The sequence below is a fragment of the Myotis myotis genome, unplaced genomic scaffold (genome assembly GCF_014108235.1).
Source record: "Myotis myotis isolate mMyoMyo1 unplaced genomic scaffold, mMyoMyo1.p scaffold_m19_p_3, whole genome shotgun sequence".
Lineage (NCBI taxonomy): Eukaryota > Metazoa > Chordata > Mammalia > Chiroptera > Vespertilionidae > Myotis > Myotis myotis.
This window is the reverse complement of record NW_023416335.1, coordinates 102,752,033-102,812,980: the sequence shown is the minus strand read 5'-3', so window position 1 is coordinate 102,812,980 and position 60,948 is coordinate 102,752,033. Positions and strand designations below refer to the sequence as shown.

Genomic DNA, 60,948 nt, shown 5'->3' with positions numbered 1-60,948 from the left:
AAGGTAGAGCCGGATGAGAACACGACACAGGTGCTTGAGGGGCGGGGGGTAGCCCTCCAGCTGCCTCAGGGCGGAGTGAAGGGCCCGGATCTTTTCTGCCAGGCTGCCCACGGGATGGATGTCGAAGTTTTCCGGCAGCTGCAGTTTTGGGGAATTAGTCACCATGAGATCCAGGATGGTCTCGGCTTTGCGCAGGAGGTCCCCGTGGCTCCCGTCCTCAGCGCAGCCTGGGTGGGAGCAGAGCCTGTCGAAGACCACGTGGAAGCCAGACCAGCAGGACGCCCCGTGGAGGAAACAGTTATAGGTGGCTCCGGACTCAAGCAGGAAGCGCAGGAGAGGGAAGTGCACTTGGAAGCTCTTGAGGCAGATGTGCGTGAGCGACTCGTGGGCTGGGCACTCGCTGGGGTCGGCCCCGTGAGCCAGCAGCAGCTGCGTGACTTGGAAGCAGAAGTGGTTGATCATCTGGGCCTCCTTTTTGTCCCCTCCCACCGTCTCCCCGAGCAGGAAGATGATGCAGGTGAACACGGTGTCCCCGTCTTTGGTGGTCGCCTTCATGTTTGCCCCTCCCTCCAGCAGCAGCCGGATGTTCTCGGTGTTGTGGATCTGCACGCCATCCCTGCTGGCCAGAGCGTGGAGCAGAGCAGTCTTCCCATTGACGTCTGCCCCAAGGTTCAGAAGGCGCTGCAGGCAGGGCAGACGCTCCGGCTCCTCCCTGGCCAGGTCCAGGACGCTGTTCTCATGGATCCGGTCCCTACGGTTAATGTCGGCCCCGTGGCGCACCAGCAGCTCCACCATGTCAGGCTGGTTTCTCAGGACAGCGATGTGCAGGGCCGTGTAGTAGGTGACCGGGTCTTCAAAGTTGAGGTTGGCCCCGTTTCACAGGAGAACATCGGCCGCCTGGGTCAGCCCCAGCTCGGCCATCTTCAGCAGCGCATTGCTCACGTCTTCCTGGTAAGTGGGCCTTTCTCTCCAGAAGCTCGGTGAGAACAAGGAGCCGGCTCTCCTCGCTGGGCACCTAGCTGGGCCCCTCCAGCGGCTCCTGGCGCTCGGGGTCCTGGATCCCCAGGGAGCCCAGAATCGCATCCACCAGCGGCTGGTACTCGAAGATGATCCTCCGGAAGCCGTGCAGGAAGGGCATCCCGGCGGCCGCCCCTCCCGCCCAGGGGACCCGAGAGGGTGCGCGGAGCTGGAGCTGCCCTGGGCCTGGCCTCCCTGGTGCCCGTCCAGCCCCCGCACCCGCCGGTCCCGCCGCGGATCCAGCTGCTCCGAATCGGAAGTGACTGACTCAGGAGCAAAGAAAAATTTGCAAAGAGATATATCTGAAAAGTTAGAATCTTTATATTATTTGTAGTTTATTCATATTCCTATTCTCTAGGAAGAAAACATAATTTGGATAAACTTAAGTTGAAAATGTAAAAGTAAATTACTTAGACTATTTTGCTGCACATTCTTTTATGGGAAAAACAAATAAAAATTAAGCTGGCAACAGAGAAGCCAGAAATAGCCCCAAGCTATTATGCGCAATTAATATTTGACAAAGGTGCCGAAACCGGTTTGGCTCAGTGGATAGAGCATCGGCCTGCGGACTGAAAGGTCCCGGGTTCGATTCCAGTCAAGGGCATGTACCTGGGTTGCGGGCACATCCCCAGTGGGGGATGTGCAAGAGACAGCTGATCGATGTTTCTCTCTCATCAATGTTTCTAACTTTCTATCTCTCTCCCTTCCTCTCTGTAAAAAATCAATAAAATATATATAAAAAAAATATTTGACAAAGGAGGGAAAAGCATATAATGGAGTCAAGACAGTCTCTTCAATAAATGGTGCTGGGAAATTTGGTCAGATAGATGCAAAAAAATGAAACTAGATCACCAACTTACACCATACACAAAAATAAACTCAAAATGGTTAAAGGACTTAAATGTAAGACTTGAAACCATAAATACCTTAGAAGACTCCATAGGCAGCAAAATACCAGACATGTCATAGCAATATCTTTACTGATACAGCTCCTAGGACAATGGAAACTAAGGAGAAAATAAACAAATGGGACTATATCAAAATAAAAAGCTTCTGCACAGCAAAAGAAACCATCAGCAAAACAACAAGAAAGCCCACTGGATGGGAGAATATATTTGCCAATGTTATCACCGATAAGGGTTTAATCTCCAGCATTTATAGGGAACTCATACCTTAACAAAAGGAAGATAAACAATCTAATCAAAAAATGGGCAAAGGACCTAAATAGACACTTTTCAAAAGAGGACATTCAGAAGGCTGAGAGACATATGAAAACAAGCTCAAAGTCACTAATCATCCAAGAGATGCAAATCAAAACAAGGCACCATCTCACACCTGTCAGAATGGCTATCATCAACAAATGAACGAAGGACAAGTGCAAGCGAGGATGTGGAGAAACAGGAACCCTCATGCAATGCTGGTAGGAATGCAGACTGGCGCAACCACTGTGGAAAACAATATGGAGTTTCCTCAAAAAGTTAAAATTGGAACTCCCGTTTGACCCAGTGATCCCACTTCTAGGAATATACCCAAAGAAACCAGAAACACCAATCTGAAAGGATACATGCACCCTTATGTTCATAGCAGCACAATTTACAATAGCTAAGATTTGGAAACAGCCTAAGTGCCCATCAGCAAATGAGTGGATTAAAAAACTGTGTCACATCTACACAATGGAATACTATGCTGCTATAAAAAGAAGAAACTTTTACCATTTGCAACAGCATGGGTGGACCTGGAGAGCATTATGCTAAGCGAAATAAGCCAGTCGGAGAAAGATAAATATCACATGATCTCACTCATATGTGGGATATAATGATCAACATAAACTGATGAGCAAAAATGGATCCAGAGACAAGGTGCCACTGAGCAGACCGTCCAACCTCAGGGAAAAGGCAGGGGAAGTAGGGGAGTGTTAGAGATCAACCAAAGGACTTGTATGCATGACCAATGGACACAGATACTGGGGCGGCGGGGGCTTGCCCTTGATGGTTGGAGTGGCTAGGGAGTCAATCGGGAAAGAAGGAGACATGTAAGACTTTAAACAATAAAAAAAAAAAAGCTGCAGATATCAGGATTTTGTTAACTGGCTACTATAGGTTAACAATTGGTAAAATAAAGTCAATATACAGAAAGCTATCTTTCAAATATATTTAGTAGTACAAGACTATCAGTATGGCTTTAATAAAAATTCCATAGCAGAAAGATGTTATGGTTGAATTTTAGCCCCTAAATAAAACCTGTGTTAGAGCTGAACTATGCAACTCCTCTGAGATGTTACCCTCCACCTTTTGTACCTATCCCTTCAGAACCTGGCCTAGTGTATTTTCTAGTCAATCAGGAATGAGACTTAATTGAGTAAATTAAGATGCATTGTGATATGTGTTTAACTTGATTCACCTGCTCTTTCAGATTCTGAATTAAAATCTACCAATGTTAATGCAACATTTTCCCCATAGAATCATCATGCATTAATAATAATTGATAAACATTTACTGTTAGGTGCCGGAGTCCATTCATTGTCTTCACTAGCTGAGTTTAGACAGAGACCCCCAAAAGCTAGTAACCTTTGAAGTCCTAGCAAAGGTCAGGACTGTGCACCACCCAGTTAATCTAGGAACCACCCAGTTAATTTAGGTAATAATAGTTGAAGCATCATCCCCACCTTAGTTCACTTAATTCCTTAGATACTTATGTAGATCCTTGTTGATTATTGTTGATCAGATACTCTGCCTATTCCTGGAAATCATCTATTGATGAGCTAATCAGATACTTTGTCTATTCCTGGAAATTGTCTGCTGATCTGTGTGTCATTGAAACCTCCTTACCCTAAGGGCTACTCCAGATCAATAAAAGATTGGAGCGGCCTGAGCACGGGTGGAAGTCCTTCGGGACTTGCCCGCCTGGTCCCCCAATATTGCAAAATTATCTCATGTCTTTTTCTCTCATTTGTTGTGCGGCTCCTCTTTCAGATACCGAACCCTACTCCATGCAGAATGTGGAGGGAGTGTTACTCGACAGTTAGGTGTATCTTATTTTCTTGTTTTTGGGAAATTCAATATTTCATATACTCAAACTCCCAGTCTAGCAAAGTGGCCAATGAAAACCACTTTTGAACACTCTTTTTAAGTGGAAACTAGTTTGTAAGCATTACGTGTCTTGAAATAACAGTTTCCTGGATCTCAATTAATATCTACTTTCTCAGTTCCTTTGCCAGCTCATTGACCTCTGTCAAGAAGTTAAACAAAAAATAATCTCAATATTTATCTAGAAACTTTTCTTTTTTTACTTTACATTCTCAACCTAGGCAATGTTATCAACTAGCATGGTTGTGATTATTTGGTGTATTTTGACAAATCCCAAATTAATATATCCCCCCCAAAATTCCATTATGAGCATCAGGCTCTTACATAGAAGTATCTATTAAACATCTTTGCCTAGATATCTCAAAAGTATCTTACTCTCAACTTTGTCTAAAGTTCAAAAATATTAATGTAAATATACTCTATGCATTCCTTCAGGTGTGGGGATCATCTGGTCATGGGCTAAGGACCCAAAATAATTTCGTGAGGCCCTGCCAAGGCATTAGGGGTGAGTTCATTAAACTTTTGACAAAATGTAGCTGGCTAATTTTTAAGTTGGTAATTTTATATGGACTGAGAATGATGTTATAAATATCCAAATGGCCCTGGCAGAATAAAGATTCTTATCCTTGTAACCCTCCCATCTTGTAGCTGCTATGGAAGAATCTGAAGCAGACTACTTTTTTCTTGGGGCTTATTTAAATTAAAATAAGGGGAAAAGAGTCCAACCAATATGGCTCAATTGGTTGAGCATCGTCCCATGCACCAAGAGGTTACCTGTTTGTTTCTTAATCAGGGCACATGCCCTGGGTTGCAGGCTCAATCCCCAGTAGGGCATGTGCAAGAGACAACCAATTATTTCTCTCTCATTGATGTTTCTGTCTCTGTCTCTCTCTCTCTCTCTTTCTTCTTGTCCCTTCCTCTCTCTCTAAAAATCAATAAAAATATTTAATTTTTTTAAATTAAAAGAAAAGGGAGGAAGAGCAAGACCAGAAATAAAGGTTGGCAGTAAAGATTATTTTACATTGTGTAACAGATGTAAGAGAATTAGGGGTGGTGGAGACAGAGGACACAAAAATACACAGACCCATTTTTGGGATAAAATATTATTTGGAACTCAATAATGAGTTTGAGAAAGGTTTGGGGGTAGTGACAACTATTTCTGTGGAGGATATAATGTGTGGCACAAATCTCAGTAAAAGAGATATTTGTGTGTTTTCCTGGACATTATAAAAGCATGCTTCTCCATTAAATTAAAAGTTGAATTTTCTTTACATTATTTTTAGAAAGTGTTCTCTCTTCAAATCCATAGTTTATAGGGATGATTATATATTTGAATCACATGCTCTATTAGTTATGCTCTATTTTAAATTCATATAAAAGAAAAAATAGCAATATCAAAAGAAGTCAGGATAAGGGGATCTGGAGTTAAAGCTCAGAGCAGATAAACATTTAATTCTCTGTTATGAAAAAATAAGTCCAGAGGTATGCAGTCTTAAACTGTTTTTGGAAAATCTAGATATATCAAGGATTGGATTGAGGCTGCTTCTTCCTTCCTCTTCTACCATACTAACAGTAACTGTAACTCCAGCCACAATAACCTCATTTCAGACAAAAGGAAGGGATAGAGCTGACATGCACCTTCCCTTTTAGATAACCCTATTAGAAGTCCTATTCAAAATTTATGATATCATTTCATTGGAAAAATCTATTCAACATGACCACACTTCTGCAAGTAAAATTGAAGCACCTAGTCTTATTCTAGGAGGAAAGATGCTCACCTAAGAATTAGGGTTCAGTTTCTAAGGAAAGAGCTAACAGATCTTTAGTGGATAACAGGTTGATTCTGCTACATATTCGCAAACCTGAATCATTATCTCTCCTATTCTCAAAGTGACTTTTCTAACTTTGGTTCCTATCTTAAGAAACTACGCAATTGCTCAAGACAAAATCCCAGGAATTATCACTGGTTAACTTTGTATTATCCATCTTCATCACTTCTATATCCAATTAAGCAGTATAACTTATTCAATATCTCTCTTCATATTCCTTCTTCATTATAACCATTAACTCTAGGTTATAATACCTATTCTCTCATCTAAATTTAGAATGTAAGCCTTGAAATTGAATTTTGTGTTTGTGGATTTAGCCTTTCTCTCTCCATGCTCAAATACATCGTGAATACCACAGACTTTGTGCCTTTATATAAAGCAAATCTGATCATTTTGCTGCCCATATAAAATTACTCAGGGACATCTCATCGTTTTAAGATAGAGCTCCAAACCATAAAATGCACTAGATAGTCTTGCATAGTATAAAACTCATTGTTTTAGTTAATATGTTGCTCTGTAACAATTATCTTTCAAATATGCATAATTTCTTTTCTTTTTCTTGACTTACTATAATGCAAAGGTTTTAACATGGATGTTGAGTAAAACTGATAAAATTGGAAATCTTGTTTACAAATCAAGGTGAGAAGAAACTTTGGAAGAAGAGGTGGAGGGAGAGGAGGAAGAAAACGAGTAGGCTCAATTCACCACCTTAAAATATTCTCATCTCTCTCAGTATTTGAAAATTGCTTTTGAGAAACTATTTAGGAGATATTAAAAATGGCAGTGGAGTAATTGGATGCTGTATGAACATGCTCCCAGGACCAAACTAGAATTACAACTAAAATACAGAAAAACTTCCTGAATAATCAACAGAATACTTGCTGGAGAGAATCCTGATAACCAAGGACAGAAAGTGGAGACCTCATAGAGACTGGTAGGAGGGGCAGAGGCCCTATTGGAAAACATCTTGCCCCATGGTACAGAGTTTCTGAGGCCCAATAAGAGACTGAGAATAACAGCTTACAAGCAGAAGCAATGGCCCACCCTGTTGAAAAAACTCTCACCTCACTTGTAGACAATTGCTTGAGGGTTATTAAAGACTAAATCCAATCAGTCTGCCAAATGAGGTGATCTCTGGAGGCTTTGAGACTTTGCCTGACCTAATTAGTCAGAAACAGCATTTGACACCTTCCTGCACTAGAAATTAGAGGCATAACAGATCTACCTAATACACAGTCACAAACCCAAGCAGGCAGCCAAAATGAGGAGACAAAGAAACTACCCCCAAATGAAAGAACAAGAAAATTCTCCAGAAGAAGAGATAAATGAAATGGAGATAAATTTATCTTATGACAGAAATGCTAAATGGACTGGTGTAAAAAGAAGAAATGAAAAGGGAAGAAGAAACACAGGCACAAAAATAAAAATGGCTACAAGCTAGTACTTATCAATAATAACTTTAAATGTAAATGGACTAAGTGCTCCAATCAAAAGACATCAAGTTGCTGAATGGATAAAAAAAACATGATCCATATATATGCTGTCTAAAAGAGACCCACCTCATAACAAGGGACTCACACAGACTGAAAGTGAAGGAACGAAAAAATATCTTTCAGGAAAAGGGAGGTGAAAAAAAACACACAAAAAACTGGGGTAGCAATACTTATATCTGACAAAATAAACCTCAAAGTGAAGGCCATAACAAGAGATATGAAAGGCTGCTTCATAATAATAAAGGGATCAATATAACAAGAGGATATAACCCTGATAAACATATATGCACCCAATGCAGGAGCACCAAAATACAAAAACAAACAAACAAAAAACTCCTGGAAAATATCAAGGGAGATATCAACAACAATACAATCATAGTAGGAGACTTTAATACCCCTTTGACATCACTGGATGAATTCTCTAGAAAAAAATCAACAAAGATACAGCAATCCTAAATGACTCACTACATAAGATGGACTTAATTGACATCTTCAGAACACTTCACCCCATGCCATGAAATATACAGTCATCTCAAGTGCACATGGGACATTTTCAAAAACAGACCACATAATGGGTCACAGGAAGGGTCTCTCCAAATTCAAGAATACTGAAATCATATCAAGCATATTCTCAAACAACAATGGCATAATAATATAAATAAAATACAATAAACACAACAAAAAATTCAAACACTTAGAAGCTGAATAGTATGCTATTAAGCAATGACTAGGTTACCAAAGAGATCAAAGAAGAAATTAAAAACATCCTGGAAATGAATGGCAATGAAAATATAACAATCCAAAATCTACGGGACACAATGAAAGCAGTCCTGAGAGGGAAGTTTATAGCTCCACAGACCTACCTCAAAAAAAGAAACAAACAAACAAAACAAAACAAAACAAAACAAGAAAAAATTGTAGTAAATAATCTTCTCTACAACTTAAAGAAATAGAAAAAGAGCAACAGTAAAAGCCCAGGGTGAGCACACGGAAGGAGATAATAAAGATCAGAACAGAAATAAATAACACAGAGACCAATAAATAAGTAAATAAAACAAAACACAACACACACATAAACACAAAGGATGAATGAAACCAAGAGCTAGGTCTTTGAAAGGATAAACAAGATTGATGAATCTCTAGTCAGGCTCACAAAGAAGCAAAGTGAGAGGACCCAAGTAAACAAAATCAGAAATGAAAGAGGTGAAATAACAAAAGACTCCACAGAAATAAAAGGATTGTTAAAAATCACTATGAAAAACTCTATTCCAACAAACTAGACAACCTGGAGGTAAAGGACATATTCCTAGAAAAATACAACCTCCCCAAACTCAATCAGGAAGAATCTACAAATCTCAATAGGCAATAACAATGGAAGAAATTGAAGCAGTCATCAAAAACCTTCCAGTAAACAAAAGCCCTGTGCCAGATAGCTTCACAGAGGTGTTATACCAAACATTCAAGGAAGAACTAAAGCCTATCCTCCTCAGACTATTCCAAAAAAAATTCAAGAGGAAGGAACACTTCCGAGCTCATTCTATGAATCATCCTAATACCAAAACCAGATAAAAACACGACAAAGAAAGAGAATTACAGACCAATATCCTTCATGAACATAGATGCCAAAATCCTCAAAACAATTCTAGAAAATCAGATCTAGCATTACATCAGAAAGTTCATTCACCATGACCAATAAGGATTTAGCCCGAGGATGCAAGGATGGTACAATATCCGCAAATCAATAAACATGATACATCACATAAACAAATTGAGAGATAAAATTCACATAGGCATATCGTTGACGCAGAAAAAGCATTTGACAAAATCCAACATGTTTATTTGATAAAAACCCTCAGCAAAATTGGAACAGAGGGATCATACCTCAACATAATAAAAGCCTTATATGACAAAGCTACAGCCAACATCATACTCAATGGGCAAAAACTAAAACCATTTCATCTTAGAACAGGAATGAGAAAGGGATGTACACTTTCACCACTCCTGTACAGTATAGTACTGGAAGTGCTAGCCAGAGCAATTAGAAAGGAGAAAGAAATAAAAGGTATCCAAATAGAAAAGAAAACATAAAACTGTAATTATTGGCATATGGCATGATCCTGTACATTGAAAACCCTAAAGACTCTATCAAAATATTCTTAGAATTAATAACAATTTTGCAATGTAGCAGGATAACAATTAACAACAAGAAATCAGTGGCATTTCTATACATTAATAGTGAACTTACAGAAAGAGAGACTAAAAAAATCAACCTCGTTTACTATCACACCAAAAACATTAAGATACCTAGGAATAAACTTAGCTACGGAGGTAAAAGACCTGTACTCGGAAAACAACAAGACACTTAGAAAAGAGCTAGAGGAAGACATAAACACATGGAAGAACATACCATGTTCATGGATTGGTAGAATCAACATCATTAAAATGTTCATACTACCCAAAGCAATCTATAGACTCAATGCACTCCCCATTAAAATACCAATGGCATATTTCACAGACCTAGAACAAACTTTCCAAAAATTCATCTGGAATAAAAAAAGACCCTGAATAGCTGCAGCAATCCTGAGAAAGAACAAAGTAGGAGGGATCTCAGAACCGGATAGCAAGCTGTATTATAAAGACACTGTTCTCAAAACTGCCAGGTACTGGCACAAGACCAGATATATAGATCAATGGAAAAGAATAGAGAACCCAGATCGACCCAACCACTATGCTCAATTAATATTTGACAAAGGAGGCATGCACATACAATGGAGTCAAGACAGTCTTTTCAATGAATGGTGTTGGAAAATTGGACAGATACATGCAAAAAAAATGAAACTAGACCCCCAACTTACACCATACACAAAAATAAACTCAAAATGGATAAAGGACTTAGACATAAGATGGAAAACCATAAAAATTTTAAATGAATCCACAGGCAGCATAATCTACAGAGAAAATAAACAAATGGGACTATATAAAAATAAAAAGCTTTTGTACAGCAAAAGAAACCATCAACAAAACAACAAAAAAGCTCACTGCATGGGAGAACTTATTTGCCAATGTTATCACCTATAAGGGTTTAATCTCCAACATTTACAGGGAACTCATACAACTTAACAAAGGAAGATAAATAACCCAATCAAAAATTGGACAACGGACCTAAATAGATATTTTTTGAAAGAAGACAGAAGAAAGGTCAAGAGACATATGAAAACATGCTCAAAGTCACTAATCATCTGAGAGATGCAAATCAAAATGACAATGCGGTACCATCTCACACCTGTCAGAATGGCTATAATGAACAAATCAACAAATGACAAGTGCTGGCTAGGATGTGGAGAAAAGGAAGCCTTGTTCACTGCTGGTGGGAATGCAGACTGGTGCATCCACTGTGCAGAACAGTATGGGCTTCCTCAAAAAACTAAAAATGGAACTTCCATTTGATCCAGTGATCCCACTTCTAGGAATATATCCCAAGAAACTAGAAACACCAATCAGAAAGGATATATGCACCCCTATGTTCATAGCAGCACAATTCACCATAGCTAAGATTTGGAAACAGCCTAAGTGCCCATCAGCAGATGAGTGGATTAAAAAACTGGTACATCTACACAATGAAATACTATGCTGCAGTAAAAAAGAAGGGATTCTTACCATTTGCGACAGCATGGATGGAACTGGAGAGCATTATGCTAAGTGAAATAAGCCAGTCAGAGAAAGATAAATATCACATAATCTCACTCATTTGTGGATTATCATGAACAACATAAACTGATGAACAAAATCAGATCCAGAAACAGAGAAGCATTGATCAGACTGTTAAACCTCAGAAGGAAGGTAGGGGGTGGGTTAGGGGGAGAGATCAACCAAAGATCTTGTATGCACACATATAAACATAACCTATGGACACAGACACCTTGAGGTTGAGTGCATGAGTGGGGATTTGGGGCACAATGGGGGGATAAGGACATATATGTAATACCTTAATCAATAAAGAAAAATAATTAAAAAGACAAATGATGGCCTATGAAAAAGGAATTTATCTGATATAGAGTTCAGAATAATGATGATAAAGATGCTCAACAACATGAGAAAAGATATACTAGTAGTAACTGTGAAATCAGAAATAAAGAATGACATAGCACAAGTAAATAACACATTGGATGGAATACACAGCAGGTTAGAGGAAGCTGAGGATCAAATCAGTGAATTAGAAGACAGGGTTGAAAAATTTCTCAGAGAACCAAAAAGAAAAAGAAAAACAATGAAAAAACAAGAGGACAGCTTAATGGAGTTGTGGGACAACTTGAAATGTAACAATATATGAACATGAAGTGTGCCTGAAGAGGAAGATAGGGAGAAAGAAATAGAGAATGTGGTTGAAGAAATAATGACAAAAAACTTCCCCAACTTGGTGAAGGAAAAAAGTCACATAAGTTCAGGAGACACAGACTCCCAAGTAGGAAGAACACAAAAAGGCCCATGCCAAGACACATCCTAATTAAAATGTCAAAAATTAAAGACAAAGAGAAAATCATAAAGGCAGTAAGAGAAAAGCAAACTGTTATCTACAGCTCCCATAAGGCTGACACCTAATTTCTCATCAGAAACTCTACAGGCCAGAAGGGAATGGCACGAAATCCTCAAGGTAATGGAAAGAAAGTATCTGAAACCAAGAGTACTATACCCAGCAAGGTTATCATTCAAAATAGGAAATGAAATAAAGAGCTTCCAAGAAAAAAAAAAAGGCTAAAGGAGAAAATTACCACCAAGCCAGCATTACAAGAAATGCTAAAGGAACTGCTGTAATGAGAAGAAGAAATACAGAGAGAAACCTAGGCACACAGAATTAAAATGACAATAAATAAGTACCTATCAATAATAACTTTAAATGTAAATGGATTAAATACTCTAATAAAAAGACATAGGGTAGCTGAATGGATACAAAATCATGACCCAACTCTTTGCAGTCTACAAGAGACCCACCTAAGTACAAAAGATTTACACAGGATGAGATTGAATTGATGGTAAAATAATTTCCCATGCAAATGGGGAAAAAAAGCTGGAGTAACAATACTCATATCTGACAAACTAGACTTCAAAATAAAGACTATTGCAAGAGACAAAAATGGTCCCTACATAATACTGAAGAGATCTATCCTTGGTAAATATATATGCACCCAAAAGAGGAGCACCTAAATATAAAAATCTTGTAGAGACTTTAAGGGAGAGATCAACAATACAGTCATAATAGGGGTCTTTAACACCCCGCTGACTTCACTTGGTTGATCTCCCAAAATTAACAAGAAAACAGTGACTCTAAATGAAACAAAAAATTAACAAGGAAACAGTGACTCTAGATAAAACACTGGACATATGGATTTAATTTACACTTATAGAACATTTCAGCCCAAAGATGCAAAATACACATTCTTCTCAAGTGCACATGGATCATTCACAAAGATAAACCACATGTTAGGACACAAAACAAGTCTCTAAAAGTTCAAGAAGATTGAAATCATATCAAGGATCTTTTTAGATCACAGTGGAATGAAATTAGAAATCAACTACAGTAAAAAAAAAAATCAAAACAAAACAAAACAAAAACTACCCCAAAACATTCAAACACATGGAGGCTAAATAACATGCTATTAAATCAAGAAAGGGTTACCAAAGACATCAAGAAAAAAATAACTTCTGGACACACCACCACCCACAATCTCTGGGACACAGCAAAAGCAGTCCTGAGAGGGAAGTTCATACCACTACCGGCTTACCTCAAACAAACAAACAAACAAAACAAGAGCAATTAAGAAAACTATTTAACTCTACAACTTAAAAAGCTAGAAAGAGAAAAAATAAGAAAAGCCTAGAGTAAATAGAAGAAAAGAAATAATAAATACTAGAGCAGAACTAATTGACATAAAGACTAAAAAATCTATACAAAAAAAAATCAATGAAACCAAGAGCTTGGAAAAATATATGATTGATTACGGAAGATGGCAGCGATATAGGCAGATGCGTCCCAGGTTGTGTCCTGGAGCAAATGGAGTGAGCAGCTGAAACTAATAACACCCACCCTGAATTGGCGAAATTACTCAGCTGGTGAGACGGTTTGCAGCCGGGAAGGGCAGAACTCCCCTGGAAAGCAGATCCAAACAACAGCAGCCTCCTGAGCACCACACCCTCTGTCTGAGGAACAGCAGCTGTACGTGAAGCCTCCCCCCACCAGCCAGAAGAGCCACCACAGCTGTGAACAGCACCCACCAGAGGAGCTGCTGCCAACTGAGGAGCAGCTGCTACCGCAACCACCTGAGGAGCAACCACAGCCCAAGGAGCCACTGCCACCCAGGGAGCAGCCACTGAAAGACTCAACGTCTAGATATGTCAGTGAGATCAAACATGGGTAGACAAAGAAACCCCCAATGAAACCAAGAGCTTGTTCTTTGGAAGGATAAACAAGATTGATGAACTATTATCCATACTCATCAAGAAACAAAGAGAGAGGACCCAAATAAATAAAATCAGAAATGAAAGTGGAGAAGTAATCACTGACATCACAGAAATACAAAGGATTGTTGAAAAATACTATGAACAACTATTTGCCAATGAGCTGGACAACTTGGATAAAATGGAAAAGTTCCTAGAAATATACAATCTCCCAAAACTGAATCAGAGAGAATCATAAAACCTGAATAGGCCAATAAAAACTGATGAAATACAGCAATAATAAAATTTTAAAAATCTCCCAGCAAATAAAAGCCTGGGTCCGGACAGCTTCACAAAGGAGTTTAACAAACATTCAAAAGAGAACATCTCTACTCCTCAAACTATTCCAAACAATCCTATAGGAAGGAATACTTCCAAGCTCTTTTTATGAGTCCAGCATTAACCTAATTCCTAAACCATATAAAGGCACTACAAAGAAACAGAATGGCAGGCAAGTTTCCATGATGAATATAGACTTGAATTATGCATTATGCTAACTGAAATAAGTCAGATGGAGAAAGATAAATATCACCTAACCTCATTTGTGGAATACAGTATAATGAACAACACAAACTGATGAAGAAAAGCAGATCCAGAAACAAAGAACCATTGATCAGACCATCAAAACTCAGAGGGAAGGCAGGGGAGGGTGGGGGGAAGGGAGAGAGATCAACCAGAGGACTTGTATGCATACATATAAGCATAACCAATGGACACAGACACTAGACGGGTGAAGGCATGAGCAGGGGGGTGGGGGGCAATGGGGAGATAAGGACTAATATGTAATACCTTAATCAATAAAGAAAAAAAAGAAAATCCTCAACAAAATATTAGCAAATCAGATCCAGCAATGTATTAAAAAGATTTACACCATGAACAATTGCGATTTATTCCAGGGATACAAGTCTGGTACAATACTGGTGAATCAATAAATGTGATATATCACATAAACAAATTGAAATATAAAAATCACATGATCATGTCAATATAGGCAGATAAGGAATTTGACAAAATCCAACATTCATTCATATATATATATATATATATATATATATATATATATATTCAATTTTTTTATTGATTAAGGTATTACATATGTGTCTTTTACCCCATTGCCCCAACCGCCCACTCATGCCCTCAGCCCCCTGTTGTCTGTATCCATTGGTATGCTTATATGCATGCATACAAGTCCTTTGGTTGACCTCTCCCCCTTACCCCCACCCTCCCCTACCTGAGATTTGAAGTTCTGATGGATGCTTCTCTGTCTCTGGATCTGTTTTTGTTCATCAGTTTATGTTGTTCATTATATTCCATAAGTGAGTGAGATCATGTGGTATTTATCTCTCTGACTGGCTTATTTCACATAGCATAATGCTCTCCAGTTCCATCCATGCTGTTGCAAATGGTAAGAGTTCCTTCCTTTTTACAGCAGCGTAGTATTCCATTGTGTAGATGTACCACCATTTTCTAATCCACTCATCCACTGATGGGCATTTAGGCTATTTCCAAATCTTAGCTATGATAAATTGTGCTGCTATGAACATAAGGGTGCATATATCCTTTCTAATTGGTGTTTCTAGTTTCTTGGGATATATTCCTAGAAGTGGGATCACTGGGTCAAATGGGAGTTCCATTTTTAGTTTTTTGAGGAAAGTCTATACTCTTCTCCACAGTGGCTGCACCAGTCTGCATTCCCACCCATGGTGCATGAGGGTTCCTTTTTCTGCACATCCTCGCCAGCACTTGGTTTGTTGATTTGTTGATGACAGCCATTCTTACAGGTGCAAGATGATACCGCATTGTTGTTTTGATTTGCATCTCTCAGATGATTAGTGACTTTGAACATGTTTTCATATGTCTTTTGGCCTTTCTTCTGTCTTCTTTCGAAGAGTGTCTATTTAGGTCCATTGCCCATTTTTTTTTTTAATATATTTTATTGATTTTTCACAGAGGAAGGGAGAGAGATAGAGAGAGTTAGAAACATCGATGAGAGAGAAACATCGATCAGCTGCCTCTTGCACATCCCCCACTGGGGATGTGCCCGAAACCCAGGTACATGCCCTTGACCGGAATCGAACCCGGGACCTCTCAGTCCGCAGGCTGACGCTCTATCCACTGAGCCAAACCGGTTTTGGCGCATTGCCCATTTTTTTGATTAGGTTGTTTATCTTCCTTTGTTAAGTTGTATGAGTTCCCTGTAAATGTTGGCGATTAAACCATTATCAGTGATAACATTTTCAAATATGTTCTCCCAGGCAGTGGGCTTTCTTGTTGTTTTGTTGATGGTTTCTTTTGCTGTGCAAAAGCTTTTTATTTTGATGTAGTCCCATTCTTCTATTTTCTGTTTAGTTTCCATTGCCCTAGGAGCAGTATCAGTGAAGAAATTGCTTCAGCATATGTCTGAGATTTTGTGGCCTATGGATCCCTCTAGTATTTTTATGGTTTCCCATCTTATGCTTAAGTTGTTTATCCATTCTGAGTTTACTTTTGTGTATGGTGTAAGTTGGTGGTCTAGATTAATTTTTTGCCTGTATCTGTCCAATTTTCCCAACATCATTTATTGAAGAGACTGTCTTGACTCCATTGTATGCTCTTGCCTCCTTTGCCAAATATTAATTGAGCATAGTGGTTTGGGTCGATTTCTGGGTTCTCTATGCTATTCCATTGATCTATATGTCTGTTTGTGCCAGTACCAGGCTGTTTTGAGAACAGTGGCTTTGTAATACAGCTTGATATCTGGTATTGAGATCCCACTTACTTTATTCTTCTTTTTCAGGATTACTGCAGCTAATGGGGTCTTTTTTTATTCCAGATGAATTTTTGGAAAGTTTGTTCTAGGTCTGTGAAATATGCCATTGGTATTTTAATGGGGAGTGCATTGAATATATAGGTTGCTTTGTGTAGTATGGACATCTTGATGATGTTGATTCTACCAATCCATGAACATTGTATGTTCTTCTATGTGTTTATGTCTTCCTCTATCTCCTTTTCCAGTGTCCCGTAGTTTTCTGAGTAGAGGTCTTTTACCTCCTTAGTCAAGTTTATTCCTAGGTATCTTAATTTTTTGGTGTGATGGTAAATGGGATTGCTTTTTTGGTCTCCCTTTCTGTAAGTTCCTTATTGGTGTATAGAAATGCCATAGATTTCTTGGTGTTAATTTTGTATCCTGCTACATTGATGAATTCATTTATTAAATTTAATAATTTTTTGATGGAGTCTTTAGGGTTTTCGATGTAAAGTATCATGTCCTCTGCGAATGAGGAGTGTTTTACTTCTTCTTTTCCAATTTGGATGCCTTTTAGTTTATCTTGTCTGATCACAATGGCTAGTACTTCCAGTGCTACGTTGAATAGGAGTAGTGAGAGTGGACATCCCTGTCCTGTTCTTGTTCTTAGGAGAAATGGTTTTAGTTTTTGCCCATTGCTTATGATGTTGGCTGTGGGTTTTTCATATATGGCTTTTATTATGTTGAGATATGATCCTTCTATTGCCACATTGCTGAGAGTTTTTATCAAGAAAGGGTGTTGGATTTTGTCAAATGCTTTTTCTGCATCAATTGATATGACTATGTGGTTTTTATCTCTCAATCTGTTTATGAGATATATTATGTTTATTGATTAGCAGATATTGTACCATCCTTACATCCCCAAAATAAATTCTACTTCGTCATGGTGTATGATCTTTCTGATGTACTGCTGGATCCCATTTGCAAGAATTTTGTTGAGGATTTTGGCATCTATGTTCATAAGAGATATTGGCCTGTAGTTCTCTTTCATTGTGTTGTCTTTATCTTGTTTTGGTATTAGGGTGATGCTGGCTTCATAGAATGTGCTTGGAAGTGTTCCTTCCTCTTGAATTTTTTGAAATAGTCTGAGTATGAGGATAGGTTTTAGTTCTTCCTTGAATGTTTGGTAAAACTCTCCTGTGAAGCCTTCTGGCACCGGGCTTTTGTTTCCTGGAATCTTTTTGATTACTGCTTCAATTACTTCCATAGTTATCAGCCTATTGAGACTTTTAGAATCTTCCTGATTGAGTTTTGGAATGTTGTATTTTTCTAGGAATATGTCCATTTCCTCCATGTTTTCTAGTTTGTTAGAATAGAGTTATTCATAGTATTTTTTTTTAAACAATCCTTTGTATTTCTGTGGGGTCTGTTGTTATTTTGCCTCTTTTGTTTCTGATTTTGTTTATTTGGGTCCTCTCTCTTTGCTTCTTGGTGAGCCTGGATAGAGGTTCATCAATCTTGTTTATCCTTTTAAAGAACCTGCTCTTCGTTTCATTGATCATCTCTATTGGTTTTTTGGTCTCTATGTCATTCTTTTCTGCTCTGATCTTTATTATCTCCTTCCTTCTGGATACTGTGGGCTTTTCTTATTGCTCTCTTTCTAATTATTTGAGTTGTAGAGTTAGATGATTTATTACCATTTTTTCTTGTTGTTTGAGGTAGGCCTGTTGAGCTATAAACTTCCCTCTCAGGACTGCTTTCATTGTGTCCCATAGATTTTGGATTGTTGTGCTTTTTATTGTCATTAGTTTCCAGGATGTTTTTATTTTCTTCTTTAATCTCTTTGGTAACCCAATCATTGTTCAATAGCATGCTTTTCAGCTTCCAAGTGTTTGAATTTTTTTGGATTGTTTTTATTGTTGTTTATTTCTAATATTATGCCACTGTGGTCTGAGAAGATGCTTGGTATTATTTCATTCTTCTTGGATTTGTGAAGACTTTGTTTGTGACCCAATATGTGGTCTATTTTTGAAAATGCCCCATGTGCACTTGAAAAGAAGGTATATTCCATGGCTTTGGGGTGAAATGTTCTGAAGATGTCAATTAAGTCCATTTGATCTAGTGAGTCATTTAGGATTACTGTTTCTTTGCTGATTTTTTGTCTATAGGATTTATCCAGTGATGTCAGTGGTCTATTAAACTCCCCTACTATGATTGTATTGTTGTTGCTCTCTTCCTTGATATCTTCTGGGAGTTTATTGATTTATTTAGTTAGCTATTTATTTGGGTGCTCCTGCATTGGGTGCATATATGTTTATCAGGATTATATCCTCTTGTATCGATCCCTTTAGTATTATGAAGTGGCCTTCCTTATCTCTTGTTATTGCCTTCACTTTGAGGTCTATTTTGTCAGATATAAGCATTGCAATTCCAGCTTTTTTTTCATTTCCATTTTCCTGAAAGATATTTTTCCATCCCTTCACTTTCAGTCTGTGTGAGTCTCTTATTCTGAGGTGGGTCTCTTGTAGACAGCATATAAAAGGGTCACGTTTTTTTATCCATTCAGCCACTCGATGTCTTTTGATTGGAGCGTTTAGTCTCTTTACATTTAAAGTTATTATCGAAAGGTACTTGTTTGTAGCCATTTTTAGTTTTTGTGCCTGTTTTCTTTCTTAGCTATTTATTTCTTCTTTTTACACCAGTCCCTTTAGCATTTCTTGCATTGCTGGCTTGGTGGTGATACACTCCCTTAGCCTTATTTGTCTTTGAAGCTTCTTATTTCCCCTTCAATTTTGAATGATAACCTTGCTGGCTAGAGTATTCTTGGATTCAGTCCCTTGCTTTGCATCACTTTGTAAATTTCTGTCTATTCTTTTCTGGCTTGATGTGTTTCTGTTGAGAAGTCATTTGATAATCTAATGGGGGATCCCTTGTATGCAATTTTCTGTCAGTCTCTTGCAGCCTTTAAGATTCTCTCTTTGTCCTGAACATTTGCCATGGTAATTATGATGTGTCTTGGTGTGAGTCTTTTCGGGTTCATCTTGTTTGGGACTCTGTGCTTGTGTGACTTTCTTCTTCCACACCTCAGGAAGTTTTCTGAAGTTATTTCTTCAAATAACTTTCACATTATTTGCACATGGTGTGATATTGTACATGGAAAACCCTAAAGAACCCATCAAGAAACTACTAGATTTAATAAATGAATTTGACATTGTAGAAGGATACAAAATCAACACTCAAAAAATGATGGCTTTTTAATACGACAATAATGAATTCTCATAAATAGTAATGAAAAAAAATCCCATCTACCATTGCAACAAAAAATTAAGATATTGATTAAGTAATAAACTTAATCAAGGAGGTAAAAGACTTGTACTTGGAAAGTTACAGGATTTGGGGGGAAAAAAGATAGAAGATGTGAACAAGTGAAAGCATATACCGTGTTCAGGGATTGGTAGCATCAACATCATTAAAATGTCCATACTACCCAAGGCAATCTACAGATTCAATACAATCCCTACTAAAATGCCAACAGCATATTTCACAGATCTAGAACAAATACTCCTAAAATTTATATGGAGCCCAGAAGACCCCAAATAGCTGCTGCAATCTTGAGAAAGAACAAAGTTGGAGGAATCACAATGTCAGATATCAAGTTATACTACAAAGCCACTCTACTCAAAACATCCTGACACATGAACAGACATATAGATTAATGAACAGAACAGAGACCCCATAAATTGACCCAATCCGTTATGCTCATTTAATATTTGACAAAGGAGGCAAGAGCATACAATGGAGTCAAAACAGTCTCTTCAACAAATGGTATTGGGATAATTGAACAGATATAAGAAAAAAAAAATTAAACTAGACCACCATACACCAAAATAAACTCAAAATGGATAAAAGGCTTAAATGTAAGTTGAAAAACCATAAAAATCTTAAAAGAAAAATCTCAGACATCTCTCATAGCAATACATTTGTGGATACATCTCCTAGGGCAGTGGTTGGCAAACTCATTAGTCGACGGAGCCAAATACCAACAGTACAACGATTGAAATTTCTTTTGAGAGCCAAATTTTTAAAACTTAAACTATATAGGTAGGTACATTGTTATTAACTTAATTAGGGTACTCCTAAGCTGGCCTTTGCTAAAAACGTCCTCAATCTGATTGAGGTACATTCGCTGAGGTTGACCCCTTCCAACTCTCCCATCCACACTAGTCTTGTATACTTGTTTCATCTAACTCCTTTCGTTCATCCTCTCTATATATCCAAACCATCTCAACATACCTTTCTCAATCCTCGACACTAAATTTTTTCACTCCACAACGTTCCCTAAAATTAACTTAATAAACTTTACTTAAAGTTTTAAGTCTTAGTTAAACTATAGGTATGTTGAGTAAAACTTGATATCATAGTTAATAATTATATTATTTATTGATAAAACGAAATTCCTTACAATTTACTTTACAATATCCATAAAATTAAATCATGACAACGACTGACAAACACTAATGTGAACAATGGCCTTGCATCTCCTTAGAAAGTTTGGGTAAGTCAGGTTTGTATGTTGTTTTTAATTTTTGGGCACGATTCCAGGTTCTCATCAATAAGACGACTTCTCAATTTACTCTTGATAAGGTTCATGCTTGAAAATGATTGTTTGCATAAATATGTAGACCCGAATAAGGAAAGAACAGCAAATGCTGTTTTTTTCAGTTGATTATATGAGTTAGGAATACTATTCCAGGTGTTAAAAATCAACATATCTTCCTTCTCCAGGTATTTCAAACAGACCACTTGTGCTGTGAACTAAGTTCACATTTGTTTTTCTCCAATATTTCTATATCAGCACAAAGATGTTCAAATTTCGAGCTCCAGAGTGCTTTGTTTTTTTAAATCCAGCAATTGCATTTCAAAGTTGCCAATGTCAATATTAATGGGAGAAAACTTTAATTCTGTTACAGTAGCATTGAGAGTTTTGTTTTTTTTTTTTCCCCTTGGCTGATCCTTTATTGCTTTAGGGGGAGGGGTGTTCAGGAGCTCTTGGTGGGGCAGGCCCGCTTCCTCTTCACCATCACAGGCTTCTGGCTGTGCAGGATGGCACTGGCCCTGTGGATGGCGGCCATGCGCAGATCCGGGCGGTACTTGTTTCTGCGGATCATGTGCACTTCCCTTGATTATTATTGGTTAGTCCAGAGAAATCCTGGGTGTGGCTAGCAGAGGCTTCTTCCAGGAAGAAGCACATGGCTCTGTCAAAAAATGGAGGACCCAAGAAAGATGGAGGGCGCAGTCCTCACCCGGGCTCCAGGGGCTAGTCCGATCGCCGGGGGTCCAGCAAATCGACCAGTTCCAGCCCAGACAGGAAGTCCACGTCCTCCGTCTCGTCCCCCGGGGCACCAGCGATAGCCTCCTCTTCCGTCTCCTCGGGCTAGGGCACGCGCCCTGCTTCGCCGCCGCCGCTGCCGCATGGGTCCAGTCCAGGGGGCAGCAGGCAGGTGGCGGCCCGCACCAGGTTCCCGCTGTGGGCCGGGGAGTCGAAGCCCGAGGCCGCCAGCAGCACGGCACAGCGCAGCCAGGCCGTGCCTCATGGCGCCCGGCGGCCGGCCCACGCAGGCCCCGGCCCCTCTGACCGGCCCCGAGGGCCGCATGGACCCCCGGCCCCAGTGCGGGCAAGTGGGGAGCGGACCACGGGGGAAGGGAAGAAAGAGCCAGGCGGCAAGGCCTTCCGCTCCCACGACCTCCCCATCGGTCGCTGCTTGGCCCCACCCCTCGGCGGTGGCCGGTCAGGACACTTGGACCCGCTCCAGGGAGGCCAGACCCTACGGCGGGCGCGGAGGGGTTCCAGAGCCCAGCGGCCGGACTCCTCCTCCCGCACCGCCCGCAGAGGCGGGCGGCGCGCCTTTCACTGCAAATTGTAAGAATACCTTCGTTTCTATAGCAGCATGGTATTTCATTGTATAGATGTACCATAGTTTTGTAATCCACTCATCCACTGATGGGCATTTAGGCTGTTTCCAGATCTTAAGTAGGGTAAATTGTGCTGCTATGAACATAGGGGTGCATATATCCTTTCTGATTGGTGTTTATAGTTTCTTGGGATATATTCCTAGAAGTGAGATCACTGGGTCAAATAGGAGTTCCATTTTTAGTTTTTTGAAGAAACTCCATACTGTTTTCCACAGTGTCTGCACCAGTCTGCATTCCCACCAGCAGTGCACGAGGGTTCCTTTTTCTCCACATCCTCACCAGCATTTGTCGTTTGTTGATTTGTTGATAATTGCCATTCTGACAGGTGTGAGATGGTACCACATTGTCATTTTGATTTGCATCTCTCGGTTAATTAGTGACTTTGAGCATGTTTTCATATGTCTCTTGGCCTTCCTTCTGTCTTCTTTAGAAAAGTATCTATTTAGGTCCATTGCCCATTTTTTAATTGGATCATTTATCTTCCTTTTATTAAGTTGTGAGTTCCCTGTAAACGTTGGTGATTAAATCTTTATCAGTGATAACATTTGCAAATATGTTCTCCCATTAGTGTGCTTTCTTGTTTTGTTGATGGTTTCTTTAGTTGTGCAAAAGCTTTTTTATTTTGATGTAGTCCCATTTGTTTATTTTATCTTTAGTTTCCATTGCCCTAGGAGTGGTATCGGTCAAGAAAATGCTTCAGCATATGTCTGAGATTACACTGCCTGTGGATTCCTCTAGTATTTTTATGGTTTCCTGTCTTATGTTAAAGTCCTTTATCCATTTTGAGTTTATTTTTGTGTATGGTGTAAGTTGGTGGTCTAGTTTCATTTTTTTTGCATGTATCTGTCCAATTTTCCCAACACCATTAATTGAAGATACTGTCTTGACTCATTTGTATGTTCATGCCTTCATTGTCAAATATTAATTGAGCATAGTGGTTTGGGTTGATATAAATGACACAGAGACCAAAAAAACAATACAAAAGATCAACAAAACCAAGAGCTGGTTCTTTGAAAGGATAAACAAGATTGATGAACCTCTAGCCAGGCTCACCAAGAAGCAAAGAGAGAGGACACAAATAAACAAAATCAGAAACGAAAGAGGCAAAATAACAACAGACCCCACAGAAATACAAAGAATTGTTAAAAAAAATACTATGAACAACTCTATTACAACAAACTAGAAAATATAGAGGAATTGGACATATTCGTAGAAAAATACAACCTTCCAAAACCTAATCAGGAAGAATCTAAAAATCTCAATAGGCCAATAACTATGGAAGAAATTGAAGCAGTAATCAAAAAGCTTCCAGCAAACAAAAGTCTGGGGCCAGACGGTTGCACAGTGGAGTTTTACCAAACATTCAAGGAAGAACTAAAACCTATCCTCATACACAGACTATTCCAAAAAATTCAAGAAGAAGGAACACTTCCAAGCACATTCTATGAAGCCAACCAGCATCACCCTAATACAAAAACCAGATAAAGACAACACAATGAAAGAGAATTACAGGTCAATATCCCTCATGAACATAGATGCCAAAATCCTCAACAAAATTCTAGAAAATCAGATCCAGCATCACATCAGAAAGGTCATTCACCATGACCAAGTAGGATTTATCCAAGGGATGCAAGGATGGTACAATATCTGCAAATCAATAAACATGATACATCACATAAACAAATTGAGAGAGAAAAACCACACAGTCATATCAATTGATGCAGAAAAAGCATTTGACAAAATCCAACACCCATTTTTGATTAAAACAACTCTCATCAAATGGGAATAGAAGGATCATATCTCAACATAATAAAAGCCATATATGACAAACCCACAGCCAACATCATACTCAATGGACAAAACCTAAAACCATTTCCCTTACGAACAGGAACAAGACAGGGATGCCCACTCTCACCACTCCTGTTCGACATAGTACTGGAAGTATTAGCCACTGCAATTGGACAAGAAGAAATAAAAGGCATCGAATTTGAAAAAGAAGAAGTAAAACTGTCCTTATTTGCAGATGACATGATATTGTACATAAAAAACCCTAAAGACTCCATCAAAAACCTATTAGACTTAATAAATGAATTTGGCAATGTAGCGGGATGCAAAATTAATGCCAAGAAATCTGGGCCATTTCTATACACCAATAGTGAACTTACAGAAAGAGAGACTAAAAAAGCAATCCCATTTACTATCACACCAAATAAATTAAGATACCTAGGAATAAACTTAACTAAGGAGGTAAAAGACCTATATGCGGAAAACTACAGGACACTGAAAAAAGAGATAGAGGAAGACATAAACAGATGGAAGAACATACCATGCTCATGGATTGGTAGACTCAACATCATTAAAATGTCCATACTCCCAATGCAATCTATAGAGTCAATGCACTCCCCATTATAATACCAACAGCATATTTCACAGACCTAGAAAGAACTCTCCAAAAATTCATCTGGAATAAAAGAAGACCCCGAATAGCCCAGGCAATCCTGAGAAAGAAAGACAAAATAGGTGGAATCTCAGTACCAGATTTCAAGCTATATTACAAAGCCACTGTTCTCAGTACAGCCTGGTACTGGCACAAGAACAGACATATAAACCATTTGAATAGAACAGAGAACCCAGATATCGACCCAGGCTGCTATTTCTTTATTGATTTTCTCTTTGGTTTATCTGTCTATAGCTTTCAAAACTATGATTGTGTTTAATCTGTTTTTCCCTTTAGTTCTGTGAATATCCTATCTAATAAAAGACAAAAAAGGTAATTAACCATACCTCCGCTATGCTTCCCATTGGCTAATCAGGGTGATATGCAAATTAACCACCAACAAAGATGGTGGTTAATTTGTATACTAGGCTTCAAGTGGTGGAGCAAGCCAAAGGACCCCCAAGCTTGCAGAGCAGTGAGGCCTGCCTGCTGCAAAGCCTGATGGAAGCCCTGTGTGTTTATGCACCCTGGGGGTGCAGAGGTCCCATCCTAGGCAGAGGCCAGATGGTGCAACTTCCGACTCTGAGAAGCAGCTTGGGGGCTGGAAGGCGACTCCTCTGACCCTCAGCTCCACCAGGAGAGGAGCAGAGAAAGGCCCAAGCCTCCCTCAAGGTGACCCGAAACCCCCACCCACACCAAGCAGGCTGCTGGGACTGTGCGCGGAGGACTCACCTCCAAGCCCAGCTGGTGGCCCTGCTGCAGCCATGGCATTCCTGGGTGCAGGCCCAAGAGGGACAGGGAGTGGAGGTGGGGGCGCCTTGAGTCCTGGTCTTCCTCCTGTTTCAGGGCCTCACCCTCTGCAGGCCTCCTCCCCAGCGCCCAGAGCAGCGGACCTACCGAGGGTGCTCCCCACTGGCCAGGGGGTGAATGGAGCAGGACACTCCCAGGTGAAGGGTCACCCTGGGGAGGAGTCCTGACACCTCCATGCACCACTCCTGGAACGCTGCCCAGGCCCTGAGCGCAGAGTGGAGCCACACAGGCCTGGAGGGCGGGGGTGGGGGTGGGCGCCTGCACCTGGTGCAGCGGGAGGTGCTGGGGAGCCGCCCACCTTCCAGGGCCTCCTCCTGCTTCAGGGCCTTGCCCTCCTGGGTGCAGGCCCCAGCAGGATGCTGGGTGGTGGTGGGGGTGCCATGTGTCCTGGCCTCCTCCAGGGCCTCATCCGCCGCCGGTCTCCTCCTCCCCAGCACCCAGAGCAGCAGACCCACCGAGGGCGCTCCCCACTGGCTGAGGGGGTGAATGGAGCGGTGGGGACTCCCGGGTGAAGGGTCATCCTGGGGAGGAGACCCGACACCTCCATGCCCCGCTCCTGTTCAGGAACATCCCCGAGATCGCAAGTCTGCACCGCTGGCATTGGGGCAGCGTGATGGCACTGATGGTGGAGAAGGCACTGTGCATGCAGGTGCTGCTGCAGCCCAGGTCCTACCTCCTCAAAGGCTTTGAGATGTTCGTTCCCTCTTCAAGCCCTACATCTGGTACTGCATGGAGGAGGAGGGCTGCATGGAGTACACGCGCAGCCTGCTGCATTACAACAACCTCTTCCCGGCCTATGTGATGTGGGCCGAGAAGCACCAGCAGTGCCAGAGGCTGAAGCTGAGCGACATGCTCGCCAAGCCCCACCATCGGCTCACCAAGTACCCGCTGCTGCTCAAGGCGGTGCTGAGGAAGACAGATGAGCAGCGTGCCAAGGAGGCCATCATCACCATGATCAGCTCCGTGGAGCGCTTCATCCACCACGTGAACGCGTGCATGCGGCAGCGACAGGAGCGGCAGCGGCTGGTGGCCATGGTGAGCCGCATTGAGTCCTAGGAGGTGGTGGAGGGTAGCAACAATGAGGTGGACAAGCTCCTGAAGGAATTTCTGCACCTGGACCTGACTGGTCCCATCCCTGGTGCCTCCCCAGAGGAGACGGGTCAGCTGCTGTTGGAGGGCAGCCTGAGGATGAAGGAGGGAAAGGACAGAAAGATGGACGTGTACTGCTTCCTCTTCACGGACCTGCTCTTAGTGACCAAGGCAGTGAAGAAGACTGAGAGGACCAAGGTCATCAGGCCACCACTGCTGGTGGACAAGATCGTGTTCCAGGAGCTGCGGGACCCTGGCTCCTTCCTCCTCATCTACCTGAACAAGTTCCACAGTGCCGTGGGGGCCTACACATTCCAGGCTAGGGGGGAGGCTCTGTGCCGAGGTTGGATGGACTTCATTTACAATGCCCAGAACCAGTTGTTCAGCTGCATGCACAGGAGCACGCGGGCAGCTAGCAGCACCTGCAGAGCCTGGAGGAGGATGAGCAGGAGGAAGAGGAGGAAGATGAGAAGGAAGAGGAGGGTGGGGAGAGTAGCACTTCCACTCCCAGCTCCCCCACCATCCTGCGCAAAAGCAGCAACAGCCTGGGCTCCCAGCACTGTGCCTCTGACGGCTCCACAGAGACCCTGGCCATGGTGGTGCTGGAGCCCGGAGACGCTCTCCTCTCCCGAGTTCGAGGGCGGCCCCAGTCGGACGAGATGTCCCTCAGTACCACCGCCTCATCTGTCACACTGACCAGCGAACTGCTGGCCCTGGGCCCCGGGAAGGGCAGCTCCTGCTCCATGGACTCTTCCCCACCTCCTTGCAAGACTTTGCGACCCCAGCTCCTGTGGTGGAGCCAGTGTCCTGCCCCTACATTTACCACAGGCCCCTTCACCCCCGCCCTAGCCCCGCCTCTGCCACAGCACCCCTGTCCAGCTGCTGCCCCGCCTGCCCTACCTGCTCAAGTCCAAATCTGAGGCCAGCCTCCTGCAGCTGCTGGCAGAGGGAGCCCCCAACCGCAGCCTGTAAGAACTCTGCTTGGCTGCCACAGCCACCAGCACTAGGACTCAGGGCTCCCCTCACAAAGCTGGGCCCTGCTGGAATTGCGGGGGTGCACCAAGCCCTGGCAGTGGCTCCCAGCTATCAGAGATGGAGGGCAGGACCACCTGCCTGGCGGGGGAGCCCAAAGGGCCCTCCAGAAGGAGCAGAGAGATGCCCTCAGGGGCCTCCTGCAGGGTCCAGCCTGAGCTCCACCCCCCCCATCTCTGCCCAGCACAGGAAGCTGATGCTGGCCCAGCTCTAGGGCACCAGGACCACCCTGCTGCTTAACTCCCAGGCCCTGAGCACAGCATGGAGCCGCCATGCCTGGAGGGCGCGGTGGGGTGGGTGGGGTGGGGGGCGAACGCATGCGCCTGGTGTAGCAGGACTTGGTGGGGAGCCTCCCGCCTTCAGGGGCGGGCCTCAGGCCCAGCGCCCAAAGCAGAAGTGCTGCAGTGTGGCCACCAGGCCCTGAAGGCTGCCCTGAAAGCCACACAAAGACAACCTGCTGCTGGAGGGCAGGCATGCAGTGCTCCGAGAAGGGAAGGAAGGTCATGGAAGGGAACAATCGCAAGCGGAGATCCCGAAGGTTCTGAAAGCAGAGGACCAGCTCCCTGCAGACCTGAGCTCCGTGTGGGCCTCTTTCTCAGCCTGTGGAAGCGGTGCAGACACAGGAGGAGGTGATGGACCGGGGCTGTGCCCAAGGAAGACTCGGAGGAAGCAATGTGTGGACAGGGCCAGTCGGAGCAGGCAGGCCCGTGCGGAGCTCACTGGAGCGCAGCCAGACCCCAAGGCGACCACCAAGCCAGGCCCCAGGGAGAAGTGAGCAGATGCCACTCCACTTGCTGGAGAAGACCATTGAGCAGAAAACTAAATAAACTGATTTTACATCATTTCCCAGGTGGAGAACAGTTGGCATGTAAGCCCCTGACCAGTGCCCAGCCTCTCCTCTGTCTGTCTATCTCACTCTTAGGTACCATGTTCTTTGTTCTCTCTTAACTGCAACTCATTTTTAAACTAGATTGCTTTTAAAAGAAGACTAAATAAAGTTTCCCTTAAGTTATTTAGGCGGTGCTGGGGCTGCTGGGGGCCGGATTAGAGACACAAACACTCAGGGGAGCCCGGCACCCAGCAGCTCCAAGGCCCGCTGAGGCGATGTTGGGGCTGCTGGGGGCTTGATTGGAGACACAAACCAGCAGGCTTGGCACCTAGCAGGCCCAAGGCCCACTACCTTGGTGCTGGGGCTGCTGGGGGTATCAGAGACACAAACCCGCAGGCCCGACAACCAGCAGACCCAAGGCCTTGGCGTCAGCCCTAAGGAGCAGCAAGCCGAGTGGTAGGAAGCAGCAAGCAGGTGAGCAGTAAGGAGGGAGGAGTCCCAGACTGCGAGAGGGCACAGGCTGGGCTAAGGGACCCCCCACCCATCCCCAGTGCACGAATTTCATGCACCAGGCCTCTAGTTTGTTTATATAATTCAGTGCTCCCTGGTTGAGTGCATATATATTGAGAAATGTTATGCTTTCTTTATGTAGTGTCTCCTTTATCATTATAAAGTGTCCATCTTTGTCTCTTGTTATCTTGTAATCTATTTTGTCAGACACAAGTATGGGTACACCTGCTTTTCTGTGGATATTATTTGCTTGGAGAATCACTTTCTATACTTTTTCGTTTTATCTACCTTTGTCTTTGCAACTTAGATGTATCTCTTGTAGGCAGCCTATGGTTGGGTTTTGTTTCTTGATCGACTCTGCTACTCTGTCCCTCTTTATTGGTGAATTCAGACCATTTACATTTGTGGTAACTATCAATGTATGGGGATTTCCTATATACATTTTTCTTTTGTTTTCTAATAGCTCTGTTCCTCCATTGTATTTTTTCCCCTTTCTGTATCTGTCTTTTTTGTTGTTTAGAGGTATCCCATATATCTTTTCTGTTTCTTCTTTTTTAAAGCTATGTGTCCTGGTTTGAAAATGTTTATGTGTGGTTACCATTAGATTTATAAAAAATGAAGTTGCATGTATACTGTAGTATTTTTGCTTTTGTTTTTGTCTTTTCGTGTTTTGTTTTGTTTTCATTTGAGTGCATCTGATCTTCATGCTCCTTTGCCAGTTCAGACTGTTGCCCCTACCCTTTTATGTTTTTGTTGCCACATATTATCCTTGTTTATGATGTAAGGTTTTTGGTGATCTTATTCTTAGTGTTGTGACCTTATGTTCTTTGTTTCATGTAGAATAACTCCCTTAAATATTTCCTGCAATGGAGGTTTTATGCTGATAAAATCCCTCAGCTTCTATGTCTGGAAATGTCTTTATTTCTTCTTTATAATTAAAAGGATAATTTTGATGGATATGTCATTTATGGCTGGTAATTTTTCTCTTTCAGATGTTGGCATATTTAATTCCACACTATTCTGGCTTGTAGAGTTTCTTCTGAGACGTCAGATGAAATCTTTATGAGTTTTCCTTTGTAGATCACTTCCTTCTTTTCCCTGGTTGCTTTGAGAAATTTTTCATTGTCATTATTTTTTGGCAGTTTTAATACAAAGTGTTTTTGAGATGACCTCTTTGAATTGAGGTACCTAGATGTTCTGTTTATTTATTTTATTTGAGGATCTAGTTCTTTCCATAGATTTGGGAAGTGCTATCCACTATTTGTTTGAATTTACTCTCCATTCCCTTCTCACTCTCTTCATCTTATGGAATTTCTATTATTCTAATAATATTGTGTGTTTTTTGTGGAGTCAGATAGTTCTCATAGAGCTCTTTCATTTTTCCTTATACTCTAGTCTCTCTCTTCTTTCCTCTGTGTCATTTCTAGATTCCTGTTTGATATCACTAATCCCTTCCTCCCTCTGGTTGACTCTGTTTTCTATACTCAGTAGTTCACTCTTAATCTCTGATTACATGCTTCATTTCCAGGATTTCTGATTGGTTCTTTTTTAATGTTTCAATCTTTGGTAAAGTACTCGTTTTGTTCATTGATTTGATTTACGAGTGCATTGAATTGCCTCTTTGGAATTTCTCGTATCTCATAGAATATTTTCAGAAGTGCAATCTTGAAATCTCTGTCATTTATGTCACATATTTCCATGTGTTCCTGCTTGCTTTCTGGTGATATTTAATTTTTGTTCTGATTATCCTCACTACCATTACTATTCATGGTATTTTCTCTTCTTCTTTGTCTAGGCCAGTGGTCGTCAAACCGCGTCTTGCGACCCACATGTGGTTCTTTGGCCCCTTGAGTGTGGCTCTTCCACAAAATACCACATGCAGGCATGCACATACAATGCGATTGAAACTTTGTGGCCCATGCGCAGAAGTCAGTTTTCGGCCTGGGCGAGTCTATTTTGAAGAAGTGGTGTTAGAAGTGGGGGGTGTCGGTCGGCCGGGTAATGGTAGACGCGTCGCAGGCAGGCCGCAGGATACGCTGGGGGGGGGGGGGGGGAAGGTGCGCTCGCCGTGCACGAGTTGAGTGAGCCAGTCAGTCAGCAGTCTCATTGTGCAATGGTTAGTGCTAGTCACGTCCACAAATCGTGCACGGGTGACAAAAGAGCCTACTTGAAGCATAAAGTTACCTGTATTTCTCCAACCAGCTGCAATCCTACAGGTACTTTCGTCATCAATTTAAGAATTGTAATTACTTTTTGTGATGGTGGCTTTATTACTACAAAATGAAACATTTTTTAAGGTATGTTGAGATGGTTTGGACATATAGAGAGGATGAATAAAAGGAGATAGATGAAACAAGAATACAAGACGAGTGTGGATGGGAGAGTTGGAAGGGGTCGACCTCAGCGAATGTACCTCAATCAGATCGAGAACATTTTTAGCAAAGGCCAGCTTAGGAGTACCCTAATTAAGTTAATAACAATGTACCTACCTATATAGTTTGAGTTTAAAAAATATGGCTCTCAAAAGAAATTTCAATCATTGTACTATTGATATTTGGCTCTGTTGACTAATGAATTTGCAGACCACTGATCTAGGCATATCTATCTGTCTGTATTAGTGGTCTCTAGCAGCTTTCTCTGATGAGGTCTTTCTACTCTTTACCAATAGATAATGTTGAATCACAAGATTTTTCCTTTGTTATCTCCTAGACTTAACTCCATAGTTTCCATAAGACAGTACAGTGGGCTGCTTCAGGGTGGGGTTCTTTTTGCCTCACTATAATGATGACCCCTGACCTCCATGGGGTCCTACCCCAACCATCTCACTGGGGGAAAAGTCACAGAGGGAAACACCATTTTACTGCAGTAGCTCTTACTTTATAGATGATATGTTCCTCCACCCAACTTCAAGGGCAACATGAAGATATTTTGCCCATCATTGGGGAGCTGCATGGAAGAACATGCTCTGTTATGAGTATGCTGGCTCAGTCACTGTTCACTCTGCTTGCCCTGCTGTCCTGCCTCCCACAGCTTTCTGTTCCTCCTGGCTAAAGAAAGTATTTACTACCACTGGCTTCCTCCGCTTTCCAGGCTAATCCATGAGCTCCTGGATGTGGCGCTGTGTCTGCAGGCTCTCTGGGCTGTCACCCTTCTCATCTCCTCATTTACTCCAATTTTCCACCTTTAGATGTTTCAATATGTGGGTCTCTCAGTCATGCCTCTTTATTGAGTAGGGATTTTTTTTTTAATTATATTTGGTTATCTTGTTGAAATTTAGGGGAAGGCCAAAGGGATTTCTTATGCTATCATTTCTCTGATGACACTATAGTTTTCTTTCCTTGTAAGATAACTGCTTGAATTCCATGGTAAAGTATTGCTGGCCACCTAAAGTTGGGAAGTAGTCACTTTTATTTTATGGGGAAATTATGTGGAATTGGTTTTAATACCAGTATACCTAGAATGCCTGGCAAAATATTTCGATGACTATGAACTAGGAGGTCATGATTTGATTCCAGGTCAGGGCATATGCCCAGGTTGTGTACTCAATCCCCAGTATGGGGCATGCAGGAGGCAGCTGATCAATGGTTCTCTCTTATCATTGATGTTTCTATCACTTTCTTCCTCCCCCATCCTCTCTGAAATCAATAAAATATATTTTAAAAATATTCTAATGAAAGCATCAAGGTTCAGCATTTTATAGTTGTAATATTTTTAATCTGAATTCAGTATTTTTGATTGATAGATAACTATTTAGATCATATTTTTTTTCTGAGCAGTTGCAGTACTCAGGTATCTTACTGTTAACTACTTTTGGAGTTTGTGTCAATGAAGCTATTGTTTCATATTATCTAAGTAGTCAAATTGGTGAGAATAAAGTTGTTCGTTGGGAGTTTGAAAATGGCAGCAAAGTGGAAGCTACATTGAAACTCTCCCAGGACAAAACTGGAATTACAACTAAAATACAGAAAAATCATCCTGAATAATCAAATGAAGACTACCTGGAGAAATTCCTGATGTCTAATGATGGAAAGTGGAGACTGTATAGAGATGGTTAGGAAGTGAAGAAGTGAGAAAGAGCTTCCAGGCTCCCATAGGCAATAGCTCAAGTTCTGGAGAGATAACTCAGGTGTGGGGTGCTCCCGCTGAGAACTCTGGGGACTAAATATCAAATTGGACAACCCAGCCCAGAGCACCAGAACTGAGAAAGGTGCCCACATAATATCTGGCTATGAAAAGCAGCAGGGCTCTGTCTGCGAGGAAGAGATGGCTAAAAATGCAGGCATCCTCTTAAAGGGCAAACACACAAAAAATTTTGTGCAGCCATTCACCTTCTGCTCCAGCAGAGGGAGGGAAGAGTGGACTAGAGCTGTGTGAAGAGAATCCCGGGTTGGGGGCTCTTGGGTTAGAGCTCAGAAGGCAGCCACCCTGGTTTCCTGTGCTGAGTCATTTCCAAATACCATAGATAACTTTCTCCATCAGGTCTTTACCATCAAGGCAGTGTTTAGAAGGTGGGGTAGGGGAGCAGCAATTGCCCCACTCTGTTGGAAAAACTCTTGCCCCACCCTGTACTCGATAGCCTGTGGTTAATTAAGACTGCGTAACAATAAGAATGCAGTTAGAGGTGAATCTATGGAGTCTTTGCCTGATCTTCTTCTGAGTCTGGGGCTATGAAAAGTGGACCTTGGTGCACATCTTTGTCCTTTCCAAAGGCACTAGGCTCTAGCAGAGGGAGTCATATGCTGTGGAATGCAGATAGCTCCAAAAAAGGTACTCAGGGCCAGTCTCAAACAGAGTCTGCCTTTGTCCTGCACTAGAGATTGGGAGTACTAGCAGATCTATTAGACACAAAAACAAACAGGCAGCCAAAATAGAGAGGAAAAAGCAAGCCAAACATTAAATGAAAGAACATGAGAATTCTCCAGAAGAAGAGCTAAATGAAATGGAAATTTAAAAATTTATCAGATATAGAGTTCAGAATAATGATGGCAAGGATTCTCAACAGCATGAAAAAAGATACAGTAACTATGAAAAAAGACCAGTTGGGAATGAAAAATGACTAATAAAGAACACATTGTAAAGAATACACAGCAGATTAGAGGAAGCTGAGGATCATATCAGTGAATTAGAAGACAGGGTAGAAAAAAGAACTCAATCAGAGGACCAAAAAGAAAAAAAACACCCAGAAAGACAGATTAAGGGAGTTGTGGGACATGACACATAACAATATTCACATCAAAGGAGTATAAGAAGGGGAAGAAAATAAGAAAGGGATAGAGAACCTGTTTGAGGAAATAATGGCAGAAAGTTTCCCTAACTTAGTGAAGAAAAAAGACATGCAAGTTCAGGAAACACAGAGAGTTCCAAGCAAGAAGAATGTAAACAGGCCCACATGCAGACACATCATAATTAAAATGACAGAAATTAAAGACAAAGAGAGAATGTTAAAAGCAACAAGAGAAAATCAATTTGTTACCTACAAAGGGGCTCCCACAAGGCTGTCAGATGATTTCTCATTAGAAACTCTACAGGTCAGAAGAGAATGGCATGAAATACTCAAGGTAATGAAAAGCAAAGATCTGAAACCAAGATTACTATATCCAACAAGGTTATCATGCAAAAACAGAGGGTGAAATGAGGAGCTTCCAAAACAACAACAACAACAACAACAAAATATGGCTAAAGAAGTTTGTCACCAACAAACTAGCACAGCAAGAAATGCTAAAGGGACTGCTGTAATGAGAAGAAGAAACAGAGACAGACACATAGACATAAAGAATTGAAATTGCAATAAATAAGTACCTATCAATAATAACCTCAATTGTAAATGTATTAAATGCTCCAATCAAAAGACACAGGATAGCTGAATTTCTATGAAAAAATGAACCAAATATATGCTGTGTACAAGAGACCAACCTCAGAACAAAAGACTCACACAGATGAGAATGAAGGGATGGAAAAATATTTCCCATGCAAATGGGGAAAAAAAGCTGGGGTAGCAATACTCATATCTGACAAAATAGACTTCAAAATAAAGGCCATCACAAGAGACAATAAATATCACTAAATAATACTCTAATGATCCATCCAACAAGAAGATATATCCCTGGTAAACATATATGCACCCAATATTGGAGCACCTAAATATATAAAACACTTCTGGAGAACTTTAAGTGTGATTGACAGCAATACAGTAATAATTCAGGAGTTTATTACCCATTGACTTCATTGGATAGGTCTTCCAGACAAAAAATTAACAAGAAAATAGTGACTCCAAATGACACACTGGATCATATTGAATTAATTAATATTTATAGAATATTTCACCCCAAAGCTGCAGAATATATATGCTTCTCAAGTGCACAGGGGTCATTCACAAAGATAGACCACATGTTAGGACGCAAAACAAGACTCTACAAGTTCAAGAAGATTGAAATCATATCAAACATCATCTTAGATCACAGTGGAATAAAATTAGAAATCAACGACAGTAAAAATACCCCAAAACATTTCAACACATGGAGGCTAAACAGCATGTTATTAAATGAGATCAAGAAGTAAATAAAAACTTGTTTGAAATAAATGAACACAAACACACCACAACTCATAATCTCTGGGACACAGCAAAAGCAATCCTGAGAGGGAAGTGCATAGCATTACAGGCTTACCTCAAAAAACAACAACAACAAAATTAATAATATACTATTTAATCCTACAACTTAAAGAATTAGGAAGAGAACAACAAGAAAAGCCCAGAGTAAGAGGAAGGAAAGAAATAATAAATATCAGAGTAGAAATTAATGACATATGCACCTCACAAATTGAAGCAATAATGAATAAATGCCCATCCAGGAAATGCCCTGGGACAGATGCCTTCACAGGGGAATTTTACCAAACACTCAAAGAACTAATACCTATGCTCTTCAAATTATTCCAAAAAAAAAACCCCAAGAGAAATAACACTTCCAATATTTTTTTATGAAGACAACATTACCCTAATTCTAAAACAAGATAAAGACAATACATAAGCCAATATCCTTGATGAATATAGATGTTAAAATCCTCAACAAAATATTAGCAAATCAGATCCAGGAATATATTAACAAGATCATGGATGGAACTGGAGAGCATTGTGCTAAGTGAAATAAGCCAGTCAATGAAAGAAAAATACCACATTATGTCATTCATTTATGGATAATAAAGACCATTATTAACTGATGAACAAAAACATACAGAGGCAGAGCAGCATCAAACAGACTGTCAAACTACAGCAGGAAGGCCGGGAAGTGTTGGGGGGGGGGCGGGGGGTAAGAAGGACTTGTATGCATGCATATAAGCATAACCAATGGACGCAAGACACTGGGGGATAGGGGAGACCGGGGGAATGTCAAGGGGGTTGGAGGGGGGGGGGAAGGAGACATACGTAATACTCTTTGTAAGACTTTAAGCAATAAAACAAAATTTAAAAAAAATAAAAAGATCACATTCCATGACTATGTGAGATTTATTCCAGGGATGCAAGTTTGGTACAATATTCACAAATCAATAAAGGTGATACATCACATAAACAAAATGAAAGACAAAACCACATGATCATATCAATAGACACAAAAAGCATTTGACAAAATTGAGTACCTGTTTTTATAAAAACTCTCAGCAAAGTGGAAACAGATCATAGCACAGCATAATAAATGCCATATATGACAAACCTACAGCCAACATCATACTCAATGGGCAATAACTAAAGCCATTTCCCCTAAGAACACGAACAAGACAGGAATGTCTGCTTTCACCACGCTTATTCAACACAGTACTGGAAGTCCTAGTCACAGCAATGAGACAAGAAGAAAACATAAAAGGCATTCAAAATGGAAAGGAAGAAGTAAAACTGTCATTATTTGCAGATGACATGATATGTTACATAGAAAACCCAAAAGACTCCACCAAAAAACTACTAGTTTTAATTAATCAATTCAGTAATGTAGCAGCTTACAAAATTAATAACCAGAAATCAATGGCATTTTTATATTCCAATAATGAATTATCAGAAAGATAAACAAACAAAAAGCAACAACAATCCCATTTACCATTGCAACAACAAAAAATAAGATATTTAAGAATAAACCTAACCCAAGTGGTAAAAAAAAATTGTACTCATAAAACTACTAATAGAGGAAGATATAAACAAGTGGAAGACTGTACTGTGTTCATTGATTGGTAGAACTAAAATAATTAAAATCTCATACTACCCAAAGCAATGTATACATTTAATGCAATCCCTATTAAAATACCAATGGCATAATTCACAAATCTAGAAAAAATTCTCCAAAAATTTATATGGAACCAAAACAGACCTCGAATAGGCACAACAATCTTCTGAAAGATAAACAAAGTCAGAGGGATCACAGTACCAGATATCAAATTTACTATAATGCCACTATAATCAGAACAACCTATTACTGGCACAAGAGGAGGCATGAAGATTAATGGAATAGAACAGAGACCCCAGAAGTCTGTCTAAGCCATTACTCTAAATTAGTATTTGACAAAGGAGGCAAGAGCATACAATGGAGTAAAGTCTCTTCAATAAATGGTGTGGGAAAATTGGACAGATACATACAAAAAAATAAAACCACACCACCAACTTACACCATACACAGGAATAAACTCAAAATGGATAAAAGACTTAAATGTAAGTCATGAAACCATAAAAATTCTAGAAGAAACCATAGGCAGCAAAATGTCAGATATCTCTTGTAGCAATATATTTGTGGATACATCTACTAGAACAAGGGAAACTTAGGAGAAAATAAACAAATGGGACATCCAAATAAAAAGCTTCTGTACAGCAAAAGAAACCATCAAAAAAATGAAAAGGGAGCCCACGCTATGTGAGAACATATTCGGCAATGGTATATCTGATAAAGGGTTAATATCCAAAATATATAAGCAATTCATGCAACTTAACAAAAGACAAACAATTCAATTATGAATGAGCAAACAACCTAAATAGACTATTGATCCAAAGTAGACATACAGATGGCCAAGAGACTTATGAAAGAACTAGAGGTCTGGTGCATGAATTTGTGCATGGGGGGGGGGCGGACCGTGGGAGATTGGCTGGCCAGGGGACAGGGACTGTGGGAGGTTAGCCGGCAGGCCCCAAGGAGGGAGCCGGCCCTTGGCCCCCCTTGGAAAGGGGCCATATCCACTGCCACCCACCCCCAGTTCCCCGTCCTAGCCTTGGGCCTAGAGGCCACAGCAGGGTCGGGAAGAGATGGGAGTGAGACAACACCTTGTGTCAAGGGCTGACTTTCAATAGATTACTGTGAGGGAGCTGCTGTGCTACTTATGAAACCCAGAAGCAGGTCTCTACCATAGGTTTAGCACCAGGGACCGATGAGGGCCGGCCAGGGGGAGGGGCAGCAGGAGGTTGGCTGTGGGAGCACACTGACCACCAGGGGGCAACTCCTCCATTGAGAATCTGTCCCCTGGTGGTCAGTGCATGTCATAGTGACTGGTCGACCGCTTCCGATCTTTCCAGTTGTTTGATCATAATGGTCGCTTAGGCTTTTATATGTATACTAGTGGCCCGGTGCATGAAATTCATGCACATTAAAAGGGAATTAATTAGCAGAAATATTTTAATATTTCTATTTGCCCTTTCTCTATAATAGAAGTGTGAGAGATGAAAGGAAATTAGTAAAATGTATATGAAAATAATATATAAATTTATTAATAAACAAACAGTAACAAAAGGATATAACAACAACAGAGGCATGATATAAAAACAACAAAAACATGATATGAAAACAACAAAAACATGATATAAAAACAAACAACAGTGATGCAAACAATGACTGATAAAGTGACTAAATTTATTCTAATATCTCCCTGTACACCACATTAAGAGTGAAAACACTTTCAGAGTGCTTAACTAATTTCCCTTGTGCTGAAGTATTTAGAACTTTAACTTTAACGTCACATGCTCTTTGAACTCGAGAGAAAGCAACATATAACTGACCATGTGAGAAAACGGGTTCAGGTAGGAATATGCCTACTCTGTCTAGAGTTTGTCCTTGTGATTAATTAATAGTCATCACAAATGCTGGCATCACGGGAAACTGTCATTGAATCAATTTAAATGGGAGGCCAGTATCAGATGGGGAGAAATCAATTCTTGGAATCAGAACAACCTCTCCCTCTGCAGATCCTGTTAATACTTCAGCTTCGATAATGTTAGGTCGTAATCTTTTGGTAATAAATCTGGTACCATTACAAAGCCCCCATTTACTATTAAGATTTCTCAATTGCATGATGATTGAACCCACTTTCAATTTTACTTTATGACATACATTCCCAAAGGAGTAATACTATTAAGAAATTCTATGAAAAAATTTTCCTTTTCAGCAGCATCTGTTGAATCAATGGAATCATTACTCAAATATGTGTGAAAATCACCACCAAGTATATCCAAAATTTTTTCATTTAATTTTTGAATGTGCTCATTTTTTGGACAAAGAATTGCATGTTTAGATATATTTTTAATATTATCTATAGATATAGTATTCCCAAAAGTAGCTTCAATAATAGATCCATTACAAATCATTTCTCAGGGGATTTCAATAATATCCATTCCTAAATGAAAACGATCAAGTTTGCCATCTCCAAGTTTTACTAACCATTCACTATAAACAGAATCTCTGATCTCATATTTGTTGTAAGAGACAACTTTCTGAAACATCCCCAAACATTACAGTACTTTAAACTTGTTTGTACTATGGCCGATTGCATAGCATGCGGTACAATACTGAGACATTGTTGAAAATCCCCTCCAAGAAGGAGAACTTTCTACCAAATACAATATTCAAATTCATAATTTCTCTTAGTAATCTGTCTATGGCATTTATAGCACGACTGGATGCCATGGTGCATTCATCAATAATGAGAAGTTGGGCCTTTTTAATAGTTTTAGCAACTTCACTGTTTATATTGAGTCTTAGAAATTGAAGTTTCATTTAATGGAATCAGTAATTTATATTGGGAATGAAAGGTGCTTCCACAGAGAAGTAAATTTGTAGCAGTTCTTGTAGATGCTGTGGGTAAAACAGTACCACCACAACCTCTAATATAATGTATTAAAACTTTATACAGATATGCAGGTGAATAGGATTCCTAGCTGGCAGGCCCCTGACAGCAAGCTGGCCACCTGTTGATTCCATGAGGAATGGGGCTCCCTCCTCCCTCCTGTCAGGGTCCGGGGTGCAGGTGAATGGGGTTCCTGGCTAGCAGGCTACTGACAGCAAGCTATCCAACAGCAGATTCTATGAGGAATGGGGCTCCCTCCTCCCTACTGTCGGTCTGGTTTGAAGGCCAGCCATGCCCCCTGTTGGGCTAGACCCAAGTGCTACCAGGCTGTGGCCTCTGCCTCAGCAACCCGCGACTGACTGCTGCTGGGTGCTACTGGTGCTCTGAGGGTGGGTTCTTCCCTTAGGCCTCATGGGAAACAGATCAGGGAGGGCACAGTCCTTGGCAAGACGACCCATGACTCAGTGCCTCCATGCTCCGAGGGTGGATTCCTGCCTCAAACCTCACCCTCAAGGGAAACAGCTCAGGGAAACAGCTCAGGGAGGGTGCAGCTGTTGCCAAGACGACCCCTGCAGGACTGACTACTCTCCGGTTGGTTGAGCCTCAGACATGACGCGTTACACTCAGGGTTTATATATAAATAGACTAGAGGACTGATGCATGAAACTCTTGGCCCTCACAGCTGTGTGGCTGCCTCAGTCCTCATCCTCGCAGTCCTACCTTTGTCTGGAAGGTCATCTGGAAGGACATTCAGAAGGTCTTTTGGTTGTCCAGTCTAATTAGCATATTACACTTTTATTATTATAGATGCTCAAAGTCACTGTTCATCAGAGAGATGCAAATGAAAACAACCATGAAGTATCACTTCCCATGTGTCAGATTGGCTACCATTAACAAATTAACAAATGACAAGTGCTGGTGAGGATGTGGAGAAAAGGAAACCCTAGTCCACTGCTGGTGTGAATGTAGACTGGTACAGCCATTATGGAAAATAGTATGGAGATTCCTCAAAATATTAAATATGGAACTGCCACTTGACCTAGTGATCCCAGTTTTAGGAATATATCCTAAGAACCACCCCTCCCCCCCAAAAAAAATTAGAATGAATGTATGTTCCCTATGTTCACAGCTGTGCAATATACTATGGATAAGATATAGAAACAGTGTAAGTGTTCATCAGTAGATGAGTAGATAAAAAATCTGGGATACATGTACACCATGGAATACTACATGTCTGTAAGAAAGAAGGGTCTCTTACTCTTTGAGACAGCATCTTGGGACCTGGAGAGTATTATGCTAAATGAAATAAGCTAGTCAGAGAAAGACAATTATCATTTGATCTCACTCGTATGTGCAATCTAATGAAAAAAATAAACTGATGAACAAAATAGATCCAGAGACATAGAAGCATGGAATAGACTGTGGAATCTCAGAGGGAAGACAGGGGTGTGTGTGTGGGTGGGATAAGATCAACCATAGTACTTGCATGCATTTATGCATAACCCAGGACACAGACAATAGGATGATGAAGGCTTAGGGCAGGGGCAGGCTATAAGGTGTAAATGGGATAATAAAGTGGATAAATGTAATACTTTCAACAATAAAGATTTTTTTAAAAATATAAACAATTCATCATTGCATTTTATTATTACCTTTTAATGTCTATAGTGTTTTGATCCCTCTGATGTTTTTTATTTTATTTTGGATATTGGTAATTTAGATCTTCCTGCCATTTTTTTCTTTTTTTAGTAAATCTTTATTGTTCAGATTATTACATTTGTTCCTCTTTTTTCGCCCCATAGCTCCCCTCCACCCAGTTCCCACCCCACCCTCTGCCATTACCCTCCCCCACTATCCCCATCCCTAGGTGAACAATTTTTATCCAGTCTCTTCCCGCATCTCCCACACCCCTTTCCCCACCAAGAATAGTGAGTCCATTCCCTTTCTATGTCTCTGATTCTATTATAATCACCAGTTCATTCTGTTCATCAGATTATTTATTCACTTGATTCTTAGATTCACTTGTTGATAGATGCATATTTGTTGTTCATAATTAGTATCTTTACCTTTTTCTTCTTCTTCCTCTTCTTAAAGGATACCTTTCAGCATTTCATATAATTCTGGTTTGGTGGTGATGAACTCCTTTAGCTTTTCCTTATCTGTGAAGCTCTTTATCTGACCTTCAACTCTGAATGATAGCTTTGCTGGATAAAGTAATCTTGGTTGTAGGTTCTTGGCATTCATCACTTTAAATATTTCTTGCCACTCCCTTCTGGCCTGCAAAGTTTCTGTTGAGAAATCAGCTGACAGGCGTATGGGTATTCCCTTGTAGGTAACTGAGTTTCTTTCTCTTGCTGCTTTTAAGATTCTCTCTTTGTCTTTTGCTCTTGGAATTTTAATTATGATGTGTCTTAGTGTGGTCCTCTTTGGATTCCTTTTGTGTGGGGTTCTCTGCGCTTCCTGGACTTGTAAGTCTATTTCTTTCACCAGGTAGGGGAAGTTTTCTGTCATTATTTCTTCAAATAGGTTTTCAATATCTTGGTCTCTCTCATCTTCTGGCACCCCTATAATTCGGATGTTGGTACGCTTGAAGCTGTCCCAGAGGCTCCTTACACTATCTTCGTATTTTTGGATTCTTTTTTCATTTTGCTTTTCTGGTTGGGTGTTTTTTGCTTCTTCGCATTTCAAATCTTTGCCCTGATTCTTGCGCTCCTCTGGTCTGCTGTTGGGAGTCTGTATAATATTCGTTATTTCAGTCCGTGTATGCTTAATTTCTAGTTTGTTCTTTAACACAACATCGAGGGTCTCATTAGATTTCTTGAGGATCTCAATAACTTTATCGGCGGCTTCTAGACAGTTCTTGAGAGACCTTAAAAGTGTGGTTCTGAACTCAATATCCTCCATTGACAGTTTTGTCCTGTTTCTTTGTCTCCGCATTTTTTTATGCTTTCTTGGTGCACCCCCTAGTGGTCTTTGTGCGCAATCTTGTTGTAGTTAAGCCTTGATTGTTGTAGTTAATACCAGGGGGATTTGACCTCCAGGCCAACTGGCTGTGAGAATCATCTGTGTCTGCAGTGGGAAAACTTCTATCCTCTAGGGAGGTGCTAATCTAGCCTTTGCCTGAGGCTATCTGGCAAATGGCTCTGGGCACGGCTTGGGCGGGTCGGGTCTCATGGGATCAACAGGGTGGGTGGAGGGAGCAGTTATGGCTGCTCTCAGTCCTGTCCCCAGAGGCTCTGCCTCTCAGAGTCCCAGCAACGGCTGCAAACCTCGGAGAGAAAGCTGCCCTCGCGTTCCGACCGATGCCAGACAGTCCCTCTTCTCCCGTTTGAGTCTGGGTCCCTAGAGATTCGTCCAGAACTGGAGCTCAGAATCTGAGACTCCCTCCGGATTGAAAACGACAACCGCGCCCTCAGCTACCAGCCCACTCCGCGCGCACCTCCGCACCTTTGAATTTTCCGCAATGCGCCTCCTCTGAGTCTCGTATGCTGTTCTCTTTCCTTCTAGTTGAAGAGTTTCCCCTCAGCCAGTCTTCCTGTGGTTCTGGGCGATGTCTGCTCCATCTTTTAGTTGTATTTGTGAAGTGGTTGTTCGAGGCAGCTAACTCCGGTGTTTACCTATGCCGCCATCTTGGTTTTTCCTTCCTGCCATTTTTTATTCACGGCCATGCTGACTGTAGGTTTAAAAATGTTATTAGTCTGTTCAAAGAATTAGTTTAGGCTTCATAATTCTAACTATTATTACTATAGTATTTCTAACTTCTTTGACTGAAGTTTCTTTCTACTTGCTATAATTCTAATTTTCTCTTCTTTTTCTATAAGTAGAAGCTTAGGTTATTATTCTGAGACTTTTTTTTTTCTTTTCTAACATGTGTGTGTAGTGTAGTGCTGTAATTTTTTTCTCTACTGCTACTCTGACCTTGATCTATTACTTTCCACTAAATCAGTAGCATTTCACAAATTTATATATATTGCAGTATTTTTATTCAGCTCAAAATACTTTCTGATTTTCTTGAATATTTTTTAATTTTTATTTTTATTGATTTCAGAGAGGAAGGGAGAGGGAGAGAGAGATAGAAACATCAATGATGAGAGAGAATCATTGATCAGCTACCTCTTGCATGCCCCCTATTGGGGATAGAGCCTGCAACCTAGGCATGTGCTCTTTACCAGACCCTTCAGTCCACAGGCTGAACCTCTATGCACTGATCCAAACCAGCTAGGGCTTTTCAAAAAATATTTTTTTGAACTTAGGTTATATAGAAATGTGAAAAGTTTTTAATTTCCAAATATTTAAAGGTTTTCTAGCTTGATTTTTGTGTAAATAGACAACATAATTTTTTATGTATTTCTATTATTTTAAATTTGATAGGATTTGTTTTGTAGACCAAAAAATATATCATTTTGGAAAGTTGTCCTTGTGCATTTGTTGCTGAAAGAGGACTCTATAAATATTAATTGAGTCATGCTATTTTATAATATCCTTGCTGAATTTTCCCCCTACTTTTTCTATCCATAACAAAAAATAAATGTTAATGTCTCATTGTAATTTGAATTTGCCTATTACCCTTTCTGATCCATCACTTTTTTTAAAAAAAAATTTTTTATTGATTAAGTTCTTACATATGTGTCCTTATCCCCACATTACTCCCTATCCCTCCCACTCATGCCTTCAGCCTCCTGTTGTCTGTGTCCATTGGTTAAGTCTATATGCTTGCATATAAGTCCTTTGGTTTATCTCTTCCCCTTCGCCTCACCCTCTCGTGCCTTCCCTCTGAGGTTTGATGGTCTGATCAATGCTTCTCTGTCTCTGGATCTGTTTTTGTTCATCAGTTTATGTTGTTCATTATATTCCTCAAATGAGTGAGATCATGTGGTATTTATCTTTCTCTGACTGGCTTATTTCACTTAGCTTAATGCTCTCCAGTTCCATCCATGCTGTTGCAAATGGTAAGAACTTCTTCTTTTTTTACCGCAGTGTAGTATTCCATTGTGTAGATGTACCACAGTTTTTTAATCCACTCATCTACTGGACAATACTGGATAAATCCTCTAGACAAAAAATCAGCAAAGAAACAGCAATCCTAAGTACTCACTAGATCAGATGGAGTTAATTGACATCTTCAGAACATTTCGCCCCAAAGCCACAGAATATGCATTCTTCTCAAGTGCTCATGGGACATTTTCAAAAATAGACCACATATTGGGTCACAGGAAGTCTTCCCAAATTCAAGAAGATTGAAATCATATCAAGCATTTTCTCAGACCACAATGGCATAATATTAGAAATAAACTACAATAAAAACAATCCAAAAAATTCAAACACTTGAAAGCTGAAAAGCATGCTATTGAGCAATGATTGGGTTACCAAAGAGATCAAAGAAGAAATTAAAAACATCCTGAAAACTAATGACAATAAAAACACAACAATCCAAAGTCTATGGGACACAATGAAAGTAGTCCTGAGAGGGAAGTTTATAGCTCTACAGGCCTACCTTAAAAAAACAAGAAAAAATGGTAATAAATCATCTAACTCTACAACTCAAAGAATTAGAAAGAAAGCAACAAGAAAAGCCCACAGTATCCAGAAGGAAGGAGATAATAAAGATCAGAGCAGAAAAGAATGACATAGAGACCAAAAAAACAGTACAGAAAATCAATGAAACCAAGAGCTGGTTCTTTGAAAGGGTAAACAAGATTGATGAACCTCTAACCAGGCTCACCAAGAAGCAGAGAGAGGACCCAAATAACAAAATCAGAAATGAAAGAAGTAAAATAATAACAGACCCCACAGATATATAAAGGACTGTTCAAAAATATTATGGACAACTCTATTCTAACAAACTAGACAACCTGGAGGAAATGGACATATTCCTAGAAAAATACAACCTTCCAAAACTCAATCAGGAAGATTCTAAAAGTCATCACTTTTTTTATTTATTTGGAAACTCTTTTATTAAGCACATGCATATCAGGATTGCTGTATCTTATTATTATATAACATTCTTCTTAATATTATATAGTATTTCTTGCTCTGAAAACTGCTTGTTCTCAACCTAGTCTGTCCAGATGTCTTTTATTATTTATTTATTTTTATTTTTATTTTTTTAAAGGTTAGAATGATGATTTTTATTTTTTTAAATATATTTTATTGATTTTTTTACAGAGAGGAAGGGAGCGGGATAGAGAATTAGAAACATCGATGAGAGAGAAACATCGATCAGCTGCCTCCTGCACACACCCTACTGGGGATGTGCCCGCAACAAAGGTACATGCCCTTGACCAGAATTGAACCTGGGACCCTTCAGTCTGCAGGCTGATGGCTGATGCTCTATCCACTGAGCCAAACTGGTTAGGGCTGTCCAGACGTCTTTTAATTAATGTATGCATGTATGGCCTTTAGAAACTTTTACTGTTATCTTATCTACATTATATACAGGGTGGGGGAAAAGTAACTTTACAGTTGTTCATTTAAAAAATATTACAATAATCCTATATAATAAAGTCCTAATATGCAAATTGTCCCCTTGGGCAGTTATTCGACCTGGAATTCGACCGGGAGACTGGGAGTTTGACCACTCGCTATGACCTGCACTGACTGCTGAGGGGCGGTGTGGACTATGGCAGGTGTCGGTAACTTGGCTCTAGCAGTAGGCAGCAGTGGAGGTGCTGCCAGCCCCAATGGGCCCCAACAAGAGCAGGATTATGGCGGGATGGTGGAGCAGGTGAGCAGGTGGCACCAGGCCAAGGTGGGTGGGAGCTGGAGCCCAATAGCTCCGCAGAAGGCAAACAGCACAGCAGCAGCGGGGTCGGGGCTGCTGCCCAGCTCCCAGGCACTGAAGAAGCCAGGCAAGGGGCCTGGCCCTGATCAATTTCCCAGCAGGCAGGATGGTGGAACAGGTGAGGGGGTGTTGCCAGGCCAAGGCAGAGTGCCAGGTGAAGCTGCAGGGATCTGAGGCTGGAGTTGCCAGCTGGAGCCCCATCTCTGCAGGCCACCCCAAGGGACTACACCCATGCACGAATTCATGCACTGGGCCTCTAGTTAATAAATAATAATACAAGGATAAACTCTATATTATGCAACTCACAACTGTAAACCTACTTCTTCCCAACCATGTATTTAAAATATGTTTTTTATAAATGGGTCCTTTTTATTAAATATGGCAGACTATGCTTTTAAATGGCTTTTTCAAAATCACTTAGATTTAATAAAAGTATTTATATTTTTGAGTATATATATATATATATATATATATATATATATATATATATAAAATTTTAATCCTGGTCTTTTTCGTTTGTTTTACAATTTTTCTATTTCCTCTTTCCTGTCTTCTTTTAAATTATTTGAATATCTTATTTAATATCCATTTAAATTAATCTATTGAGTTTTTTAAATCACTTTTCCTTTGTATTATTTTTTAGTGGTTGAATTAGGGTATTATAATATACATACTAACTTATTCCAATATATTTAGAATTATAATTCTCCTGTATGTAATATGTTATTTATTTATTTTAGCTGCTGCTAAGGTATTAGGGTTGTTGGTAATGTATCTGGGCATGGTTTTCACTGAGTTCATCATATTTAGGGTTTGCTGAACTTCTAAAGCCTAAAACTTTCAGTTTTTTAACAACGTTTGGAAAATTTTTGTCATTATTTCCTCAAACATTTTTTTCTGACCAAATTCTATCTCCTTCACTTCTAAGCTTCAATTGAACAAATATTACACAGTTTGACATGGTCTCACATATCTCTGTTTATTTTCCTCTTTATGTTCTTCAGATTTCATTATTCCCATTGATCTATGTTCAAGTTAACTGATTCTTTCCTCTCTTGCTTTTATCCTGATAAACATCAAATAAATTTTTGTTTCAAATATTGCTTTTTTATTTCTAGTATGTTTGTTTGATTATTTACTATAGTTTTTAATATCTAGGTTGAAAAAATTTTGAGAGAACGAAATGGTTTCCCAATAACTGGAAGCTACATGCCCTTGCTCCCAGCCTGAGACTGAATTTACAGCTAAAATACTGCAAAATTAACTTGAAAAATCAAATGAATTGTAGCTGATTAGACATATTATATGTAAGGAGCACTGAAGAAACAATGTAGAGTCTGATAATAGTATGAGAGTCATGAATAGGGGGAGCACCCCTGTAGCAGTTTCTTGGCTAGAGGGCCTAGTGATATCAATTGCAAAGCTCCCTTTGGTAAGGGGTCTAAACCTCATGAAGGGGTCCCAAACCCAGAGCAACAGAGACTGGAAGAAGACATGGTGAAGCATTGGGCAGAAGTCTATCTGCCTGGGAGATGAGGACTGGCCCTTCCCAGTGAAGGAGCACTCATATTGTTAGCCTCCTTCGCATGAGAAGTTCACTCTGGGTTCTGAGTACTGGAAAGGCTGTCCTGCAGTGTTTGGGTCCAGCAGAAGGGCCCCATGGCAATACCTAGCAGTGACTTTGGAGGACCTACTTTTTTTAGTGTATGTCATTTGTTTCTATTCTGATCTTTATAATTTCTATTTTTCTACTTACTTGGGGTTTTTCCTGCTGTTCTTTTTCCAGTTATTTTAGGTGTAGGGTTATACTGTTTAAGAGAGATTTTTCTTGCTTTTTGATATAAGCCTGTAAAGCTATGAAATTCCCTCTCAGGGCTGCTTTTACTGTGGTTCATGGATTTGGGGTGGCTGTGTGTTCTTATTCAGTTATTTTAAGATAATTTTAATTTCTTCTTTGATCTCATTGATAACCCATTCATTATTTAATAACATGCTCTTTAGCCTCCATGTTTTGGCATATTTTAGGTTGTTTTTTTGTGGGTGATTTTTAGTTACATGTTGGAGAAGATGGTTAATATGATTTCAATATTCTAAACTTATGGAGACTTCTTTTGTGTCCTAACGTGCTATTTCTTTGAGAATGTTTCATGCACACTTGAGAAGAATGTATGTTCCTCTGTTTTGGGATAAAATGTTCTATAGATATGAATTAAATCCACCTGGTCTATTGAGTCACTTAAGGTCTTGTTGACATTTTGTATGGAAGATCTGTCCATTGTTGACTGTGGGGTTTTAAGGTCCCTTACTATGACTATATTGCTGTCAATCTCTCCCATAATGTCCACCAAAACTGTTTTTGTAAATTTGGGTGCTCCTATTTTGGTGCATATACGTTATATCCTCTTTTTGAGTTGATCCCTTTATTATTATACTAGTGGCCCGGTGCATGAAATTCATGCATGTGGGGTTCCCTCAGCCCAGCCTGCACCCTCTCCAATTGGGGGCCCCTTGGGATCGGGCCTAAACCAGCAGTCAGACATCCCTCTAGCAATCTGGGACTACTGGCTCCTAACCACTCACCTGCCTGCCTGCCTTATCACCCTTAACTGCCTCTGCCTGCCTGCCTGATTGCCCCTAACCCCTCTGCCTGCCTGCCTGCCTTATTGCCCCTAACTGACCTTACCTGCTGGCCTGATCTTGTCCCAACTGCCTTCCCTGCAGGCCTGATCTTGCCCCCAACTGCCCTCCCCTGCCAGCCTTATCACTTCTAACTGCCTCTGCCTCAGCCCCCACCACCATGGCTTTGTCCAGAAGGAAGTCAGATGTCCAGAAGATGGCCGGTCAACTGGGTCTAATTAGCATATTACCCTTTTATTAGTATAGATAGATTATATAGGATAGGACTGCTTAAATGTGGGGGGGGGGCTTTTTCAGCAGGAGTAGATGCTCTTAGCAGACAAAACTACATAATACCTATATCTGGACTGATAGTCAGCCATATGCACTATACTGCCAAACCGGTCATTAAAAAATTGAACCACTTTCTTACACCTTACACCAAACAGCTGTTGCCTTTAAAACCCTTCCTCAGCCCCCACCTTTGGTTCTGCCTTCACAGTTCACCCAGATTAGGTTCTGATTGGTCAGTTTCTATGCCAGTCAGCATCAAAAGCTCCACCTCCTAGGCAGCCATTGGCTCTTTGCAGTTCACTCAGATTTGGTTCTGATTGGTCGGTTTCTATGCCAGTCAGCATCTCTGGGTCTATCTCAGAGCCTGATCAGAGAGGCTGTTGGCGATCAGACTGAACTACTGACCTCTTGGAGAGAGAGAGAGAGGCTTGGCTGCTGGTGAGGCCCTCCTCTCTCTCTCTCTGAGAGGTCAGCAGTTCACCCCGCTAGCCAGTCCCCTCCCACATGAGCCTGCTGCACACACAGCCTGACATTCAGTTAAGCCTTCAGTCGTTTTGGACGTTTTGGAGACTGGCTCTTTATATATAGAGACAGAGACCTTCTTTGTCTCTTGATATAGCCTTTGTTTTGAAGTCTATTTTGTCAGATATAAGTATTGCTCCCCCAGCTTCTTTTTTCATTTCTGTTTGCATGGAATAATTGTGTGGAGAGACCAGACTTCTGCACAGTGCTGACTTTGTAAAGTCTTCTGCTTGGTCCTGTGGCACAAGGGTGCCAGGTCCTAGCAGAGCAGTTTTATAGGAAAGCATCTCCTGAGAAGGTTTATATTGTGGATATAGACAAGCAAGAGCTGTGTTTGGGACTGAAATTGTGGGTTGGCTGACCAGACCTTGCTGTGAGTTCAAGTCCCAGAAAAAAGAGGTGGAGCATATCCCCCCTCCTGTAGGTTGTTAACGACATCCCAACAGGAAACAGCTTACATCATCTCTCTGAAGCCCCAGATAACCACAGTGGATGAAGTTCAATGGGTATCAGGAGAATAGCTCAAAGCAGGATATTCTAAGAGCAAGACCCTCAGAGGCTATTGTCTTGCACAAAGAGAAAATGCTTAGCCCTTTCTGTGCCCTGGGCTGGCAATATTCTCAACTGGAGAATCTTTTGATCAGTCCCATTGGACCGAGACAGAACTTTCATTCTCCTGCAAAAAAGGTAGCAGAATGTATCCAACCTGAACCTGCACCAGGCCACCTTAAAGGGAATTAGAGTTGGAGTATATGGTAGAGACTGAGGAGTTTGGCTTTGAAGCAGAGATTTGTTTCCCCTCATTGAGTGCCTGATGATATAATCTGTATATAGGAGGCCCAGTAGTACTAAATACACTAGTCGGGCTACACCCTGAAGGCTCTCTTCAGAAAACAGTGGAGGAAGACCAGGCAAACTCAGGAGGGTGGTGGAGTAGCTGATAGGTGGAGACAGTTCTCAGAGAGCCTCAGACCAAACATAGCTACAATAAGACACTGAGGTCTAAACTTGGACAGCTCCTGACATTGGTTGGCACAAAATTACTCCTGAGAGTCCTGAAATCAGTATGCAAAACAGTGAGCTGCAGACAACATAATCTTCCCAGACAAATTTCACTTGGCTTTTTTTGTTACCATTGTTTTTTCAATATTTTCTCCATTTTTTTCTTCTTTATTGTTTTGGTATTATTATTGTTACTTATTAATAGTTTTGCTATTTTCTTTTCTGTTTCTTTCATATCTTTTCCTGGACACCTTCATTTTCTTACTTTAGCTTTGTTTTTCTTTTTTTTGAATATATTTTTTATTGATTAAGATATTACATATGTGTCCTTATCCCCGCGTTACCCTCTACCCCCCCCCCCGCTCATGTCCTCCCCCCCCCCCCCCCCGTTGTCCGTGTCCATTGGTTAGGCCTATATGCTTGCATATAAGTCCTTTGGTTGATCTTTTCCCCTTACCCCCACCCTCCCCTACCTTCCCTCCAAGGCCCGACAGTCCAATCAATGCCTCTCCATCTCTGGATCAGTCCTTGTTCATCAGTTTATGTTGTTCATTGTATTCCACAAATGAGTGAGATCATGTGGTATTTATCCCCTCTCCAGTTCCATCCATGCTGTGGCAAATGGTAAGAGTTCCTTTTTCTTCTTCCTCTTCTTAAAGAATACCTTTCAGCTGGTTTGGTGGTAATGAACTCCTTTAGCTTTTTCTTATCTGTGAAGGTCTTTATCTGACCTTCTATTCTGAATGATATCTTTGCTGGATAAAGTAATCTTGGTTGTAGGTTCTTGCTATTCATCACTTTGAATATTTCTTGCCACTCTCTTCTGGCCTGCATGGTTTCTGTTGAGAAATCAGCTGACAGTCTTATGGGTACTCCCTTGTAGGTAACTGACTTTCTTTCTCTTGCTGCTTTTAAGATTCCCTCTTTGTCTTTTGCTCTTGGCATTTTAATTATGATGTGTCTTGGTGTGGTCCTCTTTGGGTTCCTTTTGTTTGGGGTTCTCTGTGCTTCCTGGACTTGTAAATCTATTTCTTTCACCAGGTAGGGGAAGTTTTCTGTCATTATTTCTTCAAATAGGTTTTCAATATCTTGCCCTCTCTCTTCTTCTGGTATCCCTATAATTCTGATGTTGGTACGCTTGAAGTTGTCCCAGAGGCTCCTTACACTATCTTCATATTTTTGGAATCTTTTTTCTTTTTCGGTTGGGTATTTTTTGTTTCTTTCTTTTTCATATCTTTGACTTGATTCTTGGGATCCTCTTCTCTGCTGTTGGATCTCTGTATATTATTCTTTATTTCAGTCAGTGTATGCTTAATTTCTAGTTGGTCCTTTTTCATATCCTCGAGGGTCTCACTAGATTTCTTGAGGGTCTCACTAAATTTATCGGCGGTTTCCATAAAATTCTTGAAAAACCTTATAAACGTGGTTTTGAACTCTATATCCAGTAGTTTGCTTTCTTCCATTTCTGTCATTTGTGACCTGTTTCTTTGTCTCCACATTTTTTATGCTTCCCTGTGTTGGTAGAGTGGTTTTTTGTGCTAGGTGTCCTGTAGGGCCCAGTGGCTCAGCCTCCCCCGTTACCTGAGGTGGACACTCTTGGTGCACCCCCTTGTGGGCTTTGTGCACAGTCTTGTTGTAGTTATGCCTTGATTGTTGTAGGATCACTGGGAGGAATTGACCTCCAGGCCAATTGGCAGTGAGAATCGGCTGTGTCTGCGGTGGCAGAACTTCTGTGCTGAAGACACCCTTCTGGGGCAAGACTTGCTTCAGTGGGGCTTTGGTGCTCACTGAGTCTGCCCCCTGGGTGTGTCCCTTATGGATCTGAGGAGTTGTAATCCGGATGGTCCCCCTCTGACCACTGGGTACACTGGCTCTTGGAGGTTACCTAGCAGGAGCTATGAAGAGAACTGCAGATTCCCCTTCCTTTTTTGGATTTTGGAGATGCCCTGATGAGGCCCAGCTGTGAAGCAATGCAAGGTGCTGTGGGGCCTTGGGCCTTCTCTTGGAAGTTCTGGGTCTGTGGCCCAGCTGCAGTTGGTTAGGTAATTTGCAGGTTGCAAAGGGCCAGGCCATTCATATGCAAAAGTCTCTGCCGCAGCCTGGGTGGCGCGGGGTCTCAGGGAATCAAAGGGCGGAGCAAGGAACTATTGGCGGATTCTCAGCCCTGCCCTAAGGGGCTGCGCGCAGCTCAGTGTCCTGATAATTTAATTGCTGTAAGCACCTCTGAGGGAAAGCCACCCTCGAGTTCCAAGTTCTGCCCGCTGCCAGACAGTCCAGTTTCTCCCTGTATGAGTCCTGGTTCCCCAGAGACTTCCTGGAACCGGAGTTCAGAGAAGTTGGGAGCTTGTGACTCCCTCCCGATTCAAAGAGACAGCCACGTTCTCAGGTACCAGCCCCTTTCCCCTCACTCTTGAGCCTCCGTACCTTTGCACTTTACTTCCGCAGCTCCTGACCCTCAATGTGCTTTTCTCTTTCCTTCTAGCTGTAGAATTTCCACTCCACCAGCCCTCCTCTAAGTTCTGGATGATGTCTGTTCTGTCCTTTTATTGTGTTTTGAAGTTGTTGTAGGAGGCAGCAATTTCAGTGTTTCCCTCTGCCGCCATCTTAGTTTCTCAGCTTTGTTTTTCTTATTTCTTGTTTATTCTTTCTTTCCCTTTATATTTTTCTCTTAATTTTCTAACTTTGCATAACTGTTTTCTTATGTTCTCTGCCTTCTTATATTTTTTCTATCATTTTTTTTCGTACTCTTTAATCTTATTTTTTTCTCTCCCTTGTTTCATTTCAGAATATTTTTCTTCCCCTTTTCTTTTCCATTGCTCTTTGTATATTTACTTTTACTATTAGTAATATTCTTTTTTCTCTCTTTTTTTTGCTTGCTATTCTTTTTCTCTTTTCTTTGTCCTATCTTTTCTTCTGTGGTTGTTTTTGCTGTTGTTGGGATCTTTTTTAAAAATATATTTTATTGATTTTTTACAGAGAGGAAGGGAGAGGGATAGAGAGTTAGAACATTGATGAGAGAGAAACATCAATCAGCTGCCTCCTGCACACTCCCCACAGGGGACGAGCCCGCAACCAAGGTACATGCCCTTGACCGAAATCGAACCTGGGACCCTTGAGTCTGCAGGCCGAAGCTCTATCCACTGAGTCAAACTGGTTAGGGCAAATCTTTTGCTTGTTCCTATTTGCTTCCTCTTTGTTTGGACTTGTTTTTCTTTTCCCTGTAGGTAACTGTACAACAGTTTGCATGACTGAGTCTTACCCTTAACCAGCCAAAAGGGATGCCCACCCATAAATGGGACAAAAATAATCAATACCCAAATCAAAACAGGAGAGCTCAAATAACTCATAGGAGTCAATCTTTGAGCATATACCTCAGTAGTACAGGGAGACCAGACAATTGGGTACTACAAGACATTTATAGAAAAGCCAACATGACAAAGACTGGATGTCATAGCAAGTATATCTAAAATATAGTTACACAAAGAGGCAACTAAAATGGGTAGACAAATAAATGACTTCCAAATTAAAGAAAAAGACTGAAATCAGATGGAGATAAGCAATTTATAAAACATAGAGTTTAAAGGAATTCTTACAAAGATGCTCAAGGATCTGAGAATTACAAGGAATTTAATGAAAGCTACATTAGCATGTAAAAAGACCTAGAAATGATGAACATCAAACAGAAATTAAGAATAATATATCTTACATTAAGACATATGCTGGAAAAAATTAAAAGCAAGATCAATGGAGCACAGGATTGAAAAGTGAATTAGAAGACAAAGTAAAAAATAACTCAATCATAGCAGCAAAATTAAAAAAACAAAACAAAACTTTGAATGCATGAGGAAAGCTTAAGGGAAATTTGGGACATGAAATGGAACAACATCTCCATAATAGGGGTACCAGAGGGTGAAGAAAGTGAGCAAGGGATTAAAAGGAAACAGTTTGAAGAAATAATGACAGAATACCTCACTTACATGGTAAAGGAAAAAAAACCACTAGGCCTTGATGGTGAAAAGATGGTGGCTGGCAGGATGGAAGTGAGGGATAGGAAGTGAGTGAGTGAGGGTATGAAAGGAGGGTGTGTGGATGTGTGTGGTGTGTGTGTGTGAGTGAGTGAAGGACAGTTAAATCCGGCAGGAGCAGCAGAGGCTGGCAGACCAGGCTCTCTGGGACAGGGAGAGACTACCACCATGGGGGACATTCCCCGGTCTGCCAGACTCAGGCAGGGAGACCACACCATCTTAAAGGGGAGAGTGGCCTCTTCTAGGAACTCATCAGAACCACCACCTAGACAGGCCTTGGATACTGCCCACGACCCGGCAGCCACTCCAGCCAAAATCCTGCTGCCCACCCACAGACTCACAGACGCTGGGATCTCCACCTCTAAAGTTGCACCGCGCACTAGAAGTTGCACCCATGGAGGGGGTGTCTCAAGTTTTGCTGTCTTGTGCCCTTGGTTGAAATCACGCATGCCTACCGGGGACTCACAATGGCACCCAGGAACCGTCTGCTGGGGTGGTGGGGCTCCAGAGACCTGCGACTGGTATCTAGAGTTCTGTAGTTGTAGGATGAACAGACTCAGCCCAAGCTGCACAGCTGAGTTTCCCCACCCCACAGTTGCACCACCTCTAGAAGTTGCACCTCTAAAGTTGCTGTTGCCTCTGTGGTTGGATACACGCATTCCCAGCTCAGTTCACAGGGGGCACCTGTAGTGTCTTTACCAGCAGGGTGTACTGACACACTCGGAAGGGCCCTGGCACTGAAGTCTAGTGTAGTCTAGAGCTACACTAGACTACCAAGCCCAGGAGACCTGAGAGGTCACACCAGTAGCACCATACCCAAAAGAAACTGGGTAGCAAAGCAATTGGAGCTACAATTAAAACATTAAAGCAAAACATGGGAAGACAAAAAAGCAATCCAAAAGGAAAGAAAAAGAGGAATCACCAGAAAGGGAGTTAAATGAAATTGAGGCTACTAACTTATCAGAGAAAGAATTCAGAGTAATGGTTATAAGGATGCTCAGATGCTTGGATAACAAATACACACAACTCAAGGATAATTATAAGGAGCTGAATGAGAATGTTACCAATATGAAAATGAACCAAGAGGAAATGAAGAACCACATAGCTGGAATAAAGAACACAATGGAAGGCTTAAACAGCAGACTAGAAGAGGCTGAGGACCACATCAGTGAATTAGAAGACAAGGTAGGAAAATACACACAAAGACAGGAACAACTGAGGGGGAAAAAGCTTAAAAAGCAAGAGGAGAGCCTAAGGGAGCTTTGGGACAATGCAAAACGAACAAAATTTGCTTAATAGGGGTACCAGAAGGAGAGGAGGAGAAGCAAGGAAGAGAAAACCTGTTTGAAGAAATAATGACAGAAAACTTCCCTGATACTGGCAAAATAAAACAAAAAAAACTACACAAGTCCAAGAAGCACATAGAGTGCCAAACAAGATGAACCCCAAAAGACCAGCACCAAGATACATCATAATTAAATTGGCAAACACCAACGACAAAGTAAGAATCTTAAAGGCTGCCAAAGAGAGACAGAAAGTTACCTACAAGGGATCTCCTATTAGAATATCAGCTGACTTCTCAACAGAAACAGGTAAGAACGGAATGGAATGAAATATAACAAAGTGATGCAAAACAAGGGAATGAATCCAAGAATACTATACCCAGCAATGCTATCATTCAAAATTGAAGGTTGAATCAAGAGCTTCACAGACAAAAAAGGGCTAAAAGAGTTTATCACCACCAAGCCAGTAATGCAATAAATGCTAAAGGGATTGCTGTAAAAAGAAGAAACAGAAAGACAAGAAGAAACACAAACATTAACAATAAAAATGACTACAAACAAGTACTTTTCAATAATAACATTGAATGTAAATGAATTAAATGCTCCAATCAAAAGACACAGGGTAGCTGAATGGATGAGAAAACATGAAAGATACATTTGTTGTCTGAAAGAGACCCACCTCAGAACAAAGGATTCACACACACTGAGAGTGAAGGGATGGAAAAAAAAATTTCAGAAAAATGGAAATGAGAAAAAAGCTGTTATATCTGACAAAATAGACCTCAAAGTAAAGGCCATAACAAGGGATAAGGAAGGCCACTACATAATACTAAAGGGAGCAATTCACAAGAAGATGTAACTCTGGTAAACATATATGCACCCAATACAGGAGCACCCAAATACATAAAACAACTTCTAGAAGATATCAAGGGAGAGATAGATAGCAATACAGTCAGAGTAGGGGGCTTTAATACCCCATTGACACCACTAGATAAATCATCTAAACAAAAAATCAGCAAAGAAACAGCAATCCTAAATGACTCACTAGATCAGATGTACTTAATTGACATCTTCAGAATATTTCACCCCAAAGCTACAGAATATACATTCTTCTCCAGTGCACATGGGTCAGTTTCAAAGACAGACCATATATTGGGTCACAGGCAAAGTCTCTTCAAATTCAAGAGAATAGAAATCATAACAAGCAACTTCTCGGATCACAATGGCATAAAACTAGAAATAAACTACAATAAAAACATTGAAAAAAAATCAAACACTTGGAGGCTAACTAGCATGCTATTAAACAATGACTGGGTTACCACAGAGATCAAAGAAGAAATAAAAACCATCCTGGAAACAAATGACAATGAAAACAGAACAATCCAAAATCTATGGGACACAATGAAAGCAGTCCTGAGAGGGAAGTTCATAGCTCTATAGGCCTACCTCAAAAAATAATAAAAACTGGTAATAAATGAATGACATAAAGACAAAAAAAAATACAAAAGATCAATGAAACCAAGAGCTGGTTCTTTGAAAGGATTAACAATATTGATGAATCTCTAGCCAGGCTCACCAAGAAACAAAGAGACACGATCCAAATAAACAAAATCAGAAATGAAAGAGGTGAAGTAACAACTGACCCTACAGATATACACAGCGTTGTCAAAAAATACCACGAACACTCTACTCCAACAAACTGGACAACCTCGACGAAATGGACACATTTTTAGAAAATACAAACTTCCAAAACTCAATCAGGAAGAATAAAAAAAACCTGAATAGGCCAATGAATACTGATGAAAATGGAACAAAAATAAAAAAGCTTCCAGCAAACAAAAGCCCTGGACCAGATGGCTTCACAGAGGAGTTCTACTGAAAATTCAAAGAAGAACTAAAGCCAATCCCTCTCAGACTATTCCAAAAAATTCAAGAAGAAGGAACACTTCCAAGCTCTTTCTATGAAGACAGCATTACCCTAATCCCAAAACCAGATAAAGACACCACAAAGAAAGAGAATTACAGGCCAATATCCCTGGTGAACATAGATGCTAAAATCCTCCACCAAATTCTAGCAAACCGGATTCAGCATTACATTAGAAAGATCATACACCATGACCAAGTAGGATTTATTCCTGGGATGCAAGGCTGGTACAATATGAGCAAATCAATAAACGTGATACATCACATAAACAAATTGAGAGACAAAAATCACATAATCATATTGATTGATGCAGAAAGGCATTTGACATAATCCAACAACCTTTTCTGATAAAAATGCTCAACAAAGTGGGAATAGTGGGATAATACCTCAACATAATAAAAGCCTTATGTGACAAACCTACAGCCAACATCATACACAATGGGAAAAAACTAAAACCATTTCCCTTAAGAAGAGGAACAATACAGGGATGCCCACTTTCACCACTCCTTTCGACATAGTACTGGAAGTGCTAGCCAAAGCAATCATACAAGAAGAAGACAAAAAAGTCATCCAAATTGAAAAAGAAGAAGTAAAATTGTCATTATTTGCAGATGACATGATACTGTACTTAGAAAACCCTAAAGACTCATCAAAAACTTATTAGACCTAATAAATGAATTCAGCAATATAGCAGGATACAAAAGAAATATATGGCATTGTTATACACCAATAGTGAACTTACAGAAAGAGAAATTTAAAAAAAACAATACCATTTACCATTGCACCAAAAAAATTAAGATACCTAGGAATAAACTTAACTAAAGAGGTAAAAGACCTCTACCCAGAAAACTGGAGGACATTGTAAAAATAGATGGAGGAAGACATAAACAGATGGAAGAATATTCCGTGTTCATGGATTGGTAGAATCAACATCATCAAAATGTCCATACTACCCAAAGCAATCTATAGATTCAATGTACTCCCCATTAAAATACCAACAGCATTTTTCACAGATCTAGAACGAACTCTCCAAAAATTCATCTGGAATAAAATAAACCTCCGAATTGCAGCTGCGATCCTGAGAAAGAAGAAGAAAGTAGGAGGGATCTCAATACCAGATATCAAGCCGTATCTCAAAACTGCCTGGTACTGGCACAAGAACAGAAATATAGACCAATGGAATAGAATAGAGAACCCAGAAATTGACCCAAACCACTATGCTCAATTAATATTTGACAAAGGAGGCAAGAACATATAATGGAGTGAAGGCAGTCTCTTCAATAAATGGTGCTGGGAAATTTGGTCAGACACATGCAAAAAAAAATGAAACTAGACCACCAACTTACACCATACACAAAAATAAACTCAAAATGGATAAAGGACTTATACGTAAGACGGGTAACCATAAAAACATTAGAGGAATCCACAGGTGGCAAAATCTCAGATATAAGCTGAAGGAATTTCTTCACTGACACAGCCCCTAGGGCAATGGAAACTAAAGGGAAAATAAACAAATGGGACTATTTGAAAATAAAAAGCTTTTGTACTGCAAAAGAAACCATCAACAGAACAACAAGAAAACCCACTGCATGGGAGAATATATTTGCCAATGATTTCTCTGATAAAGGTTTAATCTCCAACATTTACAGATAACTTATACAACTTAACAAAAGGAAGATAAACAACCCAATCAAAAAATGGGCAACGGACCTAAATAGACACTTTTTGAAAGAGTTCATACATAAGGCTGGAAGACATATGAAAACATGCTCAAATTCACTAATCATCCAAGAGATGCAAGTCAAAATGATAATGAGGTACCACCTAACACCTGTCAGAATGGCTATCATCAACAAATCTACAAATGACAAATGCTGGTGAAGATGCAGAGAAAAAGGAACCCTCATTCACTGCTGGTGGGATTGCAAACTGGTGTATCCACTGTGGAGAACAATATGGAGTTTCCTGAAAAAACTAAGAATGGAACTTCCATTTGACCCTGTGATCCCACTTCTAGGAATATATCCCAAGAAACCAGAAACACCAATCAGAAAGGATATATGCACCCCTATGTTCATAGAAGCACAATTTACC

General features: G+C 40.6%; 2 pseudogenes; one reads left to right on the top strand and one right to left on the bottom strand.

Annotated features, from left to right (window-relative positions):
* Positions 1-458: 458 nt before the first annotated feature.
* Positions 459-1,138, bottom strand: LOC118652099 (annotated as a pseudogene).
* Positions 1,139-22,234: 21,096 nt separating this feature from the next.
* Positions 22,235-28,223, top strand: LOC118650523 (annotated as a pseudogene).
* Positions 28,224-60,948: the final 32,725 nt, after the last annotated feature.